The sequence below is a fragment of the Oryctolagus cuniculus genome, chromosome 2 (genome assembly GCF_051225735.1).
Source record: "Oryctolagus cuniculus isolate XC-2025 breed Fujian yellow rabbit chromosome 2, ASM5122573v1, whole genome shotgun sequence".
Taxonomy (NCBI): domain Eukaryota; kingdom Metazoa; phylum Chordata; class Mammalia; order Lagomorpha; family Leporidae; genus Oryctolagus; species Oryctolagus cuniculus.
This window is the reverse complement of record NC_142868.1, coordinates 42,190,223-42,261,370: the sequence shown is the minus strand read 5'-3', so window position 1 is coordinate 42,261,370 and position 71,148 is coordinate 42,190,223. Positions and strand designations below refer to the sequence as shown.

Here is a 71,148-nt window from a genome sequence, read left to right as displayed (position 1 = left end):
AAGTGGAGTAGCTGGGACTCGAACTGGCACTTCAATATGGGATGTAAGCAGTCCAAGCAGCTGCTTAACCTATCGTACCTAACTACAACATTTTAAATGGGTTCATGTAGCCATGGCTACACAAGAGCTTTAACCAGCCAGCATGGCAGGAGCACTGTGCACAAGCAGTAGGGCTGCGTTGGTTCTCCCCTCCTCCTAACTGGCCCTGCCCTGCCCACTCAAAATCACCCTGGGTCTCACCTGTGGTGTACTTCTATACTTCGGAAATTCTTCTGCAGTACAAGATATGTTTGTTTGTTTGTTTTTGTTTTTTTTTTTTTTTTTTGTTTTTTTTTTTTTTTGACAGGCAGAGTGGACAGTGAGAGAGAGAAACAGAGAGAAAGGTCTTCCTTTGCTGTTGGTTCACCCTCCAATGGCCGCCGCTGCGGCCGGCGCACCGCGCTGATCCGATGGCAGGAGCCAGGTACTTATCCTGGTCTCCCATGGGGTGCAGGGCCCAAGGACTTGGACCATCCTCCACGGCACTCCCAGGCCACAGCAGAGAGCTGGCCTGGAAGAGGGGCAACCAGGACAGAATCTGGCACCCCGACCAGGACTAGAACCCGGTGTGCCGGCGCTGCAAGGCAGAGGATTAGCCTAGTGAGCCGCGGCGCTGGCCCAAGATATGTTCTTTTGCTAAATTAATCTCCCTAAAATACAAATTTGATGTTACTTTCCAGATCAAAAATCTTCAGTGGCTAGCACTGTGGTGTAGTAGGTTAAGCCTCTGCCTGTGGTGCCACTATCCCATATGGATACTGGTTTGAGTCCTAGCTGCTCCACTTCCAATCCAGCTCCTTGCTGGTAGCCTGGGAAGGCAGTGGAAGATGTTCCAAGTGCTAGGGCCCCTGCACCCATGTGGGAGACCTGAATGAAGCTCCTAGCTTTGGAGTGGCCCAGTTCCAACAGTTGTAGCCACTTAGGGAGTGAACCAGTGGATGGAAGACTCTCTGTCTCACCCTCTCTGTCTGTAACTCTGCCTTTCAAATAAATAAATAAAAATTTTAAAAAAATATCAGAGCTCACTGCCCCATGTTGCTTACAGCAGGAAGTCCTAACTTCTTAACTTGGCATTCAAAGCTTCTGCAATAAGACAGCAGCCTACTTTTCACTTACGCATTTAACAATATTTACTGTTATTCCTTGGTAACTATGGGGCTTGGGGCCAGCCCCACCCTCACCTTGCAAATTCCCAAATCTGCAAATGTCCAAGTCTCATCTATAAAACAGCATAATACTTGCATATAACTTATACACATCCTATAACATACTTTAAATCATCTCTAGATTACTCATAATACTTATTTACAATGTAAATGTTGTTTAAATAGTTGTTACAGAGTAATGACAATAAATAAGTCTGTACATGTTTAGTACAGATGGAATTTTTTCTCAAATATTTCTAATTCACACTTGGTTGTGTGGAACCAAAGGACACAGGGGCTGACGGTATTCACTGAACGTCTCTCCTGTCTTTCCAGCTTTATCTTCCACTACTGCCATGAACACATCTTAAACTCCATATTTTTAAATCCCAGAACATCTCCTATCCCCTCCATTTCAGTTCCTTCCACATCCAGCCATCACCACCTGTCAAAATTCTACATGTGCTATAGGACTCAGCTCAAAAGCTGTCTCCTCCATGAAGCCATCCCACATCCTTTTGGATCAGAGATAACCTTTCCTGCGGCCGGTGCTGCGGCTCACTTGGCTAATCCTCCACCTGGGGGTACCCTGGCACCGGTACCCTGGGTTCTAGTCCCGGTTAGGGGCACCAGATTCTGTCCCGGTTGCTCCTCTTCCAGTCTAGCTCTCTGCTGTGGCCCAGGAAGGCAGTGGAGGATGGCCCAAGTGCTTGGGCCCTGCACCTGCATGGGAGACCAGGAGGAAGCACCTGGCTCCTGGCTTCGGATCGGTGCAGCACCGGCTGTGGCGGCCATTTTGGGGGTGAACCAACTCTCTAACTCTGCCTGTCAAAAAAACAAAAAGAAATAGCCTTTCCCATTTCTGCCCTTCCATTGCCCCAAGCCCTCTTCAGAAGTATATCATGGTTACAATCAAGCCTGACTTCACTCCCTTACAGATGATGTTTGCCAAAGTGATCTTGCCTGGCCAATCTCACCTCCCCTACCCAGTAACTAGCCCAATCCTTTGCATCATTTAATAATGTTTCTTGGACTCGGTAAGCAAACTGTCTCCTAGCAACAGCCCTACCTACCTTGCAATAGCTCATATTTCAGAAATGCAAATTAGGCATAGGAAAATACATTTATTGAGCTGTCACTTGTCTACAGATACCTGTGTTTGGGAAGTTTTCCAAAACTTTGCACCTGCTTTGCTGGCCACCCTGCTGTGTTGTTCCTTTGGGTCACATTTCAGAGCACAGCTGTGTTGTTCCAAAAGATAGGAAAAGGAAAGTTGGGGAATTGAAGGATACATAAATCTTATCTGTGCCAACAAGTTGCAACCAGCCCTCCACATAAAAGATGCCAAGAGGGACAGCGTACTGTGAGTCAACCATGGTGCCCAGGAAAACAAGGGGAAAACATTTCCAGATGCCTGAGCATGTGGAAACTACACCATCACTCTCTCAATTTCTGAGATAGTTGGAAAGGCTGTAAGGCACTTTGCATATTTATTTCTTGGCCATTCAGCCATGTTACCCTTTGTGTCTTCCTTCCCAGTTTAAAACAATAAAACCCAGCTCCAGTTAGGCCTCCATAAAGTAGTTTGATGCTTACTCAGATTTTATACACACCTGCCTAATAGGGAAAAAAATCCAGAAACTCATGGGAAGAGCAACACAAATCAAATCAGAATCCCCCCCTCCCCTTTTTAAAGATTTTATCCATTTATTTGAAGGGGGGAAGGTATCTTCCATCTGCTGGTTCACTCACCAAATGGCCACAATGGCCAGAGCTGGTCCAATCTGAAGCCAGGAGCCAGGAGCTTCTTCTGGATCTCCCACATGGGTGCAAGGGCTGAATCACTTGGGCCACTTTCCCAGGTCATTAGCAGGGAACAGGATCAGAAGTGGATCAGCCAGAATACCAAGTGGTGCCCATATGGGATGCTGGCATGGCAGGTGGTGGCTTTACCAATTACACCATAGTGCTGTCCCCCTCCATCCCTCCTCAAAGTGTCTAAATCTTCCAAGACAACTCCAGGTGGGATATTACTGAGTTTCATTTCCTTACGGGATTCTTTCACCTACCACCATCACCAATCCCAGTAGCTTGCAGTTTGCTCGTTCCTCTGTTAAAAGCCTAGTTTATACATTCTCAGGAAACATTTTCTTACCCCTTAGCACAGCTGGCACAGACCTGAGTCTTCAAAATGGCTTTACAAAATGCTAAAGGGCACACACAGGAAGTAAATACAGAAGACACAGAAACAGTTTAGTTCAGCTCTCCCCAGTCCTGGTTCCCCGGGGGAGCATTCGGCAATGCCTGAAGACAGCTTTGATTGTCACAACTGGGGGGGTGCTCTGTGATTAGAGCATTCCATTCCTCCCTGATGTAGCACCCACAGATGCTGCCAACCCTCTCATAATACCCAGGATGCCCCCCGACACCAGAACAAAGAATTATCTGTTCCAAATGTCAACAGTGATAAAGGTGACAGTAAGAATCCCTTATCAGCCTATACCATTTTTTTTCTCTTTCTTAAAACTTTATTTTTGGGGGGCTGGCACTGTGGCATAGCCGGTAAAAACCACCACCTGCAGTGCCAGCAACCCATATGGGCACAGGTTCAAGTCCTGGCTGCTCTTCTCTTCTGATCCAGCTCTCTGCTAATGGTCTAGGAAAGCAGTTGAGGATGGACCAAGTGTGTGGGCCCCCTGCAACCACATGGAAGACCTGGAGAAAGCTCCTGGCTCCTGGCTTCGGATTGGCTCAGCTCTGGCTGTTGCAGCCATTTGGGGAGTGAACCAGCAGATGGAAGATCTCTCTGCCTCTGCCTTTCTGTAACTCTACCTTTCAAATAAATAAATAAATCTTTAAAAAATATTTTCATTTCATTTGAAAGTCAGACAGAAAGAAAGACAAACAGAGAAGGATTTTCCATATACTGGTTCTTTCCCCAACTGCCCACAATAGCCAGGAGGCTGGAGTTCAATCTGGGTTCCCCATGTGGGTGGCAGGGACCCAGGTACTCAAGCCGTCATCAACTGCCTCCCAGCGTATTACCAGGAAGCTGCATTGGAAGCAGAGGGGCCAGGACTACTACCCAAAACTGATGCAGTACACAGGCATCCCACACGGTCACTCCACTGGTGCTCCAAATGCCCACCTCCACTGCCTATGCGATTCCTAACTCCAGGTGGCCAGTGTCGTATCCTAGTTGCCATCTGAGATAGCTACACTTTGGCTCCAAAGATCGAGGGCCTCTTCTTTCTTGGCTGTTTGTGGGGAGCAACTCGGACTACACTGTTACTGGAATTAAGACTTATTCTATGCATCTGCTCTCCCACAATATGGCGCTGGGAGAGGAGGAAACAGCTTCTACACAGCTGCCTCCAGTTCAACCAATAAACAGCAGGACCTGCTCCTGATTGGAGGAGAGCAGTGTACTCGGCGTGTGGGTAGCAGAGTTGGGATTGGTGGAAGAGGACTATAAAGGAGGAGAGAGACAACATGCACCAGGAACATCTATCTGAAGGAACACCTGAGCAGCCCCCGAGAGAGCCGGCCGGCGGTGTGCCGCTCCCCCGCGGAAGTGGGGAAAGTGGCAGGGGAACCGCCCTTCCACAGAGGTGGAAGGGTCGGTAGCCAACCCGGGAAGAACCAGCAGCAAACCCGGGGAGGGCCGAGCAGACAAAAGAACAGCGCAGAGTCCTGTGTCGTTCCTCCACGAAGAGGGGGAGCGACAGCTGTTGACCTGTGCCCACATGCAAATGTCATGTAAAGATCTTCCTACAATCTCTCCCCTAATCATTGTCATGTCTCTGTCTAAGAGAAAATAAGTTCCCTATTACAAACCTACAGTCCTCCTACCAATTCTGAAATAGTGACCTCTTGCCTAGTTGATGACACCGTGAATTATCTCACCTTCAAGTGCTATCTCCTTAAACACATAACTGTGGCTTGACTACTTCTCCAACAGCATAAACATACATCAGGCAAAGCAAAATCATCATGGTATCTATAACACAGACAGCTCAATACATGGCTCCAAGAAAGTCCTTCAAGAACAAATAGCATTGGCAATTCTAGCAGCTAAGGAACAATGGCGCAAATACAGTCATGCATCAGAAGACTCAGTCACTCACCAAATCCTCACGTTGGGCCCTGCATTTGGTACCCAGAGCAGGATCAATATGGACTATACCCAGGGCAAGTACATATAAACTGACAATGGCTGCAAACTGTGTGCCAGGCACAAAGCAATCTGCGTTGTACATGAGTACATAATCTCTAATGATCACCAGTATCTGATGACTTGGGTACATTAAAGTTGAGAAATAGGATTAGTAAGGTAAGCTAACTTTCCCATCCTCGTAGTTTTCTTATGTTGCAGATGGAAATACAAATCTGTTTCCCCCCTTGTGGAATATGTCCAGAGGAGTTTTTAGAGTTTATGCTCCTTGTTTTCTTCTGCCCCCATCTAGTTAGCACAAGCCTTCAGGGGCAGGGACAGGAAGGAAAGTGAGAGTGAGAGATGCTGACTCCTGCTTCTCCTATGCATTGAGGAAGAACTGATTTGTGTATTGAGAGGGAGGAGTTGGAGGTCTTCTCCAGCATGGACTTACCCCCCTGTTTTCCTACTAGCACGAATATTATGCTCTGCTGGAAGGACAGAAACTAAGAAATTAAAATTAAAATTATGACCAGATAGAGAAAAGACACTAAAATGCCAGACAAGAGGAGAAAATGGAAGAAGATAGAATTCAATCCACTAGCAAAAATTTTGCCAAATATAACCTAAGAGGGAGTTGTAAAACTGCATCTCCAAGAGTGTTATAACACAGTCCATGGGGGGCCAGCGCTGTGATACAGTGGGTAGAGACGCTGCCTGCAGCACCAGTATCCCTTATGGGCGCCAGTTCAAGACCCAGCTGCTCTACTTCTGATGCAGATCTCTGCTAGGCCTGGGAAAGCAGTAGAGGATGGCCCAAGTGCTTGGGTCCCTGCACCCACTTGGGTGACCTGGAAGAAGCTCCTGGCTCCCAGCTTTGGATTGGCCCAGCTCCGGCCATTGTGGCTATTTGGGAGTAGACCAACGATGGAAGATCTCTCTCTCTCTCTCTCTCTCTCTCTGCCTCTGCCTCTGCCTCTCTGTAGCTCTCCCTTTCAAATAAATAAATAAATCTTAAAAAAATAACAAAAAAAAATAGTTCATGGGCTGGCATTGTGGTAGAGCAGGTAAAGCTGCCACCTGCAGCACTGGCATCCTTGTGGGCACCAATTCAAGTCCTGGCTGCTCCACTTCTGATCCAGCTCCCTCCTAATGAGCCTGGGAAAGCAGCAGATGATGGCCCAAGTGCTTGGTCCCCCGCACCCACATGGGAGACTGGGAAAAAGCTCCTGGCTCCTAGCTTTGGCCTGGCCCAACCCCAGCTGTTGCAGCCATTTGGAGAGTGAACCAGCAGATGGAAGATCAAACTCTATCTCTTTCTATACCTCCATCTCTCTCTGGAATTGTGCCTTTCAAATAAACAAAACTTAAAAATAATAAATAGAAAATAAAACAGTCCAACATGATCATTAAACCACAGGACTGGGCTCTGCTCTAATGTGTAAGATGTCACAGCCATGACCACTCAACTCTGTACTCCCAACCTGCCTCAAATTGCACAAATGCTCCCTGGATTTGGGTAAATGCCTTTTCAACAGAGGAAAAGATTAGAATTGAGGGGTCGGTGCTGTGGCACAGCAGGTAAAGCTGCCGCCTGCAGTGTTGGAATCCTATATGGGTGCCGGTTTGCTGCCCAGCTGCTCCACTTCCCATCCAGCTCTCTGCTATGGCCTGAGAAAGCAGTGAAAGATGGTCCAAGTCCTTGGGCCCCTGCACCCATGTGGGAGACCTGGAGGAAGCTCCTGGCTCCTGGCTTTGGATCAGCTCAGCTCTGGCCATTGCAGCCATTTGGGGAGTGAACCAGTGGATGGAAGACCTCTCTTTTCTCTCTGCCTCTGCTTCACTGTGGCTCTGCCTTTCAAATGAATAAATAAATCTTAAAAAAAATTAGAATTGAATAGAGACAAACAACCAAATTAAAACTGAAGAACTAAAAGTTTTATGCTTACTTTAGGAATTAGTTTTGTAATCATAACTGTAGGTTTTTGCTTATTATTTGTTTATTCAAAAGACAGAGAGAGAGAATCTTCTATCTGCTGATTCACTCTCCAAATGCCCCCAACAGCCAGAGCTGGGCCAGGCTGAAGCCAGGAGCCCAGAATTCAATCTAGGACTCCCATGTGGGTGTGGCAGGGGCCCAAGCACTTGAATCATCATCTGATGCCCTCCAAAGTGCACATCAGCAGGAAGCTGAAACTGGAACTGGAGTCAGGACTCAACCCAAGCACTGAAATACAGAATGGCAGAGTCTCAGGCAACATCTTAACTGCCGCACCAAACTGCTGCCCCAACAGTCCACAGATTTAAAGGTTAGAGAATATGGCAAATAGGAAAATTTGATGGATTAGACTTACAGTTTGAAAGGTGTCATTGGGTTTGACTTCTAATTTTGGGTTAAAAAGCATTAGGAAGCTCAAACAAATGTTTAACCAATGTTGAGATGTTTAAGAGGACAACAGGGTGACTATAATTCATTGACTGTACAAGAGTTATCCAAGTACTTGGAAAGGTTTTGCTTGTTTGGTCACAGATTTGCCTTGTCAGGGATTTGAAGCACTTAGGAAAATTAAATGCATTATATGTATAAATGTAGTTTGAAGTTTTAATGAAATTTAATTAAGTTTGTAAGTGGGCCCAATGTTTACAGCACTCTAACATTGATCTGAGGACAACTAAAGGTGACTGTCCTTGTTTTGTTAGCTTTATAAGAATCCTAACAATGGGCTGGTGTTGTGGCACTGGCTCAATCCCCAGCTGCTCCGCTTCTGATCCAGCTCTCTGCTAGTGCACCTGGGAAGCATCAGAAGATGGCCCATGTACTTGGGCCCCTGCTGAAGGGAGTCAGCTAGAGGGCGAATGGCAGGAAGCAGTAGCCCCTCCAATCATGTGGGAAACTTTCTCAGCCTGGCTGGGAACCCGGCCTGAGCTAGGAAAAAGCTTCATAATGAAAGAGACATAAAGAACTTCACCGTTTTGTTGAGAGAAACGCAGGCTCTGGATGAAGGCCAGGTGGCTGGAGTTGTCTGTGCGCCGTCTCAGGAGTATGGGGAAGAGAAACAGCTCCCCCAGCAGACCCCAAGACGGAACTTTCTCTGTGTTCCATGGCAAAATGCTGGATGTTTTACATATATAAGCCCCTAGCATGAGAAAGTAGTGGAAATCTGGATATATTCGTGGGAGTTTCTTACCTTTTCTTTCCAATAAACTTTGCTAAAATTGCCTTCTGGTGTCTTCACCTGCCTCATCCATACAGCAAGTTCCTGGGGTTCACCTCACCTGTGACCCTGTCACCATGTGGGAGACCATGATGTGTCGCTCCCCCATTTGCGGAGGAATGACAATGGACCCTGCGCTGTTCTCTCTGCCCGGCCCTTCCCGGGTTAGCTGCCGTTCCCTCACTCGCGGAGGAACGACGCCATCCCGGGTTAGCTGCCGGCCCTTCCCGGGTTTGCTGCCGGCCCCCCGCCTCCACCGAGGGGCGTTTCCCCGCTTCCACGGAGGAAGCAGCACACCACCGGCCGGCTCTCTCAGGGGTTGCTCAGATGTTCCTCAGATGTTCCTGGTGCATGTTTTTTCTCTCCTCCTTTATAGTCCTCTTCCACCAATCCCAACTCTCCTGGCGTTCTCTCCCCACACGCGGAGCACGCTGCTCTCCTCCAATCAGGAGCAGGATCAGCTCCCGCAGCTTATTAGTTGAATCGGTGAGGCAGCTGTGTAGAAGCTGTTCACTCCCTCTCAGCGCCATATGATGGGAGATCAGACGCATAGAATTAGTCCTAGCAGTTCCAGTAATTTGGTCTAGTCTCGGTTGCTCCCCACAATGATGGAGTTCCCAACTCCTGGCTTTGGCCTGGCCCAGACTGGGATGTTGAGACCACTGGGGTAGTGAGCCAGCAGATGGAAGACCTGTCTGTCTCTTCTCTTTCTGTCACTCTGCCTTTCAAATAAACAAATCTTTTTAAAATTTTCAGGTGACAGATCATGTGATTAGGAGCACTTCCCAAACTTGTTCAAGGCATCAGGAAGGACAGGTTGTAGGTGAAGGGACCTGCTACAAACAAACATTGGCTTTTACATCTGGTCTGCCATCTTTAAAAGTAAATCTTGGCTAGTGCCGCAGCTCAATAGGCTAATCCTCCGCCTGCGGCACCGGCACACTGGGTTCTAGTCCTGGTCGGGGTGCCGGATTCTGTCCCAGTTGCCCCTCTTTCAGGCCCACTCTCTGCTGTGGCCCGGGAGTGCAGAGGAGGATGGCCCAAGTTCTTGGGCCCTGCACCCAGATGGGAGACCAAGAGAGGCACCTGTCTCCTGGCTTTGGATCAGCACGGTGCGCCAGCCACAGCACAACAGCCGCGGTGGCCATTGGAGGGTGAACCAACGGCAAAAAGGAAGACCTTTCTCTCTCTCTCTCTCTCTCTCACTGTCCACTCTGCCTATCAAAAAAAAAAAAAGTAAATCTCGAAGGGCAAGCATTTGGCACAGCAGGTAAGATGCCTTTGAGGATGCCCTTATCCCATATCTGAGTGCCTGGGATGGAGCCCTAGCTCTGCTTTCAAGTCTGGCTTCCTGCTGATATATACCCTGAGAGGCAGCCCTAATGGCTCAAGTACTTGGGTCCCTGCTACCCATGGAGGAGACCCAGATTGAATCCGAGGCTGCTAGCTTCAGCCTGGCCCAGGCTCTGCCATGTGAGTATTTGGAGAGTGAACCAGCAGATGGAAGATCTCTCTCTCTCTCTGTGTTTTCTCTTCTCAAAAATACAAGAAATTTAAAATACATTTTTCAAAAAAATACAATTTTAAAGTAAATCTTGGACCCCATTTCATAATACATCTTTTGAACTTGGACATACCTTCCCTAAAAACCTCCCGAGAACATTGACAGTCCAAGAAGTCACCCTGTCTATCCTGTAGTGTCACACACTTGCTGACATTCTTCAGCACATGCATTCCCTTACTGGAGGAGCAAAAGCTGAGTCCCTAGGCCTGCTCTGCAGACCATCCTTACAAACATGCACGAGCAGCTACTCCCTAGCTCCCACTCACCTTGCCATTTGCACCCTAGGTTTGTGTTACGAGAGAAAGCTGTCACTTTGGATGTCTTTAGGTCTTCCATCCTTTTCTTAATGCAAAGGAGAAGTTGATAATAACCTGCCCCCCCCCCCATACACACTGCTCCCTCTAGCCCCAGCCACGGCCTTAGAGTCCTCCAAATGACCTTGGACTTGCCCTGTCTGGATGGAAGCCACCTGTTCTGATTATTAAAGTGTTGTTTCTCAGCTCCAAACCCAGCCTTTCATAAATCACTTTGTGCGCTGTAGCTGGATTCTGCAAATACAATTTTCGTTTTGCCTGCTCACTTCCCTATTGAGTTCTGCCAGTAGAGGGCACTATAGAGACCACAAGCCTAGCTGAATTGTTCCACACTCCAGCTTCTACCCACATGCCCAGAATCAGCCTCATCTTACCCTCCGAGCGGTGCCAGCACCACCAGATACAGCCGGCCGTCTCAGGGATCTGCATTCCAGCCACAGAAGGCCTGGAATTTCTGGACTCTGGAAATCCCATTGTGTTGCTTTGGCTCCCACAGCACTAAGGGGCAGCTGCCACTTCCTGTAGTAATTATCTCTGGTTACATAAATGTTCCTTCCCTTTACTTCCTTGGCCTTCAAACACCGACTCCCTACATTGCTGTTCTAACAAACGGTGGTTTCTGTTTTCCCAGCCGGATTTTGACCAGTACAATAGGCTCCACCTCCTGCTGCCCACTCCCCTGTCCCCAGTAGCAGGGTCTTGCTATAACTCTACAAGGTAGAAGGAAGAGGGCAAGTGCAATGGTTAAGCTCAGGTGTCAGGGCCGGTGCTTATAGCACAGCAGGTTAACGCCCTGACCTGAAGCACTGGGATCCCATTTGGATGCCGGTTAGAGACCTGGCTGCTCCTCTTCCAATCCAGCTCTCTGCTATGGTCTGGGAAAGCAGTAGAGGATGACTCAAGTCCTTGGGCCTCTGTACCCACGTGGGAGACCCAGAGGAAGCTCCTGGCATCTGGCTCCAGATCAGTGCAGCTCCGGCCAGTGAGGACAATTGGGGAGTGAACCATTGGATAAAAGACCCCTCTCTCTCTCTCTCCTCTCTCTCTCTCCCTCTCTCTACCTCTCCTCTCTCTAACTCTGAATTTCAAATAAATAAATAATTCTTAAAAAAAAAAAAAAAAAGGTCAGGTGCCAGGCTGACTGGCTTAAAAGTTACGCAGAGTGGTAAAGCATATTTCTGGGTGTGTCTGAAAGGCTGTCTACATGGAGATGAGCATTTGAATCAGTGAAATCTGTCCTCACCCAAAATGGTAGGCACCATCCAACCAATGGAGGCCTCGTATTCAATAACTGTGGCTTCTCTTTCCATCTCCTTCCCATAACTGGCCATCATTAGTGGTGACTTGAGCAGAATAAGAAGTTCTCAAATTTCAGAGCCTACCAGAATCACTTGGGAACTGGTGAAGTATTCCATGACCTGGGATCCACTGAAGAAGTACAGAATCAGAATCACCAGGACCACAAGCTCTGATGGACATCAAGGACCAGGACCCCCGCCCATTCTCAAGTATTGAATAAGACATATGTCAGTCAGGGAAAAAACAATTTAGGAGCCAGCACTGTGGTTCAGTGGGTTAAGCTGTACATATGAATGTGGGTTCAAGTCCTGACTGTTCCACTTCCAATCCCCTGCTAATGTGCCTGGGAAAGCAGCATAAGATGCCCAAGTACTTGGACCCCTGTGCCATCCATGTGGGAGACCCAGATGGAGTTCCAGGCTCCTGGCTTTGGCCTGGCTCAACCTTGGCCATTGTGGCCATTTGATGAATGTACCAGCAGACAGAAGATCTCTGTCTCTTCCCTCTCTCTGTAACTCTGCCTTTCAAGTAAATACAATCCTTCTCCTTCTCCTTCTCCTTCTCCTTCTCCTTCTCCTTCTCCTTCTCCTTCTCCTTCTCCTTCTTCTTCTTCTTCTTCTTCTTCTTTTTAAATGAGAGAAAAATTTAGAGCTAGAAAGGAATTTGGTGAGTATTTATTCCAACTTCATCTTTTGCAGTTGACAAAACTGAATTCCGGGGAAGCCAAATGACTCCCTGGAGATCACCCAACCAGCTGCTGTGCACAGTGCATCCCTAAACCCTGCCCACACCAAGGCTGGATTTAGCCAGTAAGTCCTCCTTGGCCTTGTGCACTAGAAATATCTACTTTGAGACTGTATTTATCTACCCTTGCTGCTTATCCACAGATGGCTCCACCTTGAATGGAGATTGTACTTTGCACAAAAGGAGCCTCCCAATTCTTATGGCTAACTATTACCTGGTGTAATTACCTCTCACCCGCTGCTCTGTGTGATTATGATTCGTGACTCATCAACAGCTCGCCCGAGTACACTCTGAAAGGAGAGATACGGCTAAAGGTCATTGAGCAAATACCATACAATCTCACTTGATTGGTTTTGTGTCTGAGTAGCATAAGACATTTAGGTATGTACCTTTGGAAAGGATTATTTACTTTTTATAGCTTCAAATAAAGTTGGCTTTCAGAAATATAAAGTTGTCCCATTTTGCAAACACAGAGACAAAATTTTTATTTTACTTTTAAAAAGATTTACTTATTTTCATTTACTTGGAAGACAGACAAACAGAGCTCTCCCATCTTCTGGTTCTCTCCCCAAATGCCCACAACAGCCAAGGCTGAGCCAGGATGAAACTAGGAGCCCAGAACCCAACCCAAGTCTCCCCTGAGGGTGACCAGGACGCAGGTACTTGAGTCATCACTTGCTGTCTCTCAGGGTGCCCCTTCCAAAAGCTAGAATCAGAAGTAGAGCTGAGACTCAAACCCAGGTACTGTGATATGTGATGTTGGCATTACAAGCAGCATCTTAACCACTGCACCAAACACTTGCCCCACAGATTCAGAATTTTAAGTGCTCATTCACTTATTTTAGAATTATACTACATGAGCCTTGGATGAAAGATAGCCATTTGTGATTTCTGATAATTTTTTCTGAAGTTGAATTCCTAAAATCAAGTCAGTGTCTCAAGCTTAGATACAACTAACATGTCTTTTTCAGTGATCTGATATTGATGTATCCCACCTGCTATCATATGGATTTGGTTTGTCCTCCAAGGGCTCATCTGTTGAAAGCTTGGTCCTTAGGGTAGCATTGTCAAGGTGGTGGAACCTTGAAGAGAGTGGAAAGAGTTTAGGTCATTTAGGTCATCCCCCTTGGCAGAGATTAAGGTCATTCCTGTGGGACCCTGTTATTTCCTGCGAGAGTGGGGGTTATAAAGCAGTGAGCTGACCCCTCCCTTCTCTCTCTGATCTCCTGTCTTGGTATGTGACCCATCTTGGATGTGCCCTTGCCATGATGCCATCCACTATGAGGCCATCACCAGAGGCTGCACAGATGGAATTGTCTAACTTGGACTTTCAGCCTCCAAAACTGTTAGCTAAATAAGTTTCTTTTTTTACACATTATCCAGCCTCTGGTAATTTGTTAGAGCACCAGGAAATTGATGAATACATTATTTCAGACCTAGAGAGAAAAGGCAGTTTCTTCCGCAGTCTGTCTTTGGCCTATCTGCCTTAGAAAATTAATCTCTTGCTTGAACAACTGGAAGCTGGAAATGTTCTTCCTCCACAGAGAAACCTAAACAGGAAGTGGCTGGCCTCAGGGTCACAGTGAGAAGTAATGGCTTGATGCTAGTACATTTCCCAAAGGCTGGGTTACTCAACCTCAAAAAAAAAAAAAAAAAAAAAAAAGTAAGAACTATCACCTGTCCAGGCTGAGTTGGTCTAAACGTAATCCAGGTGACCCCATCTCTTTTCATCAGCGTCCGTAAATGGAAAGGGGGCTCTAGTCTTTCTTGAAGCCATTTCGTTGCACAGAGAAACATCCCTCAGAGTGATACTGTTGTGACTGTGCAGGTAAAAGTTCGCAGAGCAGGTGTTGTGGCACAGTGGTTGGGCCGCCTCTTGGGACTCCCACACCCCATATCACAGTGCTCTTGATTCCAGCTCCCTCCTACTGCACACCAGGGAGGCTCCAGTACTTGGGTCTCTGCCACCACATGGGAGAATGGATGGAGTCCCTGGTTCCTGGCCTTGACCTGGATCAGACTGGGCTGTTGTGGGCATTTGGGCAGTGAACCAGTGGCCTTTCAAATAAATAAATGAGCCGGCGCCACGGCTCACTAGGCTAATCCTCTGCCTGTGGTGCTGGCACTCCGGGTTCTAGTCCCAGTTGGGGAGCCGGACTCTGTCCCGGTTGCTCCTGTTCCAGTCCAGCTCTCTGCTGTGGCCCGGGAGGGCAGTGGAGGATGGCCCAAGTGCTTGGGCCCTGCACCTGCATGGGAGACCAGGAGGAAGCACCTGGCTCCTGGCTTCGGATCGGCGCAGCGTGCCGGGCATGGTGACCATTTAGAGGGTGAACCAATGGAAGGAAGACTTTTCTCTCTGTCTCTCTCTCTCACTGTCTAACTCTGCCTGTCAAAAAAAAAAAAAAAAAGCAAAAAAAAAAACACAGCCTGGGGCCAGTGCTGTGGTGTAGCAGGTAAAGCCACCGCCTGCTGTGCGGGCATCCCGTATGGGTGCCAGTTTGAGTCCTGGCTGCTCCACTTCTGATCCAGCTCTCTACTATGGCCTGGGAAAGCAGTAGAAGTGGCCCAAGTCCTTGGGTCCCTGTACCCACATGGGAGACCTAGAAGCTTCAGGCTTCTGGCTTGGGATCAGCATAGTTCTAGTTGTTGTGACCATCTGTGGAGTGAACCAGTGGATGGAAGACCTCTCCCTCTCTCTCTCTCTCTCTCTGCCTCTGCTCTCTATAACTATGCTTTTCAAATAAATAAAAAAAATATTTAAAGAAAATCTTGATTTGTGTGATATATTTTTCATTTAGATGATACTGTTGGGGGAGGGAAGTTTAGATTTTGTCTATTTATTTAAATCAAAGAGCAATATGGACAGACAGACAGAGCTCCATTCACTGATTCACTCCCCAAATGCTCATAACAGCTGAGGCTGGGGCCAAAGCTGGGTGGCTGGAATTCAATTTAGATCTTTGACATGAGTGACAGGGACCCATTTCCTTGAGCCGTGTTGGCAGGAAGCTGGAGTCAGAAGCCACAGCCCAGCATCAACCAGGTGTTCTGATGTGGGGTGTGAGCATCCTAACCAGCATCTTAATCACTCAAATACCTGCCCCAATGTTGTATTTTATATGTCCTACTTTTTGCTTTTTTTCTTCAATCTAAAATCATGTGAGTTTTTTTTTTTAAGATTTATTTTATTATTTATTTTAAAGACAGAGTCACAGAGAAAGTAGAGACAGAGAGAGTGAGAGAGGTCTTCCATCTGCTGTTTCAATGCCCAAATGGCCACAATGGCTGGAGCTGAGCCAATCCGAAGCCAAGAGCCAAGAGCTTCCTCTGGGTCTCCCATGTGGGCTCAGGGGCCCAAGGACTCAGGCCAAACTTTGCTCTTTCCCAGGCACACCAGCAGGGAGCTGGATGGGAGTGGAGCAGCTGGAACATGAACCGGTGCCCATATGGGATGGCGGTGCTGCAGGCTGGGGCTGAAACTGGCTGCGCCACAGCACCAGCCTCAAACATCATGATTTAAAATCCATATATGGGGCAGCGCTGTGACCGTAGCAGGTAAAGCTGTTGCCTGCAGTGCCAGCATTCCATATGGGTATACGGTTCAGGTCCCTGATGCTCCACTTCCAATCCAGCTCTCTGCTATGGCCTAGGAAAGCAGTGGAAGATGGCCCAAGTCCTTAGGCCCTTGCACCCATGTGGGAGACCCAGAAGAAACTCCTGGCTCCTGGCTTCAGATCAGCACAACTCCAACCGTTGTGGTCATCTGGGGAGTGATCCAGTGGATGGAAGATCTCTCTCTCTCTCCTCTGCCTCTGCCTCTCTGTAACTCTGCCTTTCAAATAAATAAATAAATCTTATTTTAAAAAATTTCATATATGCTGCTGGAAGTTATGTCCAATTCCTTGCTTCTTACTACAAAGTCCTCTGTGTTTTTCCTGCACCACACGACCCATTCACTGTCCCTGTGGTGCCTGGGTAACCAGGGCTCCAGCTCCCTGTCACACAGGCTGCAGTGACCATTGTGGACACTTCCCTCACGGCCTGCCCTGGAAAGTCCCCAGGATATGTGCTCAGCAGTGGAATTTCTGAGTCAGAGGGCACCTGCAGGCTTAAGCAATACCTTACTGCATCCGGAGGAAATGCAGTTTTTATAGTTTTCTTTTTTGTGTTACTCATGTCAAAGTTGGCCATCAGTGAGGCTAGCTTCACGAAATAAATTGGATAGCTTGCTTTTTAGAAATATTCTGGAACATTATATATTGTACTGGAATGAATTGTGAGACTGTGGGTAGCTCAACTGATTGGAGCCACAGCCCATTTATATAGGCAATTCTCTGAAAATATTTTCAATTTCTTCCTTGACAATAAATTTAATGGTTCTCAATCTGATGTTGGCACATCAGCAGGGAGAATGAGGTCCAGGAGACATAACGATGTGTATGTTGGAAGCTTGTTGCACTGTGACTTCTGTGATACCTAAGGAGGAGTCTTTCTCCACACGGACGCTCAGGAATACTATCGCTGGCCTGGAAGTTATCAGCCTGCAAACGCGTATGGTAGGAGCTTGTTCTTTCTATATCAGATTAGTCTGCCCTGGTCAAAGAGAAGGTCTTTTTAACGAGCTCAAATTTTTGCTTTTAAATTGAAATGATGTCATGGACTCGTTGGTATACATGGGAGAAATATGTATGTGTGTGTGTATATATATATATTTTTTCAAGTATTTCTCTTCCCCCAGGAAGCCAAGGCTAGCAAATTACTACTTATAAATCATGTGATGCTCTTGCAGTCTGAATCATTCTGACTACCCAGAGAACATTTTTTTTCTTCCTTAATAATAGCCATTCCAAAATTGCACTGTATCACAAAGCTGCCCTTTGCTGAGCTGCTGTAGGAATGACTCGCTCGGGGAGTGCGTACCATATTCCTCACCAATCACCGCAGCCAAGGTACTTGTTTCCAAAAAGGAAACTATCAGTAAAAATGACGTCAGAGAACATAAATAGCCTGCACTTAAAATAAACCCACCAAGCCTACATTGAAACTTAGAGTTATGCAGAAGGTGACTCACATGTCTACTTAAAAGTTCTCAATTAGATTTATCAAGAAATTATTCTCCTTCCCAACCAGGAAATGTACCAGTAATTTTGTCAGTCACTGGGAGAATAAAGTTTCCTTTTTTAAAAAAATTATTTATTTATTTGAAAGGCAGAGTTACAGAGAGGCTGAGGCAGAGAGAGGCCTTCAATCTGCTGGTTCACTCCCCAGATGGCCACAATGGCCAGAGCTTGGCCCATCCAAAGCCAGGAGCCAGAATCCTCTTCTGAGTCTCCCACGTGGGTGCAGGGGTCCAAGGACTTGGGCCATCTTCTACTGCTTTCCCAGGCCATAGCAGAGAGCTGGATCAGAAGTGAAGCAGCCGGGTCTCAAACTGGCACCCTATGGGATGCCGGCACTGCAGGCGGTGACTTTACCCGCTACGCCACAGTCCCAGCCCCAAGTCTCCTCTGTAGATATTAATGTTATATCTCATACAGCTGGAATTCAACTGTTACATAAAAGAAAAGACATGACTGTTGTGTATTAGGCTCCAAAACGACCCAAAGACCAAAAATATCTTTCCCTGGTATTTACCGAGACTAATCTCAAATCCTGGATGTTGAGGAAACATTCAGAAGAAAATCTTGATATGAAAGCAACTTTATGATCCATATTCCTAGTTTTTTGTGGAAAAGCACAAGATCCATTTTCCAATTAAAAAAATATTTTATTTATTTGGAAGAGAAAGGAGGCTTTCACCTGCCAGTTACCCCCTGGGGCAGGGGGCAGAAGCCAGGGACTCAATCCAGGTGGCACTCAATTGTACAGGCAGCAGGGACCCAACTGCTTGAGCTGTCACTGCTGCCTCCCAAGATCACACTGGTAGGAAGCTGGAATCAGGAGCCAGAGCCAGGAACGGCCTAAGCACTCTGATATGGGACAAGGACATCTTAATCACTAGGGCAAACATCCACCCCTGATCCAATTTTAGTTTGGTTGTGTCTGTCTTCTTGTGGCCAGGGGTGTTTGCTGCTTTCATCTATTCCTTTATTCAACAAGCATCTACTGGTGTTTACTCTGCTGCAGATACAGCGGTGACCAATCACAGCCTGAGAACACAGCCCCTGGCTCTTCCAGCTCTGCTTCATGGAGGAAGTGGACGGCACAGGGGCGGTCAGTGCTCCTGCAGCTGCTGCACAGATGCTGGGGATCGGAGTGGGAGGGGAGTCATAGCAGTGACAGCATTTAGGAGGCTCCTGCGGGGGACCAAGACAGAGAAATGGTGGCTTGGATGAGCCAGCGGTGGAGATGGAAAGCAGCAAACATGTTTGGGATATAACGCGAGAGGGATTTACCAAGCTGGATCTCAAACACATTGTGTGTGCATCTTAGGTAAGAGTCTCTGAAACAGGTTCTGAGACGACCTGGGCAGAGATGCTTCTGGAGGTGACCTTGCAGGGACACCTGTGTGGGAGGGAGAGGAGCAGAGTGGGGCGGACAAGGAAGCCGAACTGCACTTAGGACGGGCTGCACGGGCCTCAGAGGGGACAGGCTGCACAGGCCTGAGAGGGTGACGGGCTGCACCGGCCCTGCAGGGATGCCTCTGCCTGAAGCAAGAAGAGGCAGGTCTCCGCATCCGCTCACGGACAAGTCCATGGGAATGGGCTGCTCCTGGTAAGAGGACACGACCTTAGACAAGGCAGTTCCTTTCCCGGGAGGGCAATTCCTACAGGGGAACTGAGCTGCAGAGGCTGGGGACGCCAGTGCACAGGCCTCCCTGGGGACATGTGGGCTGCACACCCTACCATGTGGTCAGGAGGCTGTGTTCCAACCCAGGCTGATGAAACACCAATCTCCAATTCTAGCTTCTCAAATTCCAGGGAGGATCACAACCGTCCGCAAAGTTTGTATAAAGTGCAGATTCCCAGGCCCAGTGCTCTCAGAAATTGACTCCAAGGTCTGGGGTGCGACTAAAGAATCCTCACTCTCCGTGAGGTGTCAGCTTGTTCTCACGCAACAGTCTGCAAACACCACTGTGAGAAGAGGCAGACCTCGGCGACCTGCAGAGCTCTAAGGAACCACCAAGACCCCCACCCTTCCCATGCATCGCTCCTGTGATGACAGGATGTCCTACGGCACAGCTGGTCTTAAAGTCGGGAGACCATCCAGATGGGCCCGACCCAGTCACACAGGCTCTTGAAGAGAGGAGAGCTTCCTCTGGCTGACAGCACAAGAGGAAGGGGGCAGTGGACAGAAGCACAGGAAAGGGGACAGCTGCCCATGATGGCTGCATCCCTTATGAGTGCCGGTTCGAGTCCCGGTTACTCCACTTCTGATCCAGCTCCCTGATAATGGCCTGGGAAAGCAGCAGAGGGATGGCCCAAGTGTTTGGGCCCTTCCACCCAGGTGGGAGACCTGAAGAAGCTCCTGGATCCAGGCTCCTGACTTCAGCCTGGCCCGGCCCTGGCTGCTGCGGCCATTTGGGGAGTGAACCAGCAGATGAAAGACCTCTCTCTCTGTCTCTCTCTCTTTCTCTGTAACTCTGCATTTCAAATAAATAAATCTTTAAGGAAAAAAAAAGTGGGGGAGGGAGAAGAAGCAACAGCAGCAGCAGCAGTAGCACAGGAAAGTTTCCATGGATTGAAGATAAAAGGATGGCGAAGAACACACAGTCGCCAGCAACTAAGAGTGGCTCCTGGCTGACAGCAATGACACAAGGACTGCAGGCCTGCAACTGCGAGGAACTACATTCTCCAAAGGCACCGTCACTGTCCTCCCAGCTGATACCTTGATTCACCCCTGTGACACCCAGAGTAGACACCCCAGCCATGCCATGCTAGACATCTGACCTACAGAACTGGGAGCTAACAAGCCAGTGTTGTCTGAAGTTACTGAGTGTATGGTATTTGTTACACAGCAATAGAAATTTAAAATAAAAACCACTGCAGTGGCAGGTGTTGGGAACAGTAGTTGAGATTCCACTTGAGATGCCCACATCCCATACCAGGGTGCCTGTTTCAGGTCCCTGCTAATGTACACCCTGGGAAGCAGCAGATGGCAGCTCATATATGTGGGTCCCTGCCACCCACAAGGGAGACCTGATTTGAGTTCCTGGTTCCTGGCTTCATCCTGGTCTGGCCTGATCCTAGATACAGTGGGCAATTGAAGAGTGAACTGGCTGGGTATGGAAGATCTCGTTCTGGGATTCTGCCAGTCAAATAAAATGAAAATAAATAAATAAATAATTAAAAAAAATCTTAAATAAAAAAAACAGAAAAAGAAAATATTGCATTAAGCATATTCTGGAGGCAGAAGAGAGAAGAAATAAGCAGACTTGGCTGTGCCACAAGTTGGCCCAGGTAAGCGCAGGCAGGACAGGGAGCCTCCCCTCCCAGGGGAAGGGAAGTGATGTGTCCACCCAGGCTCTCACAGGGTTACAGGGGAATTCAAATGAATCATTATTAAAATGAATCCCAAGACTTTTATATAAGATTATTTTTCTCTCTGTTTAGTGTTTTCAAATTTTTCTATGGTTGACACATGTATGGTTATAGATATCTTTCATAAAAGCCTTCATAGGGATTCTTCCAAATAGAAGTTTTCAAATCCCAAACATGTATAGAAAATATTTCTCCTGACCTTGAAACAAATAATGGAACATCAAGATACCCACCAGGACTTGCTTTCTGTGTGAAGAGATATACACCCCTTTCTCTCTGTCTCTCTGTCTATAACTCTACTGTCAAATAAAAAAAAAAGAGAGACATACATCAAAAAGAGCTGATAGATGATAGATAGATAGATAGATAGATAGATAGATAGATAGATAGATAAGAGGGGATTATTAGGGTGATTGACTTATGTGATTATGGCAGCAGAGAAGTCCCACAACAGGATGTGTGCAAGCTGGGGACCCTGGGATACCAGCACTGTGACTTGGACTAAGTTGAAGGTTTCCCAACTGCTGGTCCAAGTCCTGGAGTCCAAAGGCCAGGGAGCCAAGAGTTCTAAAGTCCCAGGGCAGGAGAAGAAAGGTGTCTCAGCTCCAAAAAAGAAAGGGACTTTGCCTTTTCCTCTGCCTATTTGCTCTATCTGAGCCTTCCGTGGATTGAAACAAGAAACATTAAACCTGTGGGTAAATCAAACTTGTCAAGCTCTATTGTCCATTTCATTTCATGTGTGCCAACCAACACTCCAAAGATTTAACTCAGCTGCAATGGGATCTGTGCTTTTTCCTTTAGATAGGCCAAATGCAGGCCAAGACTAGTACACAGTTTAAAATTTCAGGTTGCAAGGACTTCTTCTGCATTGACTCTGAGGTATAAATCTCCACTCTTGCTTGTGCTGGGAGCAATGATTGTGACTAGGCAATGGTCAGTTCTCCAGGTGCTTTCCCCACAGTATTTATTCAAATAGCACTGCTCTGGTGAGGTTCCAGGCTCCTTATCCTCAGCAACTTGGGACAGTGCACTGTCAGGAAGGCCTACAAGTTAGCATTTACAAGCTACCAATAGTGCAGCCACCAAAAAAGGAAATGTTATACCCATTTCAAGACTTCGGTATGAAAAGAGCATTTGACTTCTTGAAGGAGGGGGGCAAAGTCAGTGGAAGTCTATTTAATATATTCAATATTTACTTTTAGTGTCCTTTTAGATCTAAAGTTATTTTGTTGGGCAACATAAAAATTGAATAATGATTAGCTTAGTTTACTAACCAAATTATTATGTGTCATGTCTCATATTTTAAAGTTATATTTTCTTAAATATTTACATCTATATCAGCTGAGTGTTCTTTTCAATGTGCAAAAATGTTCCTACAAGTGGAGTTATATATTGCTGAACTTTAAAGTAATCCAGCATCTTTACATCTCTCTGAAAGGCAGGCAAAAAATCTACAAGGAGGAGAGAGGAAAGAAGGGGAAACATCCACTGTATGCAGACACCATACACAGATTGTCTCATTTAATACTCTGACAAGCCCTGAGGTGGGATTATTGGTCCACTCCACAGATGAGGAAGGTGGGGTTTAGTGGGGTCCAGTGGATCCAAGCCAGGAACGGTAGACTTGGGGCAGAATTCAGTCTATGGGATTCCAGAGGTCATGCTGCTCCTCTCACAGGACTCCAATGACTATGGAAGGCCACCAGCCCAAGGGGGCCTGCAGAGAGAGTACTGTGCACTACCCACATGTATCAGTACTGAGAAGACATTGATCAACCAACATATAGCAGTGACTTCCTACCGGGTGATTCTATTTCCGTGATTCTCTGATAGGAAAGGCTCCAGGAGCACAGGATAATTTCCCCACTTGAAAAGGTTTGGATCCTTAGCCAAACAGTCTCCAAGTTGGCCTGCAACACCAGGGATAAAAATTCTCCCAAGTCTAGCTCCTTCCAGCAGTCAAGTGCCAACTGCAACATTCAAGAAATGTCAGTACTAGAGCCCCAGTAATGTGGTCCCAGAAAAAGCATTCTTCCTTCCACATCTACTGTTTGAATGCATTACTTCATTCCTGATGACAAGGGGAGGCCCGGGACACAGGCCTGGCCAGTCAGAGCTCCCTTGTCCCCAGAACCAGTGCATGGTCCAGGAGTAAACAGGGACTTTTCCTGAGTCTGACATATGCATAGTGGAAAAGACAAGTTCTATGTTGGGAGGATGTGACATTTAGGCTGCCACCTGGTATCTTCCCCATGACCATGTAGAGAAAGCTGTTCTGCAAAGTGATGCCAGAAATGAGAAACGGATGGAGAGAGTGAGCGAGTCCAGGAGGCAGCTCTGTTACAGTGCAGCTCCTCCTCTAGGACCATGAGCTACCCCAAGAACAACCCAGTTGTTTTTCTGTCCTCTGGAATTGACAGAGTTTTGATAAATACACTTGGTTGCCTCTGCCAAGAACTGAGAATTCCCTTGGTTTTCATCCATGTCTCTAATAGCTTCTTGGACTGGTTTAGCTTACAGCTTCCCAAAATGAACTCCTTGAACTTGAACCACATTGCCACCCGTATATCCACCTCTTGATTTATGCTGAAATGAATCACACTGAAGGAACAATGGTTTGGCTAAAACATGTAGGAATACTGATTAAATGCGCACCATGCTATGGCTTACATGTAGTGCATCCCCCAGAGGCTCATGTTCTGGAAGCTCGGGTGATGATGTGACAGGTGGTGGAATCTTTTTTAAAAGATTGTATATATGTACTTATTTCAAAGGCATAGTGATGTGGAGGGCGGGATTCCATCTGCTGATTTACTCTTTAAATATCTGCAACAACCAGAGCTGGGTCAGGCCAAAGCCAGGAGCCAGGAGTTTTATCCAGGTCTCCAAAGCACCCAGGCCATCATCTGCTGCCTCCTAAGAACATTAGCAGTAATCTAGATTAGAAGTGGAAAATTTGGGTGGCAAGCCAGTATTCTGATATGATGCTGTGATGGCTTAACCTGCTGCATGGTAGGATCTGTAAGAGGTGAGGTGTAGGGATCAGTATTATGGCATAGTGGTTAAGTCACCACCTGCAATGCCAGCATCCCACATGGGCACCATTAGAGTTACAGAGGCTGCTAATCCAGCTCCCTGATGATGTGCCTGGGAAAGCAGTGGAAGATGGTCCAAGTGCTTGGGCCCATGCACCCACATGGGAGACCTGGATGAGGCTCCTGGCTCCAGGCTTTAGCCTGGCCTGGCCCCAGCCATTGCAGCCATTTAGGGAGTGAACCAGCAGATGGAAGATCTCTCTATCTTTCCCCCTCTCTCTGTAACTCTGCCTTTAAAATAAATGAAATAAAGGGATTAAGGTAGTTTCTCAATGACCCTGGTTAGCTCTCCTGAAATTTGAATGTTATAAAGCACTTGGCCCCTTGGTTCCCTTTCGATTTCTCCACCGTATTGTGATGCAGCCAAGGGAACACTTCCCAGAGGCCAAACAGATGCAGCTGCCAGATCTTGCACCTCCAGCTTCAAAAACTGTGAGCTAAATAAACCTCTTGTACATATAAACTGTTCAGCCTCAGGTATTCTGTTATAGCAACACCAAATACACTAATACACACAGGGATAGCAACGCCATGCGTACCCCACATAGTGAGGACTGTTATCTGCATAGGTGGCTAAATCCCAGAAAGAGGATGACAAACGTGGGGCCAATTGCTTCCATTTCAGTTTGGAATCTGTCCTCCTGGGATTTCTGCCCTATTATCTGGTTTCACTCCCAGAGGGACACATTCTGCAGAGGCTTTTCAGGACGTGCGCCAACTGCTGGCTTTCCAGATGCATTTACAGCAGGGTTTCTCAACAGTGGCGCTAATGATCTTTTTTTTTTTTTTTTTTTTGACAGGCAGAGTGGACAGTGAGAGAGAGAGACAGAGAGAAAGGTCTTCCTTTGCCGTTGGTTCACCCTCCAATGGCCGCCAGTCAGCGCGCTGTGGCCAGCGCACCGCGCTGATCTGAAGGCAGGAGCCAGGTGCTCCTCCTGGTCTCCCATGGAGTGCAGGGCCCAAGCACTTGGGTCATCCTCCACTGCACTCCCTGGCCACAGCAGAGAGCTGGCCTGGAAGAGGGGCAACCGGGACAGAATCCGGTGCCCCTACCGGGACTCGAACCCGGTGTGCCGGCACCGCAAGGCGGAGGATTAGCCTAGTGAGCCGCGGCACCGGCCACTAATGATCTTTTGCACTAAATAATTCATTATTTTGAGGAATGGCTTGTACCTTGCTGAATGTTCAGCTGGCCTCCACCCAGTTGATGTCAACTGCACCTTCTACCACTCGTGACAGTCAAAAACATCTCTAAGTATTGCCAAATAGACCCTGGGGACACAAGTGCCTCCAGTTGAGAACCACTGATTGAAACAGATCACCAAGTTTGGATATTTGGTCTGTTTTTTTTTTAAAGAGATTTATTTAATTCATTTGAAAGGCAAAATAACACAGAGAGAGAGAGAGAGAGAGAGAGAGAGAGAGAGGGAAAGACACCATCCATTAGTTCACTCCCCAAATGGCAACAACTGTGTGGGTTTGGCCAGGTCAAAGACAGGAGCCTGAAATTTCATGCAGGTCTCCCATGTGAATGGCAGGGTCCCAAGGACTTGAGCCACCATCTGCTGCCTCCTGCATTAGCAGGAAGCTGGATTAGAAGCAGAGCAGCTGGGATTCCAACTGGCACTACATTATGGGATGTCAGCATCCCAGGCAGCTGCACTACAATCCCAGTGCCAGACATTTGATCTTTGGAGGATACTTTTGTCTCCCACTATTGTGCTCAAGAAACAGGTAGCAGTTCACCATTGCTAGGCTCCCAAATAGTTGAGAATACTTCTCTAGCATTTGTCATTATTTCAGGTAATTTCTATAACTCATCTTTTTTTTTTTTTTTTTTTTGAGAGGCAGAGTTAGACAGTGAGAGAGACAGAGAGAAAGGTCTTCCTTCTGTTGGTTCACCCCCTAAATGGCTGCTATGGCTGGCGCGCTGCACCTATCTGAAGCCAGGAGCCAGGTGCTTCCTCCTGGTCTCCCATGTGGGTGCAGGGCCCAAGCACTTGGGCCATCCTCCACTGCCTTCCCGGGCCACAGCAGAGAGCTGGACTGGAAGAGGAGCAACTGGAACAGAATGTGGTGCCCCAACCAGGACTAGAACCCAGGGTGCCAGTGCTGGAGGCAGAGGATTAGCCAAGTGAGCCATGGCACCAGCCAATAACTCATCTTTATGTGTGTGCATATGCACACACACACATACAAACAAACTCACACACAGGCATTTTTCTTTTTTTTTAAGATTTATTTTATTTATTTGAAAGGCAGAGTTACAGAGAGGGGTAGAGACAGAGAGAGAGGTCTTAGATCCACTGGTTCACTCCCCAGTTGGCCGCCAGAGCTGTGCCAATGCAAAGCCAGGAGCCAGGAGCTTCTTCCAGGTCTCCCATGTGGGTGCAGGGGACCAAGGACTTGGGCCATATTCTACTGCTTTCACAGGCCATAGCAGAGAGCTGGGTCAGAAGTGGAGCAGCCAAGACTTGAACCAGTGCCCATATGGGATGCCGGCGCTTCAGGCCAGGGCTTTAACCTGCTGTGCCACAGTGCTGGCCCCACACAGGCATTTTTCTGAGCCATCACTCCCCTAATTTCTCCGATTGAACTAATACATGCTTCCTAACTGCCTCAGTTAGTTAATAACTGATATGAATCAAGATCTGATTCCAGTGCCTAATTTTTCCCCAAACCATCCCTGCCTACTTGTATATTTATTCCTGCACAGTCCAGCTTGAAACACAGCTTTCAACATGAGCTCATTCTCTAGGAAGGCCGCCAGATTTATTAAACAAAGATGCAGGACACCCAGTTAAACTTGAGTTTCAGATAAACAATGAGTAATTTTTAAATATGTTCCAAATATTGCCAAACATCCTACAATGCACAAGACAACTCTGACAACAAAGAATTATTATCCAGTCTATATTATTGTATGAGGCAGCCCTGCACTGCACCTGGCAAACCTGGAACTCTATCCACTCTGCCCTGGTCCTGTTGGTGTGTGCAGCTTTCACAAGTCTTCCCACCTATTGCTTAAAACCACAAGAACATTCCCTTGTCCAGAGCTGGCCCTTGTGAGCCATACTGGTCAGATTCTGGGTTACTCAGCGCTTCAGCAAGAGTCCAGCCAGGAATTCCAACACAGGAAACTGGTTTCACTGATGAGCAACTCACAGATTAGCAAAACTGCAAATTACTCCCACCCCTCACTGGAGAGATGAAGGAAAAGGGGGAGTTCCTGGAGTCAGGGTCACCTGGCAGACAAGAGCAGAGGCAGTCCCTGTCCCTGCCCAAGGAGAAGAGCAGAAGAAATAGCCTGGCTCCTCCTACCACCAATTTCCTATCAAGAGCCAAAGCCAGCCAGAAGCCACCTGACCAGGGAGCCTGGGAACTGCACTGAGTCCCTGGCCCTGCTCCTCAGCCTCCCTTCTCCTCATGTCAGGACTAAGCTATCTCTCCTTACTCCTTGGGGCCCTGGGGAGGTGGAATCTTCCTGTCTTTGGGATTCTGCGCATGAGCCACTGTCACATTCACCAATGTCTTCCCCAAATTCACTGGGGAAATTGTTGAACCGTACTTTTTTTCAGTCCTGATTGTGTGCCCTCAGTCACCTATTGAGTTTCCATGAGTGAGTCATACCTTTGCTGTCCTAAGTCACATCCTTTAACATTCTGCTCTTGCTATGTTAGCCCCTAGCCACTCACTAAGACCCCACCCCTCAGTTCCCTCCAGGTCAGTGGTTGCCATGCACTCCCCACCTCTTCTGAAGTCAAGGTGACTGTGTGACTCGCTCTAGCCAAAAAATATAAGCAGAGACTGCGTGCGTGATTTCTAGTTGAAGCTTGAAGAACAAATGCATACTTCACCACTTTCCCACTTTCCGCCTTAGCAGTCACAAAAGCATTTGTCAAGATGGGACTCAGGTCTCTGAGTTGCCTATTGGTGCCATAACATGACGACAAACGTTGCGGCTTAAAACAACACACATCTCTCATCTGAAAGTTTTGGACGTCAAAGGCCAAAAGCAGACTCATTAGGCTATAGTCAAGGTGTCAACAGGGCCAGTTCCTTCTGGAGGCTTCAGGGAAGAATCCATTCCCTGCTTAGCTTAGCTCGGGGCCCCTTCCTCACGTCCATCCAACCTCTCGCTTCTGTGGTCACATCTCCTACTACCACTGTCTTTGACTTTCTTGCCTTCCTTTTGTATAGTCTCATGTGACTACATTGGACCTACCAGGATAATCCAAGATAATCTCCCCATTTCAAGATCTCCTACTTAATCACATCAGCAAAGAGCCTGTTACCAGGCAAGGGAGCCTATTCACAGGTTCAAAGGTCCTCACACAGTCCCCGAGAGATCTCAGTGAGCAGAGCTCTACCCGACAAGCCACATTAGACACGCACTGTGGATTTTAAAGAAAGCTTTTGTAGCGTCAACTCGCTGAGATTTAGGGGATTATCTGTACTGTAGCACAGTTTAGTCCACAGTTACACCCTGTTTCCTTTTCTGTTTCCTGTGTGGATTTTTACAAAGTTTTAAAATAACTTAGAGCACTAAATATGACTATTTTCTGAATAAAATACACTTTTAAAATTTTATGCTATGAACCGTCGATCTATGACAGCCCAAGGGATGCTTCTGTTCCTGAACAAAGGAAAACTTTAGCTCTGTGAAGCACGCTCAAAAATACACACTGTACACCTTAAATACTCTAACAAAATTCTCTCTTGATTTCCAAAACATCAACAGGTTAGCAATACTGAGTTGCTATTCAGATGCTGAATCAGGTAAAAGCGAAAGTCTTAGATTTAGTCCTATTTTTCCTATAAACTGGGTTTGGAGTGAATTTTTCCTAACAGTCGAAATGAAAATACTTACTTGAATTTGTCAAAGGCAATCCTTTCTTTAACTGTGTCCCACGTCATAAAAAGTAGAACCATCGGTGTTTTGCAGTCTCTAACTGCAGAGTCCAAGCTGTGCCACGCACACTCTGCTTCTTCCTAAGCTGGTGAGTATCGGACACGTCAGTCTTAGTCCCCAGCAGTGCTCACCAGTGTTTTAACCACGCCCCTCTACTCAGCAAAAAATGTTCAACCCATGCTTCTGATAGTATACTTACCAATGCACCATGAACAGTATGATACACGCACAAAACAAACTTTAAAGTGATCATAAAAAGATGAGATAAACAACAACTGTAAATGCCTTGCTAATCACAAGGACATCATACCACACCAGTTTCAGGGCAAATACTCCCTAAGGTAAGGTTCCTCCTTATTGATAAAATCTGTTCATTTTTTATGTTTTTTCAGACTTTGTCAGCTCTGACTTAATCCTTATTCTCTTCACCTTTTACTGTGGATAGTAAAGTTTGTTCCAGGAGTCTGAGTGTCTGCTCTGGGGGCAGGCATTTGACATGGCAGTTTAAGACGTTGCTTGGGCTACATGCATCTTATATCAGAGTGCCTGGTTTGAGTACTTCCCAAAGCCTGCAATAGTGAGGGCTGGGCCAGGCCAAAGCCAGGAGCCACACTGGGGTCTGGAGTCAAAACTGTAGAAGGTTGTGTGCTCCTCATGGCTCCACCTCTGTGAGCTCATAGCACAGCATGGTGTGGTGGGCTTGGATCACAGCTGTGAGTACAGACAGTAGTGGAGAGAAGAGCTGGACGTTGAAAAGAATCCAGAAGAAAAAAATGAGAGCAAAGTGGAATCCACTGGCACTGCTAACTGCCTCTGCCATCCATGGCCTTCAAAGTGCCCTGGCTGCTGCACCTCTGCCTCTCACATATCACACTGCTTTCTCCAACAGCAACCATAACCATGAGCCCTTCTGGGCACAGTATTCTTGTGTATCTATGAAATGTTCCAATTTAGCTAAGCTGACATTGCACAAAGTCCTTCCAGTTCCTCAGAGACAAATACAGGGTGGCAGAAAGGAAGACTCTGACCAGCTGCATGGAGCACAGTATAAGACCCCCAAGGCTCTAGCTCCTGGTACCAGCGATTGCTATGTTGCCTTCCCCAGTGTTGGGGTTGTCTGCCTGCCAGGCGTCTGCTTTGCTGATGGGACAGGCAAGTTTGGAGCCAGACCTGCATTGCTGGAGACCACAGAGGGGAGTCAGCCAGGTATCCCCAGCCACTCTTCTCCATTGACTTTGCCGCCAACAGGACCCTGGAAATAAATCTAGAACCATCTGCTGAACACAAGTCTGGAGAGAAATCTGCAATAGCTGTTAAAAAAATAAATGTACCTCTCTTTTGAGTCAAAAATCTCAGGATTGTGGCCCTACCATTTACCAACTCTGTGAAGCTGTACCCATCTACAAAAATCATATTGTAGGGGCCGGCAGCAGTGGCACACTAGGTTAATCCTCTGCCTGCCGTGCATCCCATATGGGCGCTGGGTTCTAGTCCTGGTTGCTCCTCTTTCAGTCCAGCTCTCTGCTATGGCCTGGGATGGCAGTGGAGGATGGCCCAAGTCCTTGGGCCCCTGCACCCGCATGGAAGACCGAGAAGAGACTCAGCAGAAGGTGGCAGAAGTTCTTGGTCCCCTGCCACCCACATGGAAGACTCAGATGGAGTTCCAGGCTCCTGGCTTCGGATCGGCATAGCTCCGGCCATTGCTACCATTTGGAGAGTGAACCAACGGAAGGAAGACCTTTCTCTCTGTCTCTCTCTCACACTGCCTGAAAAACTTTACCTGTCAAATAAATTTTAAAAAATCATATTGTATAAATCTATTTGTTGTGGTATAAGTAGAAAGTGGAGACGATCCTTGTATCCACCTATGGGAGCCTGGTTAAGTACTCTGTGGTAGGTGTACAGCATGGAATTCTATGAAGTTACAAAGAAAGAATAAGAAAGTTCTCTATATAATGATACAGCAAGATTCCTGGATTAAAAAGAAAAGAGACTTGGGGGTGGGTGCAGGTGAGAGAACAAAGGAGCACAATGATGTTTACAGTTTGCTAACCTTTATATGAGATAAGGAGGAAAATAATTATGCCTACTTGGATTTGCTCAAATGTCAACATGTGGCTGCTTAGTACAGTAGCTAAGACGCCACCTGGGATGCCCTCATCCATATCAGAGTGCCTGGTTCCAGCCCTCGCTCCATTTCCAATTGCAGCTCCCTTCTAATGCACATCCTGGCAGGAAGCCAGTGAGGGCTCAAGCAGCTGGGTCCCCGCCATCCATGCAGGAGATGTGGAGAGAGTTCCAGGCTCCTGTTTGGGTGAAGAATTAACCACTGATTCTAAGTTTCAATCACGCCTTGAGCACAGCTGTTGATGTGACCTTGGCCAGGCATCTGACTTGTCCATGTTTCAGTGCCCTGCTAGGGAAAGACAGGTACAGGCAGACCCGTGAGTGACTGCGAGAAGAAAAGATGATATCCCACGTAAAACAGTGTAGCACAGTACTTGAAATTTATTGTCAGGTTTTAAAAATCACTTAGGAGGTTGGTGTTGTGGCGTAGCAGGTTAGGCCAACACCTGTCATGACGGCTTTACATGTGGGCGCCAATTCAAGACCCGGCTGCTCCACTTCCAATCCAGCTCTCTGCTATGGCCTGGGAAAGCAGCAGAAGATGGCCCAAGTCCTTGATACCCTGCATACACATGGGAGACTTAAAGGAGGCTCCTGGCTCCTAGCTTTGGATCAGCGTAGCTCCGGCCATTGCAGCTAGTTGGGGAATGAACCAGTGGATGGTGGACCTCTCTCTCTCTCTCTCTCTCTGCCTCTCATTTCTCGTCTCTCTGTATAACTCTGACTTTCAAATACATAAATAAATCTTAAAAAAATTACTTAGGGGCCAGTGTTGTGACACAACAGGTTATGCTGCCACCTGTGACACTGGCATCCGATATGAGTGACAGTTTGAGCCCTGGCTGCTCCACTTCCCATCCAGCTCCCTGCTAATGTACCTGGGAAGGCAGCAGAAGGTGGCAAAAGTTCTTGGTCCCCTGCCACCCACATGGAAGACTCAGATGGAGTTCCAGGCTCCTGGCCTCGGCCTGGCCCAATCCAGTCTATTGTGGCCACAGGCAGAGTGAATCAGCAGACAGATCTCTCTCTCTCTCTCCCTGCCTCTCTGTCTCTCTGCTTTTCAAATAAACAAATCTTCTTTAAAAATAAAAATAAACATCATTTCTACATATATTTTAAATGTTTTACCTTTATGAATCATGATATGGCAGCATCAAAATAGCATTCTAATATCTAAATCTCTTGGGTACTGTTGGCCTTGCAAGAGGAATGATTTTCAGAATTACTCACAGTGGTACAATTTAACCTAATTATGTTCTTCTCTGATATACATCCATTTAGTCTTGAAGATTTCTGTTTACCCTAGAATCAATCTGCAATAAAATGGGCTGTTATAATGGGTGAGCAAGTCCTGATAGCTTCCAAACATCCAGTGTTCCCAGTGTTTGAGAGAAGACAGGAACAAAAAAAAATTATTAATTGCTACTAAAGATCCAAAATCAAAAATAATATAGAACAATATAAAATAAAGCCATTTGTAATATTAACTGAAGTAAAATATTTTTCCAACTGAAAATCTGACACAGACTTACAAAATCCTGTTTACTAGAAAGTTTGTTAGTGACAAAGTTAAACAATGGTCCTTAATCATTATGTATCAGACTTGCTTGAAGAGACATGGTTATACAGGCATCTTCTGTTGTGTTTGTTCATTGAAAAACATTTTCTAGCCCAGTATTCCTAATTTAAAAAGTTAAATCTTCCTGCCAGAAGATTCTAGGCTTAGGAGTAGCTTCAATCACCTGTTACTTAACTTCACTTAAAACTTTGGATTTTTAATGGGAGAGGAACCCAAAAGCCCCATTACAAGCAGTAACAGCAAATGTTTCTGGGCCTTAGCCCTCATCATCAGCCCTTAAAATAGGGGCTGGGACAGTTCCCAGTGTAGTGGAAAGAACTAAAAAATGGCTTCCAAGGAACATGCAGCTCTTGTGGCCACTAGCAACACACCAGAAAACCCGAGAAGGGCACGATTCTATCTGTTCATGCCAAACCAACAGCTGTAGGAACACACACTTCAACAACAAGAACAGCTACAGCAACAGCTAACACTGTCTCATTGCTATGTGCCAGGACCTCTTTTCTTTTTTTCTTTTTCTTTTTTCTTTTTTTTTTTTTTTTTTGACAGGCAGAGTTAGTGAGAGGGAGAGAGAGAAAGAGACAGAGAGAAAGGTCTTCCTTTTTCCGTTGGTTCACCCACCAAGTGGCCACTATGACCAGCCTCTTTTTACGCTCTTAATGTGTAAGAGCTCATTTGTCCTCACAGCTATCCTGTGTGGTGGATTTACTAATATTCCTCACAGCTGAGGAAGCTGAGGCACAGACAGGCAAAGGACCTGGGCCAAGATCATACAGTTCAGAAACTCTCCTCTCGCTCTCTTGAAATGTATTTATCTGTTTGAAGGGCAGAGTGACAGAGAGAGAGAGAGAGAGAGAGAGAGAGAGAGATCGTCCACAGACTGGTTCACTCCCCAGTTCACTGCAATGGCTGGGCCTGGGCCTGGGCCAGGCTGAAGCCAAGGGCCAGGATCTCCATCCAGGTTTCTGACGTGGGTGGCAGGGGCCCAAGTACTAGAGCTTCCTTCCACTGTTTTCCCAGGCGCATTCAAAGGGAGCTGGATCAGAAGCAAAGAAGCCGGGACTTGAAGTGGTGCTCCCATATGGGACGCCGATGCTGGCCTAAGACCTGTCTCTTTACCCATGGACTACAGTACAGCTACCTTTCGGGTTGGAACAACCAACAAAGATATAGTGGGTTGGGCATATGGTGTAACAGTTGAGATGCTACTTGGGAAGCCTACTTCCCATATGGAAGTGCCTGGGTTCAAGTCCTGGCTCTGCTCCAGATTCCAGCTTCCTGCCAATGCACGCCCTGGGAGGCAGCAGGTGATGGCTCAAACACTCAGATCCCTGCCACCCACACAGGACTTCCAAACTGAGTTCCCAACCCTTGGCTTTGGCCTGGCCCACCCTGGCTGTTGCAAGTATTTCAGAAGTGAACCAGCAGATGGAAGATATTCTCTCTCTCTCTCTCAACTTCTCACCCGCTATCATCTCTCTTTCAAATAAATAAATAATTTTGTTCTTCCAGATTTTATTCTCTTGCATTCACTTTATTGTTAAAGTATTTAAATGTAAATTGCATGCATGATGTTCTATCTCTAAATACTTTAGCATGCAACTAAAAAAATAAATCAGGACAGTCTCCATAAGGAAAATTAGTCCAGCCATGCCTAATAAACCATAATAACAGTCTTCATGAGTGTTAATATCACTTATGAGCCAATCCCATAGTCCAATTTCCATAATTCTTCCCCAAATGGTTTTTGCAGCTATCAAAACCCATACCAGGCCAGCGCTGCGGCTCACTAGGCTAATCCTCTGGCTGCGGCGCTGGTAACCTGGGTTTCTAGTCCCGGTCGGAGCGTCGGATTCTGTCCCAGTTGCCCCTCTTCCAGGCCAGCTCTCTGCTATGGCCCGGTAGTACAGTGGAGGATGGCCCAAGTCCTTGGGCCCTGCACCCACATGGGAGACCAGGATAAACACCTGGCTCCTGCCTTCGGATCAGCGCAGTGTGCCAGCCGCAGCGCGCTGGCCGCGGCGGCCATTGGAGGGTGAACCAATGGCAAAGGAAGACCTTTCTCTCTGTCTCTCTCTCTCACTGTCCACTCTGCCTGTCCAAAAAAAAAAAAAAAATGCAACCATGTGACATTCTGGAAAAGGCAAAAATGTGGCAACAGTAAAAACAGGAGTAGCAGCCAAGGTTAGGAAAGAGGGAAGGACAAACAGGCGGAACAGAGAGGATTTTAGGGAGGTGAAAACGCTCTGCCTGATGCTATCGTTGCTGGAGATCACAGAACGCACAAGAGCAAAGGTGAACCCCAACGTGAACTACGGACTTGGTGCTAACAGTGCCCCTACACAGGTTCCGCCATTGTAGCCCAGGCCAGGTACATGCCCTGATAAGGCAAGAGGCTGCGCAAGGCAGATACATGGGAACTTTGTACCTTCTGATCAGTTTCAGATACTCACACTTCTCTAAAAGATAATTAGAAGCAAAATAAAAAACAAAAGAGCATGGAGAGAAGTCAAGGATGAATTCTTGGGGGTCCTGGGAGGGGAAATAAATAAAATCTATAAGCTAAAAAGAAGCCTTTGAAGTGTGGGGAGGGAAACAGCAGAGACCAACAGCTAAAGGAACATTTCTCGATTATCTCTAGATTTAGTTCACCTGAATAATCCCTGTGTAAATAACCACAAGTAATTGAGACAGGGAAAAAAAATAACAGCCTAAATAACTTTCATTCTGAGCAAGGTCTAAAACTGTAGGCGCAGGGCAGCTTTGTGAAATGGACATCAACAGGCAAAGCAAGACTTTGGGGTTTTGTCTTTAACCTTTATCACACTAGGTGGGGCTTCGTGAGCCAGGTTCAGACTGGACACTCCCATCCAGCCATGGTAGAACAAAGCAAAATGCCTGGTTGCTCCAGCAACCAACAATGTGAGCCTAGTGAGTTATAAATTCAACTTGTTGCCAACCTGCAGTCACGAATCCCTTTTGAGTTTTTGTTCCAAGACAGCTCATTTGAATGTGTTTTAATTGCTCAGGAAACAGCCAGGACAGCCATTACTCAAGGTAGGTAAATCATGCCCGGATAAATGTCAAGGTCCTACCAGCATTTGCCTCCTCACCAAATATTCCATACTTAGCTCTGCCAATTCCATGGGCAGGGCACACAGGGAATTTCACTTCACTAGGGGTTAAGGCCATGCCGTTTTCTGTTTCTGAACTGTTACATTCATTCAGAGCCACTTCCAATCAGGAAATTCAATCCCAACACTGGTCGGAGTGCAGGGGAATGGTAACCTTCCCCCTAGGACCAGAGAGGTGATGTGGCCAGTCTAGAACATTCTAAAAGACCTTTTGATCCCTTCAGGTCACTGTTTAGATGTTCGGTGCCAAAAGCCACACAAGGGGCCATTGCTATGGTGTAGTGGATAAAGCCACTGCCTGCAGTGCCGGTATCCCATATGGGTGCTGGTTAGAGTTCCAGCTGCTCCACTTCTGATCCAGCTCTCTGGTGTGGCCTGGGAAAGCAGTGGAAGTTCTTGGGCCCCTGCACCTACATGGGAAGACCAGAGGAAGCTCTTGGCTCCTGGCTTCGGACTGGCACAGCTCCGGCCATTGTAGCCATCTGGGAAGTGAACCAGTGGATGGAAGACCTCTCTCTCTCTCTCTCTCTCTCTCATCTTTGTGTGTGTGTGTGTGCGTGTGTGTAACTCTGAAGTAAAATAAATAATTCTTAAAAAAAAAAAAAAGCCACACAAGTCCCTTGAAAGCAGTGGCTCAGCCCCATCCCCAGATCTTTCCAAGGCTAGCAGCAGGACCAGTGCTTAATGAACACCCTTCCTTAGGTACCACTTCTGCCATGAGGTCCATGCAGTGGGAAGGACTGGGGTCCTGGTCTCCACTATTCCAGGACCTGCACACCTGTGCCCTCTTCCCAGGCACTCAAACAGCTTTCAAAACCTTCCCTTCAGGGCTGGCGTTGCACAGTGAGGAAAATCACCACCTGCAACCCCTGGCATGCCATATGGGCACTGGTTCACGTCCCAGCTGCTCCAATTCCAATCCTGCTTCCTGCTAATGAGCCTGACAAGGCAGCGGAAGATGACCCAGGTACTTGAGTCCCTGCACCCATGTATAAAACCATGATTGAGTTCCTGGCTCCTGACTTCAGCCTGGCCCAGTCCTGGCCATTGCAGTCATCTGGGGGAGTGAACCAGCAGATGGAAGATCTCTCTGTCTCTGTCTCTCCCTCTCTCTCAGTAACTCTGACTTTCAAATAAATAAATAATTAATTAAAACAACAACAACAAAACCTCCTTCCCTTCATGGTCAGCCCAGTTCTCCCCCTCTCAGTTGGGACTTTTTGTCTGCGACATGATTCTGCATGGGGGAGATATTCCAAATGCCTGTGGGTGCCTTAGTTCTGGCCTCTCTGTTTACCCCCACAGTGCCAAAGTCGCCAAGGACACCCTTGGCAGCATTCTTGGAATGGGGAGGGGAGAATACCTACCATTCGTTCAGGCTGCTGAAAAGCCACAACACCGAAATGATTATCTCCAGCCACAGGCATGAAGGTGAGAAGCCTGGCCTTGGGATGGCCCAGATCCTAGAACACAGACAAACGATGTGGTCATTAAGACTGAGCAGAGAGGAGGGACCCTGTTAGGGAGGCCCTGGAGGGTGAACACTTCAACAGCACTGCCTACCTATGTGCCAGGCGCTCTCCCAAGCGATCATCTGGACAGAGAGGAAGAATGAGGCTAGAACAGGAGCCCAAGCAGTCTGGCTCCAGGGCACATGCCCCAAACTCCTAGACTCTAAGGATCTCTTCCGCCAGGGCTGCAGACTAAGTGTGAGTCCATCACGGCAGAATGTAGGCTAGGGACTAGGACAGGAAGATGACGGGGCACCCTGGGATGAGATGGGCCACAGCCTCTGCTTAGCCACATAGCCTGATATACCAGAGGCATTCTGACTTTTCTATTGCATTCAAAGGCTTTGTGCATCATAGCTGTAGAAGGTAGTTCTGGGATATGAAAACAGTAAATTTACTTTCAGGACATCTATTAGCACTTGTGAGTGAAATAAAGGACAGGCCTGTCTCAGAGGTTGAAGACACAAGCTAATCAGTACACACTCATCTTCATATTTTAGACTTTCCCCCTCTGAGCCAAAACTATGATCTCTCGGGCCCACTGTGCCTCTGGCTGAGTCTGCAGTCTGAACATCAAATCCAGATGAAAGTCAAGGAGCCAGAACTCTGGGTTGATGGCCCAAAAGCTCAAGCTGAGAGCTGGCAGCAAGCCTGGCCCGACAGCAGTGCCAGTTCAGCAGGGAACGCAGAGCCAGAGCTCAATCTTTGTGACTCCTCATTCAAACCTGATTGCCTGCTTCTGTGAAGCTTGGCATTATTGATTCCTCGGAGAGGAAATGAGTGACTCAGGCGATCCTGTGATTCACAGCGCCTGTCACAGAGCTAGGCAGATGGCAAGTGGACAGCTGGGACAAGAAAAAGGACGGCAGGAGGTTGCTGGCTGCTCTGCTGTTGCCTCTCGGTGAGCAACCAAAATGCATCCCCCCATGCCCCAAACACGTATCCCATGCAACCTTCCCTGACCACAAAATCAGCGAAGGCCCCTTTTACAGAGCAGGGAAGAGCTGCTTGCGAATGAGCTCCAAGCTTGAATGGTGCTATCCAGACCCCCATCTGCTTTTCAGTTTTCACCCCTCCCCATCCCTCCACTACTAGGACAGGCATCCATCCAGCCTTGCTGAGTAGCGCTGACTCCCACCTCTCCCAAGCTGCTGACTGGTTCCCCGTCCTCGCTAGCTGCTCAGGTGTTTGTACCTGCCTCTTGTTCTGTGTCTGCTCTGTCCAGTGAGGATGCTAAAGGGGAATCCATTGTAGAAATTAAGAGTATAGGCTTTGGAGCCAGGCCACTGGAGTCTGAACTCCTGCAAGTGCTTCCCAGCTGTGAACCTTGGCACATTACTTTTCTGCACCCCACTTTTCTTACCCATAAAGTTGGAATAATATAAGTATTTCTAGGGTTGTTTAGAAGCCCTGAACCCATTTTGTTAAGAAAGGGAAGACTGTGAGCCTCTTGAAAGAAAAGCCGTGAATGGGGGCCGGCACTGTGGTGCAGCGGGTTAAAGTGCCACCTGCAGTGCTGGCATCCCATATGGGTGCCAGTTCAAGTCCTGGCTGCTCCTCTTCTGATCTAGCTCTCTGCTATGGCCTAGGAAAGCAGTAGAAGATGGTCCAACTCCTTGGGCACCTGCACCCGTGTAGGAGCCCCAGAAGCGGCTCCTAGCTCCTGGCTTCAAATCAGCTCAGCTCTAGCCACTGTGGTCATTTGGGGAGTGAATCAGCAGAATGGAAGACCTCTCTCTCTCTCTCTCTGGCTATACCTGTCTCTCTAACTCTTTCAAATAAATAAAACTAATTCTTAAAAAAGAAAAAAGAAAAGCAATGAATTTTGTGTCTCACTGAATTTATCATCATCTTTGTCATTCATAGATTCACACAATGTGCCCCTGCACTCAAGGGGCCAAGAATCAAGAGAGGGTGACCAGGAATGACATCAGTGGTTGTAACACAGTGTGATGACAGCCAAGGGCCAGCAGGGTGGCATTGCTCTGGCACATGGCTCTGGGGCTTGAGCTCAAATTCTAGTTCTTGCCAGTTCCTGATGCTGTGACCAAGTTATTAGCATCACTCATGGACCAGCAGTGGAGATGGAATTCAAAGGTGACAAGAGAGCAGAAGAGTACCAGGCACATAGTATTTTAGGCATGCTCACTGTGAATATTACATATCTATACATACATGCATAGCAGACATGTACACAGGCACTTATATAAAGTGGTGGAAAATAAAATTTAAAATTAAGTTTCAGGGGCCAGCGCTGCAGCTCACTTGGCTAATCCTCTGCCTGCGGCGCTGGCACTCTGGGTTCTAGTCCTGGTTGGGGCACCGCATTCTGTTCCAGTTGCTCCTCTTCCAGTCCAGCTCTCCGCTGTGGCCCAGGAAGGCAGTGGAGGATGGCCTAAGTGCTTGGGCCCTGCACCTGCATGGGAGACCAGGAGGAAGCACCTGGCTCCTGGCTTCAGATAGGTGCAGCACGCTGGCTGTAGTGGCCATTGGAGGGTGAACCAATGGAAGGAAGACCTTTCTCTCTGTCTCTCTCTCTCTCTCTGTCTAACTCTGTCTGTTAAAAAAAAATTAAGTTTCAGGTAGGTGTTTGGCCTAGCAAATAAGATGCCCACATCCCATATCAGTGTCTGGATTCTACTCCCAACTCCAACTTCCTGCTAATGCACACCCTACAGGCAACAGGTGGTGATGGCTCAAGTGATTGGGTCCCTGCCACCCACATGAGAAACCTAAATTAGCTACTCAGTTCTCAGCTTCAGCCTGGCTTAGACTCAACCATTGCAGGCATTTGGGGAGTAAACCAGCAGATGAGAACTCTCTCTTTCTCTTTCTCTCTTTTGCTTCTCAAATTTTTTTTAAAAGTTTATTTTGCAAAAAATCTTAAATTTATGCACACTTTTTCATAATATACATTTTTCATGTACTTTTTGAAATACCCTCATATATGCACACAGAGGTAGACACAGCAGGTATTCATTACAGATAGGAGCACAACAGGTGGGAAACTGAACTTGTGTCTGGCAGGGTTTCCAGGGAGGTTACCCAGAGCTCTGTCTTTAAGCATGAGTGACAGAGCAGTGCAGAAGTCCAGGAAGGCTGATTCCGGCTGAAGCAACAGCACATGCAAAAGTATCAGTCACAGGCAAGAGCTGAACTGTGCAGGACGCTGCTAAAGAACCTGTGCCTCGCCTAGGAAGATGCAGGGCCCTGGGAGGAGTCCGAGCTAGAGGCTGACATGAAGAGTGTGGTGCTTGCTACAGCGGAAACATTTTCCCCGGCATGGGCCAGTGATCATCAACTTCATACAGATCCCAAGGCTCTGCAGGAAGCTAAAGCCTAAGAAAGGAGCCACTCAGTGCAACACCCAGGGTTCCAGTGCCACATCTAGGCCCTAATTCTTTGGAAAGTGAGAGATCTTTCATGGGAAGAACCCATGTCCATTTCCTTTCATCTCTGAAAGTGCCCAGAACAATGTGTGGACACATCAGATTTGCCCAATAAATACCAACTTACGAACTCATGATGCTGCACACTACATATGGTAACTTCGGCTATTCAATGCAATTAACTGGAATGTTCTGGTGGAAAGTAGAGATGGGGGGACATGGGCTGTACTGCAGCAAGTTTTTTTTTTTTTTTTTTTAAGATTTGTTTATTTGAAAGGCATAATTACAGAGAGGAGAGGCAGAGAGAGAAAGAAGTCTTCCATCTGATGGTTCACTCCCCATTTGGCCGCAATGACCACAGCTGAGCCAATCCAAAGCCAGGAACCAGAAGCTTCTTCTGGATTTCCCACATGGGTGCAGGGGTCCAAGCATGTGGGCCATCTTCTACTGTTTTTCCAGGCCATAGCAGAGAGCTAGATTGGAAGAGGATCAGCCAGGACACAAACCGGCACCCATATGGGATGCCAGTGCTGCAGGCCTGGGCTTTAACCCACTGTGCTACAGGGCCGGCCCCCCATAAACTTTTAGGCTATCAAAAGCCTTTCTGATAAGGTAGGATATCCTAGCACGATGCCTGAAGGGCTGAATCCTGAAGAGTAGCAAAGGAACGTTACAACACAAACCCAGGGCAACATTGTAGCATAGCAGGTAAAGCAACCACCTGCAACATCAACATCCCATATGGGCACCTGTTTATGTCCCATCCCAGCTACTCCCCTTTCGATCCAGCTCCCTTCTAATGGCCTGGGAAAAGGCCACGCACCACTCAGCTGGCCAGCCCGGAAAGTGAGAGAGCAGCACTAACCCGCAGGGCTGTGGGAAGGGCTGCAGGTGAGTGGAGGCCAGCGCCTGGCTCAGGGTCGGAGTGCACCAGGAAGTTGTGGGAGCTGTTATCCTCGGGAGGAAGAATCGCGTGCAAGCGTGACAGACGGGTCAGGACAGGCCGAGGGGTCAAGGGGGAGGTTCTAGCACAGGGCGGCTTCCAGCCACCAATCAAGACCGGGCCTGCGGGGTGGGGGTGGGGATGCACTTGCGCAGTGACTTAAGCGGGGGAAGACAGAGCGCTGCCCAGGAGCTCCGCGGCGAGGAGAGGGCGCTCGGGAAGACAGGTGGGGGCCGGGGACTTGCAGACCCGGGTCCTGGGGCCCCGCGGGGCGGCGAGGGGCGGGCGCGGAGGACAGCGAGGAGGGTGCGGGCTGTGGCTGCGGCCGCAGAGCGGGCGCCGGGCACTCGGCCTGGGAGATGACAGGGAAGGGGGTAGGTGGGGGACCGAAGGCCTCCTCTGCTCGCTTGCTTTCTGGCGTCACTGGGGACGCTGGCAGGGGCAGGGCTAGGGCCTTGGCCGTGACCGCCTTCCTGGCTCGGGCTCCGGGCTCCCGCAGGTTGTGCGGAAGGACCGTGGGGGGGGGGGGGCGGGGGCGGAGTCTCACAGGCGAATTCCGGGCTGTCCTCGGTCCGAAGGCGCGGTATTCCCTCGCGTCCCTGGTCCTGCCTGCCCTCTCGCCCCCTTAGCACCTCTGCTGCCCTCCGGCACCGCGCAGAAAACGGACCAAACCTTCGTGTGGGTAGTGGGAGCTGCACCTGGCAGGCAAGCCCCTCAAAGGCTTCCTTCCGTAGGGTGACTGGGAATTCATGGGGTGCAAGGGGGCCTAAGCACCGAAGCTGAAGAGCTGGGGTGCCTTTGCTTTCTAATTTGAAGCAACAGCCTAATGCTTGACTAAGCAAAATTAATATATTTTGGCCTTGGACACCTGATTTCCTGAGGCCTCCCAGGAAGTCTTTTCTGACCCAAGGCCACTCAGACAGCTGCCCCTCACCACCTACACACTCCCTGTGAGCTGGGCGCTGAGCTGGAGTCTGGGCCTCCTTGCTCGTCCTCATCCGTCATCCTTGCAACAGCCCCTCAGGACTGCTGTGTGCATTGATTGCACCTGCTTAACAGGTGGGAAAGCTGAGGCACAGCCCGTTAGATCACCTGCCCCTAGGCACAGGGCTAGCAAGGAGTAGAATCAGGATTTGAACCTAAGTCTGACTCCAGGACTTAACTTTACAGAGCTCCATGCTGTCTCTACAACACGAGGCACCTAATGGTGAAATCTGGTGCAAGTATGGGCCCCCTTGGGGAGTAATTAATGAGGAAATAGGCTGTGTGTGAGAAGGTACTCCTTTTGCAGGGAGATCATTAGTCATGAAGCATGCAAGAATGCAGCGGCCATTGGAGGGAAAGGGACAGGAAGTTCACTGTCCACTTGGAATCTGTCCATTGCCAATCCCGAGTCCACTCTTCAGAGACATGTGACGTTGTTAATGATTGACCTCCTCTTGCAGACTCCCTCACCTCTGCAGCTGCTCTGCCTCTCAGCTCTTCCCTGGCCCATTTCCCCCTTTTCTAGTTGATGGCTGCTTGGGCTCGGTGTTCCCATTCTCCAGATGGATTTATTCAGCTTCCTTGCCTTCGCTCTCGTCTCTGTGGTGGCAGCTCCCAGATTCATCTCTCCTGGAACGCTAGGCCCAGAACCTCAAATAGTCTAACCCCTATTGACTAATTCCACTGTCTGCTTCCGTAGATACCCAGATCCAACCTTTCCTACCGAAGTTTATCACCCCCATCCTTTCCTCCGGGGTCTTGGTTCGGATCTCCATAGCTCCTTGTCTCAACTGTTGTGCTACCTTCCTTATGGATCCTGTTGCTCCCCGTGTCCATCCATCCCCTGCACATCCCTCTGCAAGCTTAGGAGTCTTGGTCTCTTTGGTGTTCTTGGACTTGACCAGACAGAATAGACCTTTCCCGCCCTCCTTCCTCAGCACCTGGGCATACCTCTGGAAGCCTTCCCATGTTGGGTCACTGTTGACTTACCTGTCTTCCCCTTTAAACTCTTACCTTCTTCAGCAGGGATTTTTTTTTTTTTTTGTCTTACCTTTCTTTGTATCCCTGGGTCTGACACATAATAGACATTCAGCAATACAAGGAGTTTTCAAAGAGTTCAAGGCAGGGCAAGCATTTGGGCCAGTGAGTGATTAAAACACAGTTGTGATGTCCATGTCCCATATCAAAGAGCCTGGGTTCAGTACCCAGCTGACTCCAGCTGCCTGCTAATACAGATCCCGGGTGGCAGCAGTGGCAGCTCAAGTACTTGGTTTTCTGCAACCCACATGGGAAACCTTGAATTGGGTTCCCAACTCTTGGCTTCAGTCTAGGCCCAGCCCTGACTGTCCCAGGCATTTGGGGAGTAAATCAGCTGATGGGAGAGTATTTGCTATGTACCTCTCTCTCTCTGCCCCTCAAAAAAATTAACTTTTAAAAACTCATGTAAAAATGTATTCAACTGCATTGATTTTAAAATTTTTGCATAAAAGTAAACTTCTAATTCCATTTTCTGTGAATTTTTTGAAGTCACCTTGTATTTGTGTCACTGATGACCTTAACGTTTCTTAGGACATAATTTATAGGTAATAAAACATTTCAGGTGCACAGCATGATGTTTTGTCTACACTACCTCCAATCTGTCCCCATCAGTGAGTTAATGCGTGGGTGTCACCAGGGGAAGAGCTTTAGACATTGAATTTGTAGACAATTGCAGGTTAAGATTAATGAAAATAGGCCAGCACCACGGCTCAATAGGCTAATTCTCCGCCTACCGGCGCTGGCACACCGGGTTCTAGTCCCGGTTGGGGCGCCGGATTCTGTCCCGGTTGCCCCTCTTCCAGGCCAGCTCTCTGCTGTGGCCCGGGAAGGCAGTGGAGGATGGCCCAAGTGCTTGGGCCCTGCACCCCATGGGAGACCAGGATAAGCACCTGGCTCCTGCCATCGGATCAGCATGGTGCACCGGCCGCAGCGCGCCAGCCGCGGTGGCCATTGGAGGGTGAACCAACGGCAAAGGAAGACCTTTCTCTATGTCTCTCTCTCTCACTGTCCACTCTACCTGTCAAAAAAAGAAAGAAAAAAGATTAATGAAAATAAGTTTCCAAATGCAGCTGATGCTAAGGGTGATTTGAAACGTGATATAAACATTCAGTCATGGCACAGCAATTTCCTTATATTTTTCTTAGACATTGGGTAAAGGAGTAAGCAAGAGTACACCCAGCTGGAAGAGCAGCCAGGACCAATCACCATGGCATCCATGTCGACTCATGAAAGCCAGGAGAACGGTCCCCATTTGCCACCGCTAAACAAGAAGGTATATGTTTAATTTGGGGGCAGGGGGAGACCTATCTGAAAAACTGTTCAGGACTGTTGTTCAGCTGCATCTTTGACCAGTGCTCTGACTTAGCATTTTGTCCAGTGGGTTCAAGGAAAATGGAATGAGGAAGAAAAGTGGGTTTTTAGCTACCTTGGAAAGTAGCCTTTTAAAATTTTATTTTAAAGCCTTTTTGTACTCTTCCCTGTGTAGATCCCAGCTTAACTAACTCTTAGGCTGTTGGCGACTGAAGTCATTCCCTGTGGCAGACAGAAGCCTCAGCGAGCTCCAGCAAATGATGCATCTTGTTCATTTTTACAGCTTTGTTAGGAAGGGTGCGCATAACCAGCACTGCTGCTGACAGGTGCTCTTCTTAGGCTGTCAGAGTCCTTAATTACCAATGGCCATCAGGCTGAGAACCCAGGGGTTAGCACGGGCATCCTTGCTGCCTGTTAGGGATGAATACTGGCGTTTTGGGAACATGCAGCGAAGATGAGGAACTGTTTGGTGGGTAAATAAGTGGAGTTTATGTTCTGTGAGGTCAACTTTTCCAGCTAAACATTGTTTATCCTGGAGGAGATGCTTTTTAAGGAGCGGAGTTTAGAGAGGCAAACAGACACATGATAAGTCACAGGAGAAGAATGCGGACACCCGAGTGGCCTCGGTGAAACGGAGAACCATGCAACATTTATGGCTGCACAGAAGGCCAGGAGAGCTCCTTTCAGGAGAGCTGCAGGCTCACAGCAGCTGTGGTAGTTGGGTGTGTGCATACGTGTGGGTTTGGGGAGGTGCCCCCCTCTTTCTTCTGAAGCCACAGCCAGGAGCAAGAACAAACATATTCCTCAATTTACTAACAATGGAGTCATGTCCTGATGAACACAGGCGAAGTTGAACGTTTTGTTGAGTTGAAAATGCACTGAAAACGCCTCCCCTGCTCATCAGCACAGCTTAGCCACAAAGCACACTGCAAAGTAGCTGTGTTTCTTCTCCAAATCACACAGCAGGGGCGGGGGGCTACAGCTGCCCAGCACCACATCTCACATCTCTTCAAATTCAAGATTGGAAGAACAGTTTTTACTGCATGTGTATCAATTTTGCACAGTCGTGAAGTTGAATCATCGTAGGTTGAACAATTGCTGAGTGGGGACCATGTGTATTACACGGGGCACAAGGAGGGGTGCTTGCCCAGGAGTGACCCTGCTGAGGGACAGAGCAAGAACAGCTGCTTCCCCTGTTGTTGGATTCACCTGTCCACTCCTTCCTCGTCCTGGGCCGTGGGCAGCTGTAGACAAAGAGGGAGGTTGCTCGTGTTGCTCTGAATGCATCAGAGCCACAGGGACACTCCAGATATGACGTCACTTGGAATGGTGACCATCATGCACATTGATGTCTACTACAAATGAAGAGGCTAAGAAAGAACAGAGGTGGGGCCCGCGCTTTGGTGCACAGCGGGTTGAATCTCTGGCCTGAAGTGCTGACATCCCATATGGGCGCCGGTTCTAGTCCCAGCTGCTCTCTTCCGATCCAGCTCTCTGCTGTGGCCTGGGATAGCAGTAGAAGATGACCCAAGTCCTTGGGCCCCTGCACCCACGTGGGAGACCCAGAACAAACTCCTGGCTTCTGACTGGTACAGCTCTGGCCATTGCAGCCATCTGGGGTGTGAACCATCGGATGGAAGACCTCTCTCTGTTTCTGTACCTCTCTCTGTAACTCTTTCAAAAAAAATAAAATAAACATTAAAAAAAAAAAGAGGCAAGGTGCACTTCAAAAGGCCAAGAGCTGTACCTCAGCAAGAAAAACCCCAGAACCCCAAGAAATACTAAAATACTAAGCCAGAGACCTATGTAATAATTCACAAACAGAGAAATACAAGTGAGGAACAAATTAAATTTTTCAAAAATTTTAGGGGCCAGCGTTGTGGCATAACGGGCCCCTGCACATGTAATGAAGTTCTATTTCTCTTTGACTTTGTTTCAACTATTTAAAAAATGTAAAAACAGGGGCTGGCATTGTAGTGTAACAGGATAAGCCTCCACCTGAGAAACTGGCATCCCATATAGATGCTGGTTCGTGTTCAAGCTGCTCCACTTCCAATACAGCTCCCTGCTAATGGGTCTGGGAAAGCAGCAGAAGATGGCCCAAGTGCTTGGGCCCCTGCATCCATGTAGGAGACTAGAAGAAGCTCCTGGCTTTGGATCAGCCCACCTCCAGATATTGCAGCCATTTGGAGAAAATACCATTGGATGGAAGATCTCTCTCTCTCTCTTTCTCTCTCTCTCTCTCTCTGAAATTTTGCCTTTCAAATAAAATATTTAAGAAATTGTTTTAAACAAATGAACCATCAATAGAATTGGGTTTGATGTCATCTGTCCTTAGGGAAATGCAAATCAAACCCATACTGAGGCACCACTTCGCTCCCATTAGGAAGGCCATAAATAAAAACAAAAGCTGCAGCTGGTGCTGTGGCATAGCAAGTAAAACCACCACCCGCGGTACCAGAATTCTATATGGGTACCAGTTTGAGACCCGGCTGCTCCTCTTCCGATCCAGCTCTCTGCTATGGCCTGGGAAAGCAGTGGAAGATGGCCCAAGTCCTTGGGCCCCTGCGCCCACATAGGAGACCTGGAAGAAGCTCCTGGCTCCTGGCTTCAGATTGGCCCAGCTCCAGCCATTGTGGCCTTTTAGGGAGTGAACCAACAGATGGAAGACCTCTCTTGCTCTTTCTGTAACTCTGCCTTTCAAATAAATAAAACTTTAAACAACAAAAGCCAAGGGGCTGGCTCATAGCACAGAGAGTTAAACCATAGACTACAGTGTCAGCACCGCATATGGATGCCAGTTGGAGTCCTGGCTGTGCCACTTCCTGTCCTCCTCTCTGCTAATGTGCCAGGGAAAGCAGCGGAAGATGGCTCAAGTGCCTGGGCCCCTGCACTCACATAAAACCTGGAGGAAGCTTCTGGCCTCGGCCTGGCCCTGCCCCAGTCATTGCAGCCATTGGGGAGTGAACCAGCAGATGGAAGATCTCTCTGTGTCTCTCCTCTTGCTCTGTAAATCTGCCTTGAAATAAATAATTTTTTTTAAAAAGCCAAATAAAAAATTAAAGTGATAGTGAGGATGTGGAGAAATGGGAACTCACATAGTGTACTGGTGAGATAGTAAAATGGTACAGCTGCTTAGAAAACAGTTTGGCAGTTTCTCAATAAGTTAGAATGACCATGTGGCCCAACAGAATTGAAACAGGGGTCCAAACAAAAACTTGTGAAGGAGCATCCTTGGCAGTTCTGTTCACAGTTGCTGGAAGGTGGAAACAACTCAAGTGCCCACCGATGGATGGTATATATAACAATAATACAGTATATCCCTGTGATGGAATACTCTTGAGCCACAAAAAGGAATGAAAATGCTAATGCTTGCCACAGTGCAGACAGACATTGAAAACATTGTGCAAAGGAAAGGAAGCCAGCCATTGAATGCCACACATGCTGCGATTCCGTTTTTATAAAACATCCAGAAGTGCCAAGTCCACGGAGGCAAAAGGCAGAGTAGCAGTGGCCAGGGGTGGGAGGACAGAGGAAATGAGAATTAATGGGTGTGGAGTTTCCTTTTGGGATGATGAAAAAGTAATGGAACTAGTAATGGTGATGGTTACACAACATTTTGGATGTACTTCATGCCACTAATTACAAACATTGAAAGGATCAAAATGGTAAATGTTGTGTATTTTACCATGATAAAATTAAGGTAATAAAAGGGGCAGAGGTATAGCATATGGCATAGAGGTAAAACACTGCTTGGGATGCCTGTGTCCCGATATCAGTGTGGCTGGGTTTGAGTCCTGGCTCCATTTCCAATTTCAGATTCTTGCTAATGCACACCCTGGGAGGCAGCAATGATGGCTCAAATACTTGGACTCCTGCCACCCATGTGGAAGACTTGGATTAAGTTCCTGGCTCTTGGCCTTGTCCTGGCCCAGCCCTAGCTGTTGAGGCATTTGGACAGTGAACCAACACATAGAAGATCTCTCTGTGTCTGTCTCTATATGTCTCTTACTCTCTCTGCCTTTCAAATAAAATGAAAATTAACTGATTAATATTAATATCTAGACAATGAGAGATTACTGCCCACTCCAACAACTTGTAGTGGTTGCCTCCACACTAGAGAAGGATGATCTGGCTCAATGATGTGTGGAGATGCCCAGACACATTGGTATCACAGAAATGCAAATAAGACATTACTTCAGACCTGCAGCCTAGAAAACTGGATAATGTCAGACATTAGAAAACCTAGTCGGGGCCGGTGCTGTGACGCAGCGGGTTAACACCCTGGCCTAAAGGGCCCGCATCCCATATGGGTGCCAGTTCGAGACCTGGGTGCTCCACTTCCCATCCAGCTCTCTGCTATGGCCTGGGAAATCAGTAGAAGATGGCCCAAGTCCTTGGGCCCCTGTACTTGAGTGGGAAACCAGGAGGAAGCTCCTGGCTCCTGGCTTCAGACCAGTGCAGCTCCAGCCGTTGCAGCCAGTTAGGGAGTGAACCAGTGGATGGAAGGCCTTTCTCTCTCTCTCTCTCTCTCTCTCTCTCGGCCTGTCCTCTCTCTGTGTAACTCTGACTTTCAAATAAATAAATAAATCTTAAAAAAAAGAGAATAGAATGTCATATAGGAGAGGTCCTCAAAAAGTTCATGGCAAATACATATTATAAAAAACTATGCATGGATTTCACATTTTTTTAACAAAAACATTTTTTATAAGAAGTATGTTAAATAATCAACACAGATGGGTCTTAAAAGAATAAGGCTGAGTTTAAAAATATTTTTAAGATTATTTACTTGGGCCGGCGCCGCGGCTCACTAGGCTAATCCTCCACCTAGCGGCGCTGGCACACTGGGTTCTAGTCCCGGTCGGGGCGCCGGATTCTGTCCCGGTTGACCCACTTCCAGGCCAGCTCTTTGCTGTGGCCAGGGAGTGCAGTGGAGGATGGCCCAAGTGCTTGGGCCCTGCACCCGCATGGGAGACCAGGAAAAGCACCTGGCTCCTGCCTTCGGATCAGCGCAATGCGCCAGCCGCAGCGCGCCGGCCGTGGCGGCCATTGGAGGGTGAACCAACGGCAAAGGAAGACCTTTCTCTCTGTCTCTCTCTCTCACTGTCCACTCTGCCTGTCAAAAAAAAAAAAAAAAGGATTAATTACTTGAAAGGCAGAGTTACAGAGAGGCAGAGGCAGAGAGAGGTCTTATCCGCTGGTTCTCTCTCCAGATGGCCACAACAGCCGGAGCTGCACCAATCCGAAGCCAGGAGCCAGGAGCTTCTTCTGGGTCTCCCACACAGATGCAGGGGCCTTAGGACTGGGGCCATCTTCTGCTGCTTTCCTAGGCCATAGCAAAGAGCTGGATCAGAAGTGGAGCAGCCGGGAATGGAACCAGCACCACATGGGATACCAGCACTGCAGATAGCAGCTTTACCTGCTACGCCGCAGCACCTGCCCCTGAGTTGAAAATATTTTAAAGAGTAAATAAAATACATAAAACAATGCCATTTGAGGATTCTGCATTGTGGCACAGTGGGCTAAACTGCCACCTGTGATGCCAAAATCCCATATGAGCACCAGTCCCAGCTGCTGTAGTTCTGATCCAGTTGCCTGCTAATATGGCTGCAAAAGCAATGGAAGATGGCCCAGGTGTTTGGGCCCCTGCCACACATGTAGGAGACCAGAATGGAGTTCTTGGATCCTGATTTTGAACTGGCCCAGTCCTGGCTGTTGTGGCCATGTAGGGAGTAAACCAGCAGATGGAAGATCTCTTTTTCTTTGTCTCTCCCTCTGTCTCTCCATAACTCTGCCTTTCACATAAATAAAAGCATTTATAAAACTGCTATTTTTATTACAAAAATGCGTGTACCCAAAGCAATGAACATCTTGCAAGAATGTGTACTGGCTGGCGTTGTGGTATAATGGATTAAGTAGCCCCCTGCAATGCTGGCATCCCATATGGCTGCTGGTTTGAGTCCCAGTTGCTCCACTTCTGATCCAGCTCCCTGCTAATGTGCCTGGGAAAGCAGCAGCACATGACCCAAATATTTGGGCCCCTGCACCCAAGCAGAAGACCGGAATGAAGCTCCTGGCTTCAGTCTGGCCATTGTGGCCATCTAGGGGAGTGAACCAGCAGATGGAATCTCTCTCTCTCTCTCTCTCTCTCCACCCCCCAACTGTTTCAAATAAATAAAATATTTTTAAGCAAAAAGAATATGTACTAATAAAAGGTGTACATTAAACACCCAGAATAGTTGTGGGCAGAACAGAATGAGAGAGGAGAGTGAATGAATAATATATACTAGTGGACTTCAAATCATTTGTGGAAACTGCATATTATGAAAAAACTGCATGGATTTCTAAAAGTTTTTTTGCAACAACAAAAATTTATCATTTAATGCCATTTAATGAACAATTTGAAATATCATTGTACCCACAAAGGGGGAGGGATCATAAAAGATGGGAATTATTCTAGATGACAACATTTCAGCATGATACAAAATAATAGGAAAGTCATTAGGTCAGCAGTGTGCCAGAAATTAGACCGCTTACAAATCTGTAAAGAAAACTGTTAAAATTGAAATTAAACAATAGAGAATAATGGAAAGCAGTCTGTTCATGAGTCCACTGTCTAAAAATTCATGTAGAGTATAAATGGGTAAATTGGAAATCAGATGTGTTAAGTGGATAACTTAGAGTGCTCTGAGTAGTGTCTCAGATGTCTACATATTGTGCTGAAGGGGAAATTGCTCTTCTCACCCAAAAGCAACACTGAGCTAGGGGGCTGGCTCACTCGCTCTCTCAGATTTTTTTAAATTTTTATTTGAAAAAGTGACAGATCCTCGTACATTGGTCCACTCCTCAGAAATGCACACAACAGCCTGGGCTGGGCCAGGCTAGAGCCAGGAACTCCATCCAGGTCTCTCGTGTGTGTGCAGGGACCCAAATACTTGGGCCATCATCCACTCCTTTCCCAGGTGCATTAGCAGGAAGCTGGGTCAGAAGCAAGACAGCTGGGACTCCAGCTGGTACTTTGATATGGGATGCCACATTGCAAGCTACAGCTTAACCTCTTTTGTCACAGTGTTGGCCTTTGGGCTGGGTCCCAAGATTAGGTGGGCCAAGGGAATGAGTAGCACTCTAGGCAGGGCACATAGCAAGGACGGAACACGTGGTCTCAGATGTAACTCAGCCTGACCAGAGAGCTGCTCACCCAGCGTGCCCAGCTGGAAAACACTCATGGCAACAGATCCTTGCTCTGTGCTGGCAGCAGGCACAGAGTGTACACCCTTAACAAGTGAAGGGGCCTCCTTGTGCCCTCGCAGAGCAAACAGGGCAGGTGCTTCCTGATTAGCTCAGCATATTCACCCTACAACTTCCCTTACAGAGCCTGCTGTTTTGTCCGAAATCAAAACTGCACATCCATAAAGGAGAGATTGCAAAGATCATCCGAGAATGTCAAGAAGAAAGTTTCTGGAAGAGAGGTAATTGCAGCCCATCTTGATCTTGATACTTTATTTGCTACAACCAAATCCTGTTAGAATCAGGGTGATGCTTTGTTTCTGAGCAAGGACTTGCAGAAATCCCTGACATCCGAGATCCTTTTTAGTGCAGATGTTTGATCTGATTAAGGAGCACTTGATTCACCTCATTTAGCAAAAAGTGATGCACACATAACTTTCCTTCATGTGACCAAGAGCGTGGACCAAGACCATAGTTTAGAATTTCCTGTCTACGAGAGAGCAGAGCTTCTGACATTCCACTAGACTCTAAACCTTACAGAGCTCAGTAACAATGTCAGGTTTATCTGAAACTTCATCCCGGTGTCTCCTATACAATGTCTTTTTTTTTTAATTTATTTATTTATTTTTTATTTTTTGACAGGCAGAGTGGACAGTGAGAGAGAGAGAGACAGAGAGAAAGGTCTTCCTTTGCCGTTGGTTCACCCTCCAATGGCCGCCGCGACGCGCCGGCCTGATCCAATGGCAGGAGCCAGATGCTTCTCCTGGTCTCCCATGGGGTGCAGGGCCCAAGGACCTGGGCCATCCTCCACTGCCTTCCCGGGCCACAGCAGAGAGCTGGCCTGGAAGAGGGGCAACTGGGACAGAATCCGGCGCCCCGACCGGGACTAGAACCCAGTGTGCCGGCGCCGCAAGGTGGAGGATTAGCCTAGTGAGCCCCGGCGCCGGCCTACAATGTCTTAATCATAAAAAATACCTCATAAATATTTGCTGAGTGTAACGGGGCAGCGTCCCGTTCATTCTTCTCTTGCCCTGTCTCTTACATCACCCTTTCTGCTGAGTTGCTTCCTCTCTCTGGCCCTGCCTTACGAAGGACCAGAGTGTGCATTCAGTCTGTGCATTAAGGCCCCTTCCGGTGTGAAGAATTCATGATTCATCACTTGAAAATAGTTTTTAGATATAGACCCAATGTTTTGCGACACCACTGATAGATAATTTATAATTTGAAATACTCATTTTGATTTCATAAATCATTCAAATTCAGAATCATCTGTTTTGGAAGTAGCACTTTTTAGAAGTTGATATTTGCAATGCATTACTGTGATTACTGGTTGTGCTCCTAGACAACCTATGAGTAAATATTTAATTGGGCCCTACTAGATGAACATTTATTAGGTAGGTGCCTGTGAATGGGACAATTAGTTGCTATTTGATTTGTGTTGGTTGCTAGGAAGAGTTAGGTGTTTATCAATGTTCTCAGTCATCCAATGTTTTAGAAACGTCATTTTGACAAAACTAGAAACTATCTTTGCCATTCTAAATGGCTTCTTTCAAAAATCATAATTAAACTTTGCACATGTTTAACATGAGTGTAATCATCTTGTAATCTTTATTTGGATCGTGAGACAAATATTCAAATTGTGAGACAAAATATCATGAAAGATTCAAAAGAGAGGCAGAGAACTGTCCAAGATAAAACAGATTAAAGAATAAAATTAAGACATAATCCTTTATTTTTCTGGATTGGAAAAAACAGCTATGAAGATCATTATTGAGGAGGTTTGAATTTGAGTGTATTTTACTGTGTTTTAATGCTATGTAGAAGTGGCAAAATACATAGCCAAAGACAGCTCCCCAACCCAACAGTTAAGTTCACACACACTATGATGCCTGTGTTGTCTGTGCTGATTGACTAGTGCCTGGTGCGTGCTGGGCGTGGAGGACATGAGGATGCCAGAGATGGCGCAGCATGGGGTTTAGGTTTGGTCTAATTAATGCTGTGCACCTGGGTGAGTGACTGAAGCAGATGCCAGGAAAACTCTCCATGTAGCATTTAATAAATACTTGTAGAATAAGTAAAATTTAAAAAACAACAACAATATAAACTCACTGCCAAAGAAATAAGTCAAAAAGCTCAGAGTAATTCTCCTTGAAGTCTAGGTAACTGCTAAGTTTTAAGATACGAACATTGAAGGGCATTTTTGTTTTACAGCTCTGCCTTTTTCTCTGGTAAGCATGCTTGTCACCCAGGGACTAGTCCACCAAGGTAAGATTTGATTTTGTGAAATAATTTCACTTCAGAGAGCCTTGTAGTCTGTGACCCTCTGGCAGCGTTTTGGCACTTCGCATTTATTTTTTTGGTGAAGGATTTATTTATGCAAGCTCTTGCTTATTTTCGGCCTGTGTCTTCACCTCCCCAGGAGAGCTTCTAATCCCTGGAATGAGTGAATATATTAGGTTACCTGGCAAAAGGAACTTCAAGTTGCAGGTGCAATAAGCTTGTTAATGAGCTGACCTTAAAATAAGGAGAATATTCTGGGTGATCCAAGTGGGCCCATTGTAATCAAAGGGGCCTTCAAAAGTGAAAGAGAGTATCAGAAGATGGCCCCACAGAGATGGCAGTGCTCCTGACCTTGATGATCCAGGAAGGGGCCATGAGCTAAGAAACGTGGGTGGCTTTGGAGTCTGGAGAGGCAGTCGTTCCCAGATTTCTGTCACCGTAACGAAAGCCGAGAGAAGCCCACTGCAAACAAGAGTTTTATTTTGGCTGTGGTTTTGGAGGTTCTCAGTCCCAGATCAGGCAGGCCCTGCTGGTCTAGCTGCTGGCAGTGGCGGAGCGATATGCAAGGGAAGGATCCTTAAGCAGCCCTCTCATGAGAGCGACCTAATGAGCTTCCTCTAGTCCCCACCTCCCAAACTCGTGACTGGATGGAGCCTGTACCCTCGTTAGTGCCATTGACTCATGAGTTCAGACCATGGCATGAATAAACCTTGCAGCCTCCAGAGAGGAAACCAGCCTTAAAAGGAATGCAGTTAAAACCTTGATTTTCACCCATGGAGACCTGTTTTGGACTTCTGGCCTCAAGAACTTTAAGACAATAAATTTGTGTAGCTTTAAGCCACTGCGTTTGTGATAATTTATTAGAACAATGATAGGCAGCCAACACAGAGTGCCCATGTCTCCCAGGTCAGACCGATCACCCAGGGGTGGACAGTGTGTCCCCTGTACGAGGGAGCGCCAAGGAGGAGGTGAGTGGCTCTGAAAGTCACCTCAGCCTCTCTCCATCGAGCGTTTCTCCTGGTCAGAGACTGCAGCTGCCTGAGGGACGCCCGGGCCGCTTCATGCAGGAGACCACAAGGATGAGCAGACGCCCTGCATCTCCCCACACAGGCCCTCCTGCCCCTGAGTTTGCCTCTCTGTGCTTTTTCCTCATTCTCTTCTGTCTGTCTCCACCTGACCAGGGAACCCCCAGGTAAGAAGGCAGCTGGCCCTGTTTCAGCCCATTTTATTGAGCACTGCTTGATGACCAGGAGTTTAGGAGGGGTGCTCGTACCCAGGAACATGAGAGAAGATGGATCCCATTTACCTAGGGGAACCCCATCTCCATCAACATTAGTAGTTTTTAAAGGCCGTGCATTTACTGTGAATTAATTCTATAACTGGAAGGCAGTTTCTTTGTAGAAATAGATGTATCAATCAGTAACAAGCCTTTGTCAGGCATTTCTGACACAGAAAAAATCTATCACTGGGACATCTATAGGGTTCATTAAGCTGCTCAGCCTACCATCTCTTGCGTCTGGGCATATTTCTTCAGGATTGTGTAAGCTGGATCTCTATGTCTGATGTAACAAATTAGCACAAGCGTGGTGGCTTTAAACAGCACAAATGTATTAGCTTACAGCTCTGGAGCCTGGAGGTCTGAAATGGATCTCACTGGGCTAAAAGCCAGGTGTCAGCCCCACGGTGTGCTTCTGGGGGCTCTCAGGCTCCTTTGCCTTTCTAGCTTCCAGAGGCCACGCACATACCGTGGCTGGCGGCCCTTTCCCACGTATTCACAGTTAGTAACGTTGGGCCAGCTTTTCCCCATCTCTCTCGGTCTGTTTCCTCTCTTCCACACTCAAGGACCCACAGGGATTGTCCAGGACCATCTCCTTATTTCAATTACCTGACCAGCAATCTTAATTCCATTTTCTTTCATTTTTATTATTTTCATTTTATTTAAAAGGCAGAGAGAAAGAGATATCTTCCATTCACTGGTTCACTCTCCAAATGCTACAGCAGCCAAGGCTGGCCCAGGCCAAAGAGGAGCCTGTCTGGGTCTTTCATGTGGTTGGCAGGGGCCCAAGTACTTAGGCCATCACCTACTGGCTCCCAGGTGCACATCAGCAGGGAGCTAGATTAGAACAGGAGGAACCAGGACTTGAACCAGACACTCCAATATGGCACATGGACATCCCAAGGGTGCAACTTAACCACTGCACCCTTATTTTTTAATCTTAAATCCCCTTTATGTAATGTAACCTATTTATAGTTTCCAAAAATTAGGCTATGGACATCTTTAGGAGACTATTATTGTGGCTGCCACAATTGTAATGTGTTTATTTTTAAATCATAATGTATATACTCTGAATCTCTAAGTTGAAACTTTCAGTATTGAGCTACTTAAGAAGAGGAGAGGGTAGATGATAACTTAATTTCTTTGAATTCAGTTGTTAGGTGCACCTTTTGCTTGATGAATATCTTTAAATCAGTCTGAAATTGTCTGTTTTCAGATTTCTTTTCTATAGTTTAAAGCTAATATTTGCAATTTGCCAGAATAGATATTTGGGAGTTAAATTCAACTAAGAATTTTTTAAAAAGATTTATTTATTTGCTAGAAAGGCAGAGTTCCAGAGGCAGAGAGAGAGCATGCGTACTTCCATCCACTGGTTTACCCTCCCCCCTCCCACCCCAAAATAGCCATAATGGCCAGAGCTGAGCCAATCTGAAGCCAGGAGCTTCTTCCAAGTCTCCTACATGGGTGCAGGGGTCCAAGTATTTGGACCATCCTCCACTGCTCCCTGCTAATGGCTGGTATCAGAAGTGGAGCAGCTGGGACTCCAACCTGCACCCATATGGGATGCTGGCACTGCAAGCAGCTGCTTTTCCCCACTAGCCACGGCACCAGCCCCTCAACTAAAAATTGAATCAGTGGTTATAAGGCCATTCATTCAGATTAAGAATATATACATTTAAGAGATTTTTTATGTTAAAATTTGAAGTTTTGTGCATAAAATTGAGTTTTATTGTAGAATGAAATAACAATGTATTTATCTCTTACTCCTTAGGCTATTTAGCAGCTAATCCAAGATTTGGATCATTGCCTAAAGTTGCACGTAAGTTATCAAAGTAAGAAAAAGCAGATTCATTTTTAAAAAAGATGATGTTTATAGCAACTGAGAACATGAACATCCAGCTTAACCACTTTGCTTGTGTTGTTTTTGCCACTTTGCATTTCTCGGTTCATTCAACACTTTCTGATGTACAGCTTAGCAGGAGGGACTGGCACGACAGAGCCAGTCGTCCGTTAGTATCTTCAGGGCATGGTGAGGAACCCCTTGAGAACACCAAAACCTGCAGGTGCTCAGCTCCCTTGAGTGAAATGGTGCAGGTTGTGTATATAACCTGCGCACATTCTCCCCTATACTTTAGGTCATCTCTGTCTTACCCACCTTACCTACTACAATGTAAATGCTATGCAAATAGATGGGATGCAGTATTGTTTAGGGGATAATGCAAGAAAAACGTCTGTACATGTTCACTACTGATGCAAAACTTTGGAAAATTCTGGGTCTGCAGTTGGTTGAATCCATGCATATGAAGCCCATGGCTACAGAGGACCCACTGTAATGGAATCGCCGGCAGACGGGCCTCCGGCTAATAAATCCTTTATGGATTTTTATTTCCTTCTTTACCCTAGGCAATCTTTTCAAAGTGTTTTCTACGACAGACACACAAAATGTGTGATTTTTAGGAATCAGGGACTTTTCCTCTTTTACATGAAAATATGCATAAACCATGAGTTTCTGTGCAGAGAGGGCTGGGTCCAGCATACATTCTTCATTCCCAGCAGGAGGAACACGGCTCAAGATTTCTTCAGTCCCTGCTGAGTTCTCGCCTGTAGGCAAGGAGAGAGCTCCCTTCTGCTCCAAGTCCGGAAAGCAAGCGGAGTGGCCTTCCTACCCAGGGGTTTGGAGGTTGCCCTTAGCGACAGCCCAGCCCCCACCTTTCCCTCCTCTGGTGGCCTCCACCATTTGGTTGACAGCTGGGCCATTGTCTGGCTGTCTGCCCCTGGGACCGCACTTTGCTTGCACTGTCATTGCTGTCTCCCATCAGTTCACAGCTGAGGAGAACAGAAAGTCTCCTGTGCCCAATCCTGCTTGTTCTCAGAGTTTATCATGGTACTTTTAATACAAACATTACTAGGGTTAATAAAGTTCTAGAAGATAATTAGTGGAGAAGGTTCTGAACCTTTGAATTATCTGTCTTTCTTAACTTGCTTTCACAGTTGCTGGTATCTTGGGATTTGGCCTGGGAAAGGCATCCTACATTGGAGTGTGCCAGAGTAAATTCCATTCCTTTGAAAATCAGCTTCGTGGGGCTGGATTTGGTCCACACCACAACAGGTTTGTCATCTGTTTGATTGAGGGTTTACGATGAAGATAATTACAGAGTGAGAGTGCACTTACTATTTGCAATACCGAGCAGCGGTTAGCAGAGCAGTGAAGCCACCACTCGGTATGCCTGCGTCCACAGGTAGAGTGCCTGGGTTTGAGTTCCAGCTCCACTCTGCATTCCAGCTTTCTGCTAATGTGCACCCCGGAAGGCAGCAGGTGGTTGCTGAAGAAGTCAGTTCCTGCTACCCACATGGGAGACCTAGATTGAGTTCCCAGCTGCTGGTTTCAGCCTGGCCCTGCCCGATTGTTGCAGGCATTTGGGGAGTCAGCCAGAAGATGGAAGATCTCTCTCACTGTCTTTCAAATAAATAAATTGGTTTTTTAAAAAATATGCTAAAAAAAGAAACTTTTAACCCTCTAGTTCTAAGATGTTACTATCGAAAGTCAGTAATTTGTTTAATATTTAGTTACCTGTTTCATTAGCAAATTGTTTTTATTTTAATTAATTTTTATTTTATTGTTTGAAAGGCAGAAAAACAGAGATTCCCCTACCTGCTGCTTCACTCCCCAAGTGCCCACAGTAGCCAGGGGCTGAAACAGGCCTCCCAGGTGAAAAGCAAAGACCCAACTTCTTGGGCCGTTACCTCTTGCTTCTTAGGGCATTAGGAGGAAGCTGGTATCAGAAGTAGGGAACAGGGCAGGTCGGGGTGGGGAGGGCCCAGCACTGTGGGGCAGTAGGTTAATCCTCCACCTGTAGCACTGGCATCCCATATGGGTGGGTTCGAGTCCTAGCTGCTCCTCTTCCCTCCCAGCTCCCTGCTATGGCCTGGGAAAGCAGTAGAAGATGGCCCAAGTGCTTGGGGCCCTGCACCCACGTGGGAGACCCAAGAGAAGCTCCTGGCTCCTGGCTTCACTTTGGCCCACCTCAGGCCATTGCAGCCATCTGGGGAATGAATCAGCAGATTGAAGATCTCTCTCTCTGTCTCTCCCTCTCTCTGACTATAACTCTGCTTCTCAAATAAATAAATAAATGCATCTTAAAAAAAAAAAAAAAGTAGGCACCACAAACTCAAACTGAGGTACTCCTGAGATGCTAGTGTCCCGAGTGGTGTCTTAGCCTCTATGCCAAACACCCCCGTCTCCTTACAAATACTTAATGAACACCTACTATTTTCAAAGTATTATCCAGGTCTCTAAATAGCTTAGTGAGTAGCTGTGGCTTCTGCCATCACAGGGTTACACAAAATATGATAGGGCTTCTCAGAGTCTTTAACGTATTCGTATGTGGAGATTCTCCATGGGAGAGATAAACTGCAGGATTTAGGAGCTAATAATATAACTTCTGCTGTTTGACTACTTGGATTAAAAAATTATTTCTACCACTTATTAACCTATGTGGCCTTGGACAAGTTTCTTTAACTTTCTAATCTCCATTTTTCTCCTGTATGGAAAATGATGATCAGAATCATTTCCATGGGATGTTGGCAGGAACAGAAATGGCTCTTCGTAGCACTCGGTAATTGTTAGCTATTCTGCAGTATGATAGGATGACGATTCTGGACACATTTCTCTAAAAACCCCTCACTTGTTATAGTGGATTCTGTTTTAGAGGTAGCATGATACAGTGAAAACAACATTGGACTAGAAGTTAGGGCACCCAAATTCTTTCTTTATTTGAGAACAGAGAGAGAGAGGGAAAGGGGGAAGAAATCCCACCTGCCAGTTCACTCCCCGAATACCGACAAGAGCCAGGACTGAGCCAGGCCAAAGCCAAGAATTCAACTCAACTCAGGTATCCCTCAGGGGCTGCAGGGATACAAGTACTTGAGCCCTTGCCGCTGATCCCAGGGTGCACAATAGCAGGAAGCTGAAATCAAGAGTGGAGCCAAGACTCAGTCCCTGGCATTTTCAAGCCAAACACCTCCCCTGTCCCCCCCAAGTTCTTTTTCTTTTCTTTTCTTTCTTTCTTTTTTTTTTTTTTTTAAGATTTGTTTGTTTATTTGAAATAGTTGCAAAGCAATAGGGAGAGACAGAAAGTAGGATCTTCCGTCCAGCCACTGGTTTACTTCTAGGCCGAAGCCAGGAGCTAGAACTCCTTCCAGGTCTCACATGTGGGTGCAGTGGCCCAGGCACTTGAGCCATCCTCTGCTGCTTTCTCAGGTGCATTAGCAGGGAGATGATGGGAAGTGGAGCAGCCGGGACTCAAACCCGCACCAATTTGGGATGCTGGTATCACAGGTAGCAGCTTGTGCATTACAGCACAACGCACACTCCCAAATTCTTTGTCTAATGGTGTGACTTTGGAAGACCACGTTCCCTGGCTCCGTAGAGGTGGGTAGCACCGCACAAGCTTTCTCTTCCTGATGATGAGGTTGGCTCAGTGGAAGGGGAACCTCACCCATTTGTTTCCCAGACCCTTCCCATCAGAGTCACCAACTCCACATTCATAGACAACAGCGGCTTTAGCCCATCCCTGCAAAGTTGTGTTTTAGGACCCTGCTTGCTAAGGACACTGGTCTATGGAAAAAGTTAAAAAAAAAAAAAAAAAAACACAGGTGAAGGAGATTTTGTGGATTGCTGCCTTGTCTTCTGCAGTTTCAGGAGTTTCATTTGCTATTAGTCAACTTTGGATTCCAGAATAATTATGAGCACAAGAGTGAAGTCTACATTTTTGGAGACTCTCCATTGCTTTGTACTTCACATGTAGTAGGTGTTTGAAGTGAACGGTCTCCAAGTTTCCTTTCAGCTCTGTGGTCCCACATGGCTTGGCCATCCCTGGCCACAGCAGTGCCACTCTGGACTTACATCAGTGGCTGAGAGCCAACTGCAAGTCCCCATGCGAAGGGCCGTTACCAGCACGTCAGGGAGTCAAGCTGTTCCGTTTTCTAGTTAAGGCAAACTAGAGCAGGGCACTTAAGTAAGGTGAGGTGGAGGAGAGGAACATGAGGAAAGGCTTTTTAGAAGAGGTGCTGTTGCTTGCTTTGAATCTTAAAAAACCAATGTGGGTGGGTTTTGGCCTGCCTGCATCCCCCATGGGAGCTTCAGGGTTCCAGGCTCCATTCCTAATTCCAGCTTCCTGCTAATGCACCCCGTGGGAGGCAGCAGGTGATGGCTGCTGCCACCCACAAGGGAGACCTGGATTGAGTTCCTGGCTCCTTGGCTTCAGGCTGACCCAGGCCCAGCTGTTACGGGCATTTGGGAGTGATCCAGCAGATGGCACTATCTGTCTCCGTCTCTCAAATAAATAAGTAAACAAATATATCAGTAGAAGTTATGGCAAAGTTGAACAAGAGGATTCTGGATCAGGAAAAGCATGTAGATGTGATTTATTAAAGGGAGACACAAATACATCTTATGGCTAAAGAGCTACTGGGAAATGGCAGAAGACAAGCTGGGAGGCTATGCAGGTGGAGGTCAGTTCTGGAGAAATTTATGCCATGTAAGGATTTTCACTTCATTCTCAAAGCAATGGAGTGAAATGAGTGATGAAGGAAGGAGCGAGGGGTCCCATCATCCAACTCTCCATGGATTTACAACAGCTTCTAGTCTTGATGTCTCCCGAGTAATCCTTCCCCCGTTGTACTAGGCTGCTTTCTGTTACTGTAACGAAATACCCAAAGCTGGCTACTTTATGAATTTCTTTAGCTCACAGTTCTGGAGGCTCAGGGGCATGGTGCCAACGCTAGCTTGGTTGTGGTGAGGACCTCATGGTGGATGAGGTCATGGCGGGAGCAAGGGTGAGAGGGAAATATCACTTGGTGAAACAGGAAGTCAAAAAGAGGTTGAGGGGTCAGGCTCCCATTTATAACAGACTCTCTCAGGAGCACTACCCAGAGTTCCACAAGGATTACAGCAATCCTCAGTGACCAGATTACTTCCTGCTAGGCCCCACCTCCCAACCCTGCTACCCTACGGACCAAGCTTCAACACATGAACCCTTATGCAAACTCAAGCTGTATCCACGCCATGGCACCACTCAGGGCAGATTGTTCTCATCTCATGTTCTTAAATAAAATTCTGCCATTGCAAACTCCTCAGAGTAGCAGATGTTCAGTACTTGAATAGAATTTGTAAATCTCTAAAATTTAAGTGCTGAAAAGGGCACCGAACACCTTTCAGTAAGAATGGATGTTATTCGAGAACAAACCTGCATTTTCCTTTGTATTAGGTTGGATCAAAAGGAAACTGACAGAGTTAAGCAAACTATAAGCCAGGAATTATGGAAATGTCATTACAATTTTTTTCTTGTCATTTCTTTATTGTAGTAAGAACATGTAACATTAAATTTACCCCCTTAATATGGTTTAAGTGTTAAGAAATATCTTTTCAATTCTTTTGCTCATTCTAGTCTGGTCAATTTTTTTAAATTTTGAAAATTATGTGTATATATGTATGCATAAGTTAAGTCCTGTTTATGACTTTGTTATGCTGTTGATAGAAATGACTTATTTAAAATAGAGCGAAGGTGTTCAACCCCTGTCTATGTGACCCTCACCACAGATACAACTGTTTCTACTTCACTGTTGGCTGAAATGATTCCTGTTATCCATTAGGCTAGGGGCTGGTGTTGTGGTGCAGTCCACAAACTGCCCCTTGGGACACCATGATCCCATATCAGAGCACTGGTCTGAGTCCCTGCTGGTCAGTATCTGACCCAGCCCCCTACTGATGCACCTGGAAAAGCAGCAAAAGATGGCCCGAATGCTTGGACCCCTGCCATCGGTTTTGGAGACCCTGATAGAGTTCCAGGCTCCTGGTCCCAGCCTGGCCCGGCCCCAGCCCTTGTGGTCATTTGGAGAGTGAACTGGCAGATGGAAGCTCGCTCACTCTCATTCCACACTGCCCCCCACCACACACTCTCCTACCCTTGTCTGCCAGATAAATCTTTTTTAAAAGCCACTGCATCGTCGTCTTTTTTTTTTTTTATTAGGCTAGGGAATTTTATCATGAAAAATATCCTCTAAATAATGTGTTAAGACTGGAGCTCCCAGTGTCAAAGCACAAATCACCACTTATGTTTGCTTCTCTTCCAGGCACTGCCTGCTCACCTGTGAGGAATGCAAAACAAGACATGGATTAAACCAGAAGGGAGACTCACAGCCATCAGCCTCCTAAACTCGGTGTCTATGGCTTTTAAAGATTTTTAAATCTGAATTTGGATGCATTACAAATTTCAAGTACACTTTAAAATATACTTGTAGTGAAATAAAAGCATCATGATTCTGTCACTCTACTGAAATGCTTTCTGCAAAAGGCTGTCTGTAGAACTGCTCTGTTAAGAACGTGTTAGGAGCCCTCACACAGCAAAAAAACACTGATGTCGCACTTTTCCTTGCTTAAGCTAAGTAAAAGCATTTAGTCTTCTCTGACTTGTCTCCAATCCATTCTTTGATTCTGCTCCTGTAGAGGGCAGGGATGATCACTGAGACCGTTGGGAAGTCATGACCCAAAGAAAATTTGTGTTTATGGAGGCAGAAATATAGGACAGGAAAGGCGGTCTTCTAGGTATAAGGGCTTCCTAAAAAATATGGGCCAAGATTTCTAACTTAATGACAAGCCTTTGATTTGACAGGCTCAAATGAATCAGCTGATCGAGGTGACATTATGACCAATCAGTGTGGTGGGCTTTTGGAAGGACCGAGTGTCTTGTCACTTGCTTAGCTCATGGACACCTGCTCATGGTCCACGTTCAAGAATGGATTTCCTTTAAATTCTCTTAGCCTGAAAAAATAAATACGACTTCCTTACTTCTCCCAAGGAGCAGCCTATTTAGGGCAGGAATTGCTAGAAGAATGAACTCATAGAATGATGAACTCTGAGAACTTTAGGGAGCTCAGAATCAGCCAGTGCAACTCATATTCTCTTGACAGGTTTATTGCATGAAAAAGAATTTTTTTCCACTTTGGAACCTTTTGTTTTATGGCAGATTGGCTGAATTCTAAACTTCCCTTTGCATCACTGCATCTTCTCAAGAAAATGCTTCAAATGTGTGTCACCGTTTATACATAGAGGGTGTGTGCACATGTATACATTTGTATTTCAGTGAACTGATCTTGAAGCCTATATCATAGGTGTTAAAAGGAAAACCTCATCAAAAATTCATATTGGATGTGAAATATTTTATTTTACCCATTAAAAATATTTGGAGGGTTTTTTCAAGATTTACTTATTTATTTGAAAGGCAGAGTTGTAGAGAAGCAGAGAGAGAGGGAGAGAAAGTCTTCCATCCGCTGGTCACTCCCCAAATGGCCACAGTGGCTGGAGTTGGGCCAATCCAAAGCCAGGAGCCAGGAGCTTCTTCTGGGTTTTCCACATGGGTGCAGGGGCCCAAGCACTTGGGCCATCTTCTACTGCTTTCCCAGGTCATAGCAGAGAGCTGATCAGAAGTGGAACAGCCAGGTCTTGAACAGGTGCTCATATGGGATGCCAGCACTGCAGACAGTGGCTTTACCCACTATGCCACAGCACTGGCCTGTGGAGGTTTTTATTTTTACATGAACATTAAGTATAAAATGGAGTGATTCTAAGCCTCTTTTTATATTACATATTCTTTATTTCAGTCAATAAAATTCTATTTCTGTAAGTAAGAGTGCAGAGCCCATATCCTAGCTTCTTGAATGCAGTTTAACTCTTGGCTCTGACAACTAGCAATTGGTGACTGGTTGTTATCTCAGTTATGGGCAAAATTCAGAATTGGGCACATTTATTTCCTGTACACTTCCCAATTCCCAGAGCTCACAACAGCTTAGCACAGCAAGTCAATGTTAACATCAGTCTCAGGGTACTGGGAAAAATGCATTATTGTTGAAAAGGAATATTGTTCTTACTGATGACATCTTTCCAGTTTTTTTCAATCAAATTGGGTTTATTGCTTGGGCTCTCTGCTTTTCTGAAGTAGCTAAGTTACTCACTGAAGCACTTTATCAGGGCTATCTATCTTACTGTGAAAGGAAATCAATAAGAAACTGTAAGGTCATCCAAAACATCTTGGCTATTCCGTTGCATATACTGTGTATAAGGAAGCAAGTATGGGGGGTTTCTATTTCTTGGGTTAAAGGAACGGTATCTATCTTTTAGCACTTAATAATTACCCACGCTCATCCTCAAGCTGATCACCTTTATGATGGAAAAAAATTAAGAGCCTTGGCAAAAAATAACAGAATAAAATTGTAGATAAGCTTACATAAACAAAAAGAAACTGTAAGACTACCTGGTGGGGCCAGCACTGTGGTGCACCAGGTTAACGTCGTGGCCTGAAGCACCGGCATCCCATATGGGCACTGGTTCTAATCTTGGCTGCTCCTCTTCCTATCCAGCTCTCTGCTATGGCCTGGGCTAACAGTAGAAGAGGACCCAAGACCTTGAGCCCCTGCACCCACATGGGAGACCCAGAAGAAGCTCCTGGCTCCTGGTTTCAGATCAATGCAGCTCTGGCTGTTGTGGCCATCTGAGGAGTGAACCAGCAGATGGAAGACCTCTCTGTCTCTATTTCTCACTGTAACTCTGTCTTCCAAATAATAAAGCAAATCTTAAAAAAAAAAAAAAAAAAAGACTACCTGATAAAAATTGGTATCTAACCAATCTTAGTGACAGACATTCCCTGGGGTGTTATGAACTGATATTCCAGAGCCAAGAAAATGGAAAATAACCCATTACCGATCCTGTTCACTTACGACAGGGTTAATGTTTTCCATTAAGAAAATATTTAGAAGTTTTAAATGCAGTTAATACACCTATCAAACATCATAGCTTAGCCTCGCCTGACTTAAATGTATGCAGAAGACATATTTGCCTACAGCTGGGCAGAATCATCTACCACAAGGCCTATCTTATAATAAAGTTCTGTATATCTCATGTAGTTTATTGAATATTGAACTGAAAGTGATAAACAATGGCTGTTTGGGTATGTGTCTGCAACATCACAATTGAAAAATCTTAATTCAGCCTAAGGAACCATCTGTATTTTGAATTTAAAATGTAATACAGTCTGCTTTATCCATAGTGTACCTATGAAACAAACTTGATATCTACAAACAAACCTTGTCGAACACATTCAAATGTTTAATGGAGAATGACAGCCTATCCTACTTTAGAGAAAGAATCAAAATGATTTATTTTAATGTGATGCATCCTTGTGGTACTCCAAACATGCTTAGAAGTGCATTTCTTTGTAGGCTTACATATTAGAGGATGACTACAAAGGATCTTTTCAAGATATTTTTAAGGGGCAGGTGTTTGGCCCAGCAGTTAAGAAGCCACTTGAGATGCCCATTCCATCTTGGAGTGCCTGGGTTAGAGTCCTGGCTCTGCTTCTAATTCCAGCTTCCTGGCAATGAACACCCTTGGAGGTAGCAGGTGATGGCTTGCATCCCTGTCTTCCACGTGAGAGACTCAGATGCTAGGCTCCTGGCTTGTCCTGGCCCAGTACAGGCCTTTATGGGCATTTTCAGGGCAGGTGGGAGATGTCTTCTTTCTGCCTTTCAAATAAATGAAAATAAATTGTTTTGAAGAAAGCATTGATCAGACATCCCACTTAGTTAAGATGACTTCTTTCTAAATTTGCTTTAGCTCCTGGGGTTCAAAAGCTATTGCTGGAGTTCAACTGTATGTGGCATGTATGTTTCACAATTTTAAAAGTGGTAGAATAATCCTTTTGGGTCTGTTTCTCTTATCTAATTAGAACTTCCAGGAAGGTTGTATGTTGTTTGGGTATGTAAATATAGCATGTGATATACTGTATATCTGACATATGTTTAAAATATTTTTTAAAGATTTACTTATTTGAAAGAGAGAGAGAAATCTTCCATCCGCTGGTTCAATCCCCAGATGAATGCAACGCGAGAGCTGAGATGATCCAAAGCTAGGAGCCAGAACTTTTTCCAGGTCTCCCACACAGCTTCAGGGGCCCAAGGACTTGGGCCATCTCCTGTTGTTTTCCCAGGCCAAAGCAGAGAACTGGATCAGAAGTGGAGCAGCAAGGACTTAACTGGTGCTTATATGGGATTCTGGCGCTGCAGGCTGAGGCTTTAACCCGCTGCCCAATAGTGCTGTACCCTAAAATTTTTTTTTTTTTTTGACAGTGTGGACAGTGAGAGAGAGAGAGAGAAAGGTCTTCCTTTGCCATTGGTTCACCCTCCAATGGCCACCGCGGCCGGCGCGCTGCGCACCGCGCTGATCCGATGGCAGGAGCCAGGTACTTATCCTGGTCTCCCATGGGGTGCAGGGCTCAAGTACTTGGGCCATCCTCCACTGCACTCCCGGGCCACAGCAGAGAGCTGGCCTGGAAGAGGGGCAACTGGGACAGAATCCGGCGCCCCGACCGGGACTAGAACCCGGTGTGCTGGTGCCGCAAGGCGGAGGATTAGCCTAGTGAGCCACAGCGCCGGCCTAAAATATTTCTTAACATTATCTTTTGCTGTCAGGATAGATGATCCACCTCTATTTTTTGTCAGCATTATGAAAGAGACAAAGTTTATCTTGAGTGACTTAAGGACATGTAATGCAAATTTCACCTAGGTAATTTTCTTGATAATCAGATAATGAAACCTATTAACAGAAAATCTTTTCCTCTTTGGTACACTTACCCCAAATTAGAATTATAAAGTTGGATTTTGTAGTGACGTGGCATTGGCAGAGTGATTTCAGTGATTTAACCCACAGGTCACAAAGTCCAGGACAGACAGACAATGTAATTGAGTGAAGCTGATGCTATGGTTTGACAGGATTTGGCTCCCTAAGTCATGCAGACATTTTAACCCCAAAGTCGGGCTGGCAGTCCTAGGAGGATGGTGGCATGATCCAATCATGGCGTTTAAGAGGTGGGCTCAGTGGGAGGTTCTTGGATCATTAGGGGCACACTCCCAGAAGGAAGTTCTCATCAGAGGGCGGATTATAAAAGCTGCTTTGGGTGTAGCTTCTCTCTGCTTCCTGGCTGGACGTATGGTCCTTCCTCTACACACAGTCTGCCATTGCCAACCTCTGACCTCACAGTCAGACCAATGGCCTGTCTGATCTTGGACCATGAACCTACAAAACTTTAGTCAAAATAAACCTCCTTCCTTCATAAGCAGCTTTCCTTAGGTATTTTGTTGTAGTAAAGAAAAAAAAACAACAAAAAGCCCAACACAGAAAATTGGTTCTGAGGAGTGGTATTGTAGTTTGTACTTGGTTAACTGGCAGAGTCTGGAGGAACAGGCTGAGTAAAGTTTTGAATGCTGTAAGCAAAGTGTTATGGGCGATTCTGGTGAGAGCTCATAGGAAGTGCGGACAGTAAATGCATGCTGATCGAGCTTCCGGTAGAAATGAGGGTTCTATTGGGAACTGAACTAAAGGCCATCCTTGTTGGGATGTAGCAGAGAACCTCTTTTGTGTCCCTGTTCCAATACTTAAGTGGGAGGCTGAACTTAAGAATAGTGGACTAATTATTTAGTGCAGATTTCTAAACAGTGAAACATCCAGGCTGCAGCGTGAGTAGTGTTGGCTGCCGTTAGGCAGTTTTATAGTGAAAATCAGGAGCAAAAACAAGCACGGCAGAAAGATCTGGAAAATCCACAGCCTGGCCAAAGAGCAAAGAGAATGCTGTGTTCGGGATGACGGTGTGCTGTGCAGAAACCATGTGTTGAGAGATTAGCACAAGCAAAAGGGTGCTGCATGATGAGTGGCAAAACCCTGGGAGACAGACCCTATGGCATTTCAGATGTCTTGAGGCCTACGATCCCATCACAGGCCCAGAAGCCTGGAAGGGCAGAGAGCTTGCCCAAGACCCCCCTGCAGCAAGCCCACAGGGCCTGCAGCCGTCATCCCAGCAGGCCCAAACACAGGCCTCCCAGCGGCAATCTTGGTGTCACTCTGATGCTAGTTTTCCAAGCACTTAGAATGCAATAGTTATGCGTCTTAGCTGCTTCTATCAAGATTTCAAAGGAAAGTGTGGAGGCCAGGCATAGTTGTGTTGTGGGCTGGAACCCCCTCATGGAGCTCCTGACGGGACAGTGCCTAGTGGAGCTGTGGAGGGAAGCTGATGTTGAGCCCACAGGCTGCTAAGTGACCGGCAGTGGGAGACCTCTGCCTTGGAAAGATGCAGACAGTTGTGTGTAGCCTCAAACATCTGCACACAGGCTCAGAAGGCAGCAATGACAGAGACCAACAGAGCTGTGTTGGTCCAGAGGCCTCCACTGAGACTCCAAGGGAGTCCTGGGGGGCAGGGTGTGCGTCCAGGCACAGACCTGCAGAAGAGGTGGAGCCACTGTAGAAAGCTGCCATGACAGCACCAAGTGGAAATGCAGGTTGGAGGTGCTGCAGAGATGAGTCTCCAGCTGGAGGGAAATGAAGCGTGGGCTGTGATCAGTGAAGCCACAGGGGTGGAGATGCCCCAGCCAGAGCCCATCCCTCACCAGTATGCCCCACACGCTGAACACAGCTCCGTAACTCTCATTCTTCCACGTGACAGCCTTTATATACCGGACACCATGTTTCTCTTTCAGAATTCTGGGTAAAGTGTCCCAGTGCTTTCAACCATGAGGGGTGGGTATCCACACTTGTCACAAACTGGTCTTGGGACACCCTTTGTGGCTGCAGTCTTCACACACAAACTCCAGAAATGGACTGGCCAGTTCAGAGGAAACCAGGATTACTTTTCATTTCACACACTAGAACTGCTTGCATTAGTTCTTGTGCTTCAAATCCAGGCTCTACTTCTTCCTAGTTACCTGCTGCTTTTCTGCTGTGGGCTGTGATATATGCGTGAGCCTGTTTCTCCATATGTAAAATGATCAGTTGTTTAAATGAGCTCATGAGTACAGAATACTTAAAAAACAGTGCACCACTAACTCAATGGGTATCAGCTATTACTATGACTACTAATGCAGTCTAGAAGTGTTGAGTCCACTTTTGGCCTATGCTAGGCTTTTTCACATGAGCGACTTAAAATTAATTTGCTGTTCTTTCTGTATATTTAAAATTTCTATTTATTTGAAAGCCACAAACATCTAACATCTATTGGTTCACTTCCCAAATAAGACACTAGAGAGGAGGAGAGGGAGAGATTTTCCATCTGTTGGTTCACTCCCCAAATGCCAGCAACAGCCAGGGCTGAGCCAGGCCAAAGCCAGGAAGCCATCTGGTGTCTCCCAGGGTGCTTATTAGCAGGAAGCTGAAATGGAGTCCAAAGCCAAGTCTTGAACCCAGACACTCAATATGGGATGCAGAGTTCCTAAGCAGCGACTTAACCCCAGCACCAAACACGCCATGTGTTCTTTTTTTTTTTTTTTTTTTTTTTTTTTGACAGGCAGAG

The 71,148-nt window shown here is 46.8% G+C and overlaps 1 protein-coding gene and 1 long non-coding RNA gene across 7 annotated transcripts; one reads left to right on the top strand and one right to left on the bottom strand.

Annotated features, from left to right (window-relative positions):
- Window positions 1–18,219: 18,219 nt before the first annotated feature.
- Window positions 18,220–29,049, bottom strand: LOC149127742 (uncharacterized). The gene is made up of 2 exons (XR_016228884.1): window positions 28,919–29,049; window positions 18,220–18,769 (listed from the first exon to the last, which is right to left on the bottom strand). It is a non-coding gene; the product is annotated as an uncharacterized LOC149127742 (long non-coding RNA).
- A 12,755-nt stretch (window positions 29,050–41,804) lies between these two features.
- OCIAD2 (OCIA domain containing 2) lies at window positions 41,805–66,409 on the top strand. 6 transcript variants are annotated; one of them, XR_016228882.1, is made up of 8 exons: window positions 41,805–41,869; window positions 44,811–44,938; window positions 52,349–52,445; window positions 54,415–54,468; window positions 57,531–57,591; window positions 58,751–58,868; window positions 62,505–62,596; window positions 63,893–64,228. XR_016228882.1 is itself a non-coding variant. In XM_089325413.1 (8 exons), exons 2-7 carry the CDS (start codon window positions 44,873–44,875, stop codon window positions 62,557–62,559), a joined length of 438 nt encoding a protein of 145 aa, XP_089181539.1. In that variant the 5' UTR covers window positions 41,805–41,869; window positions 44,811–44,872; the 3' UTR covers window positions 62,560–62,596; window positions 63,893–64,228. The 6 variants fall into 6 exon arrangements, 3 of the variants coding, with proteins under 3 accessions (XP_089181539.1, XP_051687513.1, XP_002709477.1); XM_089325413.1 differs by having other exon boundaries at window positions 57,531–57,578; XR_016228883.1 differs by lacking the exons at window positions 62,505–62,596; window positions 63,893–64,228 and adding an exon at window positions 66,176–66,409.
- The last annotated feature ends 4,739 nt before the right edge of the window (window positions 66,410–71,148 follow it).

Coding starts and splice junctions, on each gene's coding strand:
- OCIAD2 (XM_002709431.6), top strand. CDS start 44,873: ATGGCATCCATGTCGACTCATGAAAGCCAGGAGAACGGTCCCCATTTG. Junction 44,939..52,348: donor TGCCACCGCTAAACAAGAAG/GTATATGTTTAA, acceptor CTTCCCTTACAG/AGCCTGCTGTTTTGTCCGAA. Junction 57,579..58,750: donor ATCATTGCCTAAAGTTGCAC/GTAAGTTATCAA, acceptor TTGCTTTCACAG/TTGCTGGTATCTTGGGATTT.